Source organism: Cornus florida, unplaced genomic scaffold, assembly GCF_030987335.1.
Source record: "Cornus florida cultivar Cherokee Brave unplaced genomic scaffold, ASM3098733v1 CherokeeBrave_3.0.0_Hap2_Chr03, whole genome shotgun sequence".
In the NCBI taxonomy this organism is placed as follows: domain Eukaryota; kingdom Viridiplantae; phylum Streptophyta; class Magnoliopsida; order Cornales; family Cornaceae; genus Cornus; species Cornus florida.
The window spans coordinates 14,745,276-14,817,364 of record NW_026775573.1 but is presented as its reverse complement, the minus strand read 5'-3'; the positions used below and the strand labels follow the sequence as shown (position 1 = coordinate 14,817,364).

Below are 72,089 nucleotides of genomic sequence, written 5' to 3'. Positions count from 1 at the left end.
TTTTTTTTTTTTCTCAAGTTGATACTAGTTTTGCATGCAATAAGTTAAATACAGTTCCTGATAAAAACCCAATGCTTATTTCTTTAACTTGTAAAGAAATAAAAGGTGGATGTCATATCTTCAACATTTTGGCAGCAATTTTGGATCCTTTAGATCGTTCCCGTTTTGGTGTCTGCATTAATCACTCAAAGGCAAGTATGTCTTCATGTTTTGTTGTAATATCACGAATCCTGCCATCCTACTCAAGTTTGTAGTATGCATTGATTTTTCTGTCTGAATTTAATAAATCTTTAGTTTCTTATACTCATTAATGTTGCCACATGTATTTGAACTTGAACCATGAATGACATGGTGTACATATGGGATCCACGATCTCATCATAAAATATATATATTATGAAATATTAAAATGGCAATCTTTGTTGAACTGGCACACATTAAGCCAGCCCAACTACCTACTCAAGCATGAGTATTCGGAGTAACATGGACCCATAAAATTGAGCTAGAATGAGCTTGGGTGAGGCAGGGGTGGAATTCTACAGGGGTTCAGCTTGGTTAACCTTCAATACCAAACAACATATCCAAGCTGCACTCACACTAAACACAATACTGTAAATTTGAAGTCCGCCATGGTTTCAAAACTGTGTACTAAAACACAAGTCACTAGAATATTAGTGAATTCTAATCCTGATAGGAATGAATCAGATAAAAACATTAAACTTAGCATACCCTACATAAAGTTAGGTAGTTGATGTACCATCACCCATTCCTCGTATTTTCTCCTAAATATCTATACGTTTCTCATGAAGAAGAGAACTGATCAAAGAAACTGGAAAACATTTTTGAGATCGCTAAATTTAGTATTGTGAAGAAAGTCTTCCATGTTTTGGATGTGCACTCCAATACTCATAAATTTCTAGTATTAGTGTTCTCGGGAAACTTTAATCCGGTTGATTTTGGATGGGTTTCATCCATCACCAACAAATGGCGCTTATGATTGGCAGAATCAGAACCAACCTGAATTCAAACCACTATGAGCCAACCCATTTCCACCAGCACTTGTCTTTATCAAGAGTGGTATTCAGTATTGAGTTATATGGAACTGTATGCAGGAAAAAAGGGAAAAGAGTATAACTAGATTAAGCAGCCTAACTTGCAGTTTTAGTCATAACAAAGGTTGCAATCTCAGTTTAAGGTTGTCAGGGGGATTGATCTGTGGACATAAAATCCATTACCAAAATCTTAAGTTCTTTCTTTTCTCTAGCATATCCCTTAGACTAATGACTCAACCTCAATTCTCCATAATTTAAAGTTCAAATCTCCTTCAGTGAATATTCTGACACCTAAAGACAGTTAGCTGCATGCGTCAAACTTATTTTGGTTTTAAGTCCATGTCAGCAGTAAATGCTATCTACTTTTGAACTTTTCAAAATTTCTCATCGTTAGTCCTGCAATTAAAATTGGAAAATAATATATGTACAATAAAATATAGTTGGGGTGGCCAAATTTCCATTGAATGTGCAACAAAATATGATGTGATGTCCTATCATGACTACTGTGATCTTCAATACAATATTTAAGGCTTAAAATTGTTTTTCTTTTTCTTTCCTTTTTTTTTTTATCTAAATCCCGTTCTAAGGTAAGTCAAACTTCGAAACAGTCAGGTTCTAGAACAACATATAAGGAGGAAAGAGGCCAAGGTTCGGAATTGTTTTTGAGATATTTGCTAAATCCATGTGTTATGATTGACTGTAACAGCCATCACAGCATCAAAACAGATGGTGATCGCCGTTAAAGTATTTATTTATTGTAGTTTTTGCAAATGCATCTGTGATTACCGATACAGAGCCAACTGATACCATTATGAAATAGTATAAGCCAATTTCAGAACCATGGATCAGAACATACTCGGCTTCCATTTAACAGAACTAGCTACTAGACCATAATATTTCATGAATGGGTGAGAACATGACGTAAACTATCCGGTTTTCCAGTATACAATTAACTAGACAGCATAAAGTACCACATTTGACAAACAAGGAAGTGAAAATGCTCCCATACCTTTCTGAAACATTCTCATTTGAACTTTTCTTGACTGAGCTTGTTTCAGCTGAAGACTGAGGCTGAACGCTTCCAAAATCATCACCCATAGGCAAAATAAATGATGACAACAATGGATCAGGCGCCACGTTGGTTGAAGAAACTATACAGGAAGACCCTCCAAAGAGGGACTGCAAATTCCCTTCTCGCAGTTCCCTCCTCAACAAAGAGAGCGTTGAATGGGATCCACCTTTACGGGATTTCCTTTTGCGCTGCATGTAACTCTCTAGTCAAGGACTTCAGAGAATACAGTCAAATCCTTAGATGAACAAGCGCTGATGTGCATATGATCATCACATATGTTTGTGTGTGTGTGTGTGTGTGTGTGTGTGTGTGAATGATGGTATAAAAAAAATGACAATATGAAAAACAATGGGACTCAATTGAACAAAATAGTCGTTGACTGTTACATACATGTAAAAAAAATGCAGTGAAAATTTCCTAGGGGAGGAAAAGAACAGAAGAAATTGGATGGATATATGGATACGAGCACAACAGAGAGAGACACGATTCTGCAAATCATTTCAGAATTTTCAGTGTGAAGATGTGACTTACACACAAACGACAAAAAGAAAAGTTTTTAGTCATATAACATAGTGAGATTCCATGGTCCAGTGTGAGAACTATTTATTAAATTGAAAATAAAAACAAATTTAATCCAAGACCAGTGCAATAATCCAAAGCCGAAAATTTAAAAATACCAACTAAAAGGATATCTTGAAAATATTTCCATGTTGCAGTGTTATATGGGCAACCATGTCGATCCCCACTCTCATTGAACAAACTGGACATACCTGCAAAGAAAAAACTTGAATTTAGCTAGGTAGCTTTGGAAAACCACACCTTCCTAGTCAAAAAAACAAAAAACTTGAAATTAATATATATATATTTCTTGTATCAGCTAGAAACCACAGGCCAATCATAACCCTAAATCACACGGGTACTGTTTCATCTTAAATCAGTCCAACTGGCTTCAATCCCACAATCAACATCACAATATATTAGAAATAAAGCTACCCAAAAATAAACTGAAACACTCATGAACACAAATAACTAAGTCTACTCAGCTATTAAAAAACAGAAAGATACATCCAATTGATACCTAGAAAAATCAAAACAATGATTGTCAAAAAAACATTTTAACAAGTACATGGAACATAAATAACTTGTGAAACCAGCTAACCACTCTACTCAACTAGTAAAAAGGAAATATGCAGCATCCCATGGATACCCAGAAAAGTCAAAACAGTAAGTGTCACAAAAACATTCTAACAAGTACATGGATTAAACCTGACCACCTACTCACCCCAAACATACACATACAAACACATACACATAGAGCATATCAAGAAAAACCTAAACTTTGTAAAATTGCATCATGTAACATGTATAAAATGAACATCAATCAACAGAACAGAGAGTAATACTCCATTCTTTGCCTCTACAGGATGCTCATCATCGATATGACAACACAATCCGACGATATCAAAATAATCCGAACAGAACGGGCAAGGAAACTCCTCCCTAATATCATCATCTCCATCAAACTCTTCAAACGCCATAAACATATCTACAAAATTCAAAACCTCACTACGATTAGATCGACCAAGTACAATCATGTCTATGCATATCAATAAAGGAATAATTTGGAGCTCACCAGATCGAGATTGAAGAGCTGACTGATAACGCTTTGAGGCGGAAGATAGACGAGCACTCCACGAATCAGCGTCCATGACTTTGTCTACTCGATCGAAAGTTTCAGAGAAGCTTCGAAATCGAAGTGCTTTAGAGTGACAATCGATTAGGGTTTCGATAGATGGATTAAATGTTTGATTCAGAAGAAACAAATTGAAAGAGAGAAATAATGTAAAGAGAGGATGTCTGGATTCTAGAGAGAGAAAATGGGGATTGGATAGGTTTGATTCGTGAGGAGTGAGAGAGCTGAAATGTGAGATAGAGGAATAGCTAGCTGGCTGTGTTGTTTGTACACACTTTGTAGTCGCTATTTTTTTCTTGAATAATTTTACTGACCATTCCAAATATCAGTTTAAAAAAACCTTTGGAAAATAATTATTACTCATATTATAAACGTTTGTTCCGTTTTTTATTCATATCCCAAAAATTAATTTACTTTTTACATGTAAAAAGATATTTTTACCCTTTGACTTTAGTTTGACCCTGACTTTGGTATACCTTCATTTTTTTTATTTATTTTTTTACAAAATATCAGTATTAAAAGACAATATGGCCCCTTAAAAATTTATAAATTTACAAATTATATTATATATACAGGCAGACATATATATACTCCTATATACACACACAGACATATATATATATATATATATATATATATATATACACACACACACACAAGCACAACACCACCACCAAATACAGCGGCGAAGTCGTCATCAAATCCGACAACAACCGCTCATTCGCCGTCAAAGTCGACTCTCCCACCTTCCAAACCGATGTCTCCCTCGCCGCGACCTCATCTGCAAGGTAGCTCAGATCCTCCAATCCTCATCATCAAACCTTTTCCTCGACCTCTTCAACTACCTCCAAGACCCGGATCTGTCTCATCGGATCTCCAAGACCCAGTCATCTCCCTCTTCGCAGAGCTCGTCTCCGCTGGATCTGCCGCCATCGGATCTGTCTCGCCGGCGCCATCAACATTCTCACAACCGTCTTCGCTCTCCATCTCCAAGCTCACCGTTGCCGCTACTCCACCCCCCGAGCCGAGCTCTTCACTTCCGAATTGGAGTTGTCATCTCTCCCGCTAATCCATTCGCTACCAAGTCCTGCGAATCCTCCTCCAGTTGCCCCTCGCCAGTTCTCTCAAACCCAGATAATCAGTATATATATAGTTCTCACTGCCGATTCAGTCCACCAAGCTCGTCCGTAGCCGACGAGCAAGGGTCTTCAGACGGCAGCCGGCGAACAAAAGAAGCTTAGCTCGCTCTCTCTCTCCCGATGACAAGCACTCGTCCTCGCCGTCGCCGCCCTAAACCATGTTGCTGCTTCTGTCGCCTGAAGTTTCCCACAATCGTCGACGGCACCACCACCACCATCACCCCATCATCATCGACCACCAACCACCAATCTCTCTATAAACTTTCTCTCTCTTCTGCAACACATCACCCACCACCAAAAAAGCCTTAACTTTTGGAACCACCACCCACCACCACCCACCACAACGCCCAACAGTTCCATCTACCCAATTGTCGGGATATAATTGTCTTTTAACTAATCTGATATTTTGAAATAAATGTTATTAAAAAAATAAGGGCGAAGTTGTCTTTTCACATGTTTTTAACGGAGGCTGTAACGGAAAATCAAAAATAGACCTAAGTGATAGTTATTTTCAAAAGATATTTTAGACTGATATTTGGCCAAACTACTGGGGGTGTCAGTGAAATTATCCCTTTTTTCTTTTTTCTTGATAAATTTTTGTGACTTTTACGGTTTGAGCAATAAAATTGTTTTCCTGCAAAAATCATTTTCATTTTTTTTTTTTTTTTTGGATGTAAATATTTTACTTGTTTATGTATGATTGTTCTAAAATATTTATTAAAAAAATAAATATTAAAATTTAATAAAAATAATTTATTTATTTATTTATTTTTGATAAATTATTTTATAAGCCTCCCGATGGACTACACAAACAAACCCCTTACGTTAATTCTATATTTAATGAAACTCATTTTGGTAAAGCTTTGGTCAGAGACATTTGAAAATTAAACACCCAAAATTTCAAAAGTTGAATTCTATAAGTAAATTCTTTTTGAAAATGTGACCTCACTTTTTTCTTAGTTTATCTTTTCATCTTTATTTCTATCGAGATTTTAAAGAATTATTTGATTTTGATTTTGATTTGTCATCTTAAACGAGTTATTTGATAATTTTTTAAATGTTTAGGATAGAAAAACATACCAAGAGTAACAAGAGTACCATTTTTTTTGTAAAATGATCAGGGCCGCTAGAGCATAAAAATAATAATTTCAACTTATACTCGTAGTATTTGGTGGTGGAAATTATTATTTTAATAAGAGAAAAAAAAAAATGCATTTTACATATATGTATATATATGGAAGTGCCAGTTTGAAGAAGTTGCAGTATATATATATATATTCAAATTCCACCCATATAAATATTGTTGCTTTTTGTCAAGTTACAATTTATCGGATTGATGAAATGACGAAAATGTCCACCACTTTTAATAAAATAAATAATTCTTAAAGGTTGAAATTACTTAAAAAGAAAAATCAAAATGATAATGATTTGGTTTCCCATTGTATAGCCTAAACATATCACTATTCTCACGCCCTCTCTCTGTCTTCATCTCTCTTCTGAACAAGTCTATCACACTAAATCCTCACTCTCATCGTCATTAAGGATGCATTTGGATTTGGAGGAATTTAGAAAGAAAAAAAATAAATCTGTGATTTTTTTTTTTAATTTGTCTAATCGTTAGATCCATATTTTATCGTATTCATATCTTGTATCCATGCTTCCAAGCAGATAACAAACATAAAATTTAATTTGATACAGAAAGAGAAAAGTTTAGCAATTTCTAATATTTCTTGGTTGTGAAGAAAGTTGTAAAAGAAGTGCATTGTGATAGGCCTTGGTTGCAAATATTTCACCAGTTCACGGGTTTTAAACATGACCTAAATTGCATGAAAACTCATTGTAGACACTAAGGATTCGTTTGGATTCGGAGGAGAGAAAAGAAAAGAGAGGATTAGAAGAGAAAAGAAAAGAAAAGAAAAGAAATGAAATGATAGCTATAATGTTTAGATAGATAGGAGAGAAAAGAAAGGAAAATATAATATTCTTGTTTAGATAAAACGGAGGAGAGAAAAAAAAGGAAAGGATAATAATGACATTACTGTATTACCCTTTTATATATTTTGATAAATAATTACTGGTTTTTTTTTTCTCTCCCTGCGTTTCATTGGAAACTAAAATTAATGATAACTAGAAAAACAAGATAACGTGATAGCATACTTGTTTTTTTTTTTTTTTTTGATAAGTAACTTGATAATATACATATAACTTAATAGCATACTTCGAAGATAGATAGATAAATATGAAGATTTTTATACCACATTTTCTCATCTCTTCATAAACTTTAGGGGTTTTTATTTTTATTTTTTGGATAATTAAAATAATACTAAATAATTAATACCAACTAAAAGTTAGTACATTCTTTATTAATAGACAATTTTACTATAAATCAATGTCTACACATAAGATATGCAATACATTGTTCAATTATGTATCACATGCTTCTTAACTTGGATAAAGGAGTGCTACATATATATGGTTCTTCTATACCTGTAACACCACAAATATGTAGCCACACCCCTAATTCCCTATGTTTAGATCAATGAGAGTTGTCCCTTACATAAGTAAACAAATTTTTTAAATCAAATTCAATTGGTCAAGACTCAAAACATGGTCCAATACTGCAATACCATAAGTAATACATACAAATATAACATATACAAACCTAATTACACAAATGGATATATACCAAGATTTAATCATAATCAGAATAATTTGAAGCTCCATTTGAGCAACTCAACAAATTCCTCATACATTTCAGTGGTGATTTGTAACGGGACAGTTTTATCTACAACAAATGACACATTTTCATCAAATCCTTGTAGTCATACAATCCCATCTAACTTTACAAAATTCCAACAAACAAACTAAAAGAAAATGTGATTTGATTAGAACAAGGAGTAATATATATAAGTAAAAAATCACTTCTCAAACACTTCTCAATTGAAGACAGAATAGCCTTAATTCACAAAAAGTAAAATTATAACAAAACGACTTCACAAATCACTTCTCAATTGAACACAATATAGCCTCAATTCACATCCAAGCTGCATTCACACGCCTAGTATAACATAGTACACCGACTTGATAAGCTGTGACTCTTACCATATATATATATATATATATATATATATGTATGGTGTTCTGGGATCAATAGACGACTTCGAGGAATGAGAGGTCGATGCCGTCGTTCGAGATGATGACGAGCGAGCCCAATTGCCTCCCCCCCAGGTCTCAGATCCCCGCCATCAACGCCGCTATGTCGAGCCCTAAATCTCAAATTTCAATTTGCTGACCGTGACGACTCCGACACGTCTTCATCGGCAAGATCACTTCATGGAGCTCGACTTTGGAGTTGACAACTTTGATGGCGCCCTGGGATCTCTCGATGTACGGCTTTGAGGAAGGAGAGGTCGATGCTATCGTTTAGAGTGGTGGGTGGTGGTGGCGGCGGCTTGAGGAAGGTTGAGTCGTCGTCAGCCAAACACCTATGTTCTTCTTCAAAAACGCCGACGATGAGGCCCTGATAGCAAGGCCCTCTGCACACGACGAAGAACTGGGCCACGGACAGCAAAGATCACAAAGCTGACGGCTAAGGGAGTACTCTGTTACTCCACAGATGAGGGCGAAGCCCACAAAAGCTACTGTTGACCACAAAATCAGATACGAGAGAAGAAGACTTAAGAAGCTGCTGCCCTAAATTGTATATAGAAATTGGAAGGTTAGTTCTGTCTTTATCATCCTTTCCCCTCAAATCCTCTCAAATCTTCTCAACTTTGAGAAGATTTGTTTTTATTGCGCTGAAGGGATTTAGAGGGATAGCCTATCCCTCCAAATCCTTCCCAATCATTTCTTTTCTCCTCAATTCCCTACACCCAAACACACTAAACTCTATCCTTCCCTTTCTTTTCTCTCCAAATCTCTCTAATTCCCTCAATCCAAACGAGGCCTAAAAAATTACGAAGTATCAAAGTATCATTTGGGCTACCTACTATAAAATATATAGGTCATTGGGTCAGGTCCAAGTTGTATAAAGCCCAAACTCTTTTAAAAGATGGATCAAAGAATAATTATCACAAATAAAAGAAATAATTGTCAAGGGTAAAACAAGTTTGCAATCTCCCGATAGTCCACTAGGTTAGTGCCTTCGATAAATTTTGGAGTATCGCGACTCTCTCTGCATCTACTAATCTAACTTCTAACACTTCTTGCCTTGTAATAAAAAAGAAAAGTTACAATGAAGTTATAAATAAAGGTAGAGGGGTGGAAAAGAAAAGATGAGAGACAGAACATCAAGACTCAAAGAGAGAGACTATTGAAACTCATGTTCGAATCCTTTTTGCTACAAATAATTCATTGAAGAGATTAATATCTCAAAGATTAATAACATTCTATCAATATACATTAGATTTAAAAAATAAATAAATAATGCTCCTATTCATAAGTGTTGCCAATATAGTTACATATTTTGAGTGTGACATGAGTTCCATGTAAAACTGAAGCTTCCCATGTTTAAAAAGCTAGAGATGTTACCTTCACTTGCATCTCCTTGTGAAAAAATGAAAGCTTATATATTAGAATTTATGATTTTTACATTTTGCTTATATTGGATGGTAATTTCTGGTTCGAATGAGTTCATTGATTGGTTGTGTGCTTGTAAATACCGTTGATATATTGTTTAAATGTGCATAGTGAGCTTTGAATAAATTGGGAGATTTTTTTTTTTTTTATAAAAAAAACATAGGTTTACTGCATTATCTAATTTTTCGTTAGACAGACTGTAACGCATCAGTCTAAATCACTACATAAAAGGATATGCGTGTGTGTATATATATATAAATTGATTATTATGTTTGATTATCATACATAAATATACATATATATATATATGCTCCTATGTTTGGTTGAAGGGAAGGGAAAAAAGGGAGGAAGCGATGAGGGAAACATCCCTCCTTTCTTCTTGTGTTTTTTATTCGCCCAATTTTGAAGGAATGGAGGAGAGAGAAAATGAATAACTATCTATACAAATATAATTTTCAATTTCAACCTTTTCAAAAGAATTCAAATGAATATCTACCTTTTATTATTTTATACAGTGAGAGTATATTGGTAAAAAATATATAAAAACTCTATTTCCCTTCCTTCCAACCAAACAATATATATATATATATATATATATATATATATATATATCACCACATCCATCATTTCTACTATCTATTCCATTCAACCAAATAAAAAATTGGAGAGACACCTTTCTTTCCTTAAGGATTCCTCATACATCCCTCCCCCTGTCCTCTTCCATCCGTTTTTTCATCCCTTCATCCAAACGAAGCCGTTTTTTCATCCCTCCATCCAAACGAAGCCCAAGTGTTACCAATATAATTACATATTTTGAGTGTGACATAGGAATTCATATTTTGAGTGTGACATGGTTGCTAGTTTATCCATCCTGAAAAATATTGATAAATTATAATAATGAAAGCTAGCCAAGGTTCATTACTTGACCAAACCAAATTCCCTCCAAGTGCTAAAGGGATATTAGATTAATCAAATAATTTTTTACAAAGTACCAAAGTCACAAAAGAGAGAAAAATATGGTACAAAAACATGGAATTGTGCTAGGGACAGGACCAATTGGATTAGATCGTAACATGTCCTTTAATGATCAAAATGACAAAGTTTGATACGACTATGTGAACACTATAGGCGTAAAACGATTTTGGACTGACATTAAAAAACGAGTTCGGAATGTAAATTGATCAACACAATTAACTCGTTTAACTAATAGTATCATGTTTGAATTTGGAAGTTGAACTCGTGTAAGATGTTTATACTTGTTTAACTATATGTGTCATAAACACATTTTTATTTGTATTCCATAATAACTATCTAAAGTTGTATTTTATAATTAACTATTTGATGGAGTAAAGATTATTTATTAATTTAGTTTAATTAAAGCTTATATTTTTTCTATTTATGTAAAAAATTAACATAACCCAACTTTTAAATCAACTTAAAATATATTGAAAAATAATTGTTAAATTGATTTGCCCAACCAACAATGATAACCAAATGATTTTTATTTAAGTGAATAAATTCGTTACAAAAATAAGAATAATAGGGATAAAATATCTTATGGTTGTACACATCTAAAGAAATGTCTAATAACATTGTATTAAGATATATTCTCTCATTATGTGCGCGCACAGGAATAGGCTTTTCCAGAGCCGATCGTTGGTTATTAGACGGTGTATTCGTCCTTGTTGTCGGCCTTATTTGGATTAAAAGAGTCACGGACGTGGCCAGGGACGGACCCAGAAACTCAAGTGAGGGGGGCAATACTAAGGGGCAAAGGTAATATTTTATTAGTATATATATATGTATATATATCAGAATGATAAAAATATTGGGACTGTAATAAATATATATGTATATATATATATATATATATATATATATATAGTATTATTTATAATAGAAATGTAAAGTAACTTGCACACAGAGAGAGGAAGAATGAAAGAGAGAGAGAGAGAATGAAAAATTTCTCATTCAAGTCTATCTTCAATACTAGATACAAATGGCCTTTTATAAGCCCAAAAGTGAAGCTTCTCAAACAAGCCAATAATGCATCTTCCTCCATACGCCACAAGAAAATCCTCATTGATGACTTTATCAATTCGTGGACCCCACACAAGTATATATATATAACACTCCCCATTGGGGTCCACAAAACTACACTAAGAATATGCCTCGTTAAAACCTTGCTAAGGAAAACTCAGTGGGACAAAACCCTAGCGAAGGAAAAAGAGTACAGTATTCTTGTGTATCTAAAAATGGTATTGCATAGATTAAAAACTGTAACGACTCGGTCATTTGCCTTCCTTTCCTTTTTCCTGAAATTTTACGAATGAATTTTTTTCGTTTAATTTTCCTTTCTGAGCTCTGTTTCGTGTTGCTTAGTGTCATCCCGAGTGCTCGGAATTGGTTTCTGAGACTCTTTCATGTGAATTGACAACTTCCTTTGAGGACCGAGTTATTTTCGCATTTTTCGTTTTTGGACACTATGCGCTATTTCGTCTTTTCCCTATTCTGTCTTTTCCCCATTTGTCACATTGTTGGTACAACCTCACTTCTCATACTCGGAGTTGGTTTTTGACTTCACGTGCCTTCATCTTGAGTGGGTTCCTCGAAATACGTGTCTTTACTTTTGTAAGAAAGTACTCTGGTTGCTCCCGGTGTCCATAGGGGCATAGATGCACAATTCTTCATAATCTTTTTCATTTCTTGGGGTGTTTTTCGTAAATATCTTTTAAAGATATTTTATTTCAGGGGTATCTAAGAAAATATCTTTTGAAAATATTTTCATTCTAGGGCAGTTTCGCAGTTAACCCTTTTTGTAGGGGTCATTGTGCAATTAACGAAAGTTATTGCAAAATACCTCGTCTGGAGCTTGGATCCTCGTACGGGATTCATTTTCACATTTCGTCGAGTCGTGGACTCTTAGAATTTCCTTCTGGTCATTTTTCTCCAGTTTCAAAGTTTCTGGACTCGGTTGCCGCCGAACTTGTTCGGGACATAACTTTCTGCTCGAGACTCAGTTTTTGACGCCGTTTCTTCCGTTGTTCATATTTTCTCATTTTGAATCTTTTTCGTACATGGAGTTTTGCCGTTTGAGCGCGTCTGCTCAAAATTCACTTTTCCGGACCCGGCGGGGCCCTTTCGGGGCATTTTTTTAGACTTACTATAAATAGGATGCCCTGAAGTGAAAAATCAGATTTTGGTCATCTTCCCCACCTCTCTTGGCCGGATTTCCTAGCAGCCATGGCTGCCACTTTCTCTCTCCTCCTTTGGTCCACTTTTCCTTGGTAGAAATCCTTCGGCCTTAGCATTTATTACTTTCCTCGACGTGCTCTACCTTTTGCCCTTATTAGAATCCATTTCCGACGATTTTTTGAGTTCAGGTTTGGAGTCAAGTTGAGATTTTCATGGGGCTTCTTGTGGATTCTTGTTCACGGTGTTGTCCCCGACAAAACCTCTCGGTATCGTCGAATTCGGAGCACTTTTATTTTGGTGAGCTTTTGTGATTTTCATCTCAAATTGAGGTAGGAGATGTTCTAGGTTTAAATTCTTGTTATATAGCATACTTGTGATGCTTATACTATTTGTTTGCATGATTAAATATAAAATCTAGAGATTTTATTATTTATTTTTCTTGTACGGGATCTAATTTTTTCGATTGCTCATGACTTGGTTTAAACATGTAACGTGATTTTATATTGTCCCTTGATATGCTCATTGTCGTGTATTAAAATTGGAACATTTGAATAAGTATTAAAGATTTTATTTAATATTTATCTTAGGTGAAAGATTAATTCACATGGCCTTAATTAGTTTGAAATTAATATGTGTTAGCATATTATATTAGGCCTTAGCATGCTCTTCAACATAGTTGAATTTGAAAGTAATTGGAGGTGTTTTGAAAATTAGTAATTATTAATTAATTTGATTAATTAATTTGCCCCGAGTGCACTATTCATTCCATTTGAATTCTGACTTGATATTCTTGATCTACATGTCATATAGCTTCACATACATTTGATTTTGAATATTCGGTGAGGTTTTGAAACCTTTCATTTAATTAATTTCCTTGTTTAAGATTTAATCTTCATAGTGATATACAACTTGGAATTGAATTGTGGCATGCTAGAAAATTAAGTTTTGGTGTTGTTGTTCACATATATTAAATTGGGATTAATTACATGAGAATTGCAACTTTTATTTTATATTTAACTTTAGTGAAAGTTTAATTTATATAGGTGTAACTTGCATGAAATAAGCTTGTAATGTAATATTACATTAATCTTGGGCATGTTCTCTAAGATATGTTAAATTGAGAGCATTTGGTTAAGTTTGAAAATCTAGAGATCTTAATTAAAAGAATTAATTAAAATTTATTTTGTGATCCCATTAGCTTAATTAAGATTTTAACTTGATATTTGTATTGGTCATGACTTGTTTACTAGTATATATTAATTGTGGACCATTTGAAGTTGCTTCAGAACCTTGGTAATTAAATTAGCATGATTTAATTAGAGTTCTACTTTGTTGTTCCAATAACCTAATTGAGTTTTAGAATGGATATAGGTGATGACCATGCCATGTTCTTTAATATGTATTTATTTGAGGTTATTTGGAATTGAATTAGAATTTAGGGAATTTAATTATTTTTATTTAATTAAATTCTATCGAATTGAGTCATGGATTTAATTGTGTTTGAAAGTCGTTTCTATATCAAAATCCTGGACATGGACTTGTTGTATATTCATTTGGTTATATTTTGAGCATTGGATAACATAGTTGCTATGTTTATACTCATGAGAATATGTTTTCCTTATTGAATATATTGTTGCATTGTGTAATGATTTGCACATTTCGTATTTAACATCATTCATGCAGAGCGTGTAACGAATCGCACACTGAAGATTCGACATTCATCACATCATATTAGTTGTGGACTTAGAGCATGTATTGTATAGGTTTCCAAATTTGGTTGTGCTTGGTAGATAATTGATTATCTTGCATATTCCTGTTGATATATACGTTGTTGCACAACTTGTTGATTTTGGAAACTTGGGGATGTCGTTGTTTGGCTATGGCTAGGACGTGGTTCTAGTACGGGGGATAGTCCCTCTATATAGTCTAGTGCGCACATAGGGAGGTTACCCATGAGCTAGTAACCCTAAAGTAACTATATTGTCGGTCTGATCCGGCGTGACGTCCGAGTATCCACTTTGTTTGATTTCGCATTTCATCTTCAAGTTGATAACTAGATGATGTTGTAACTTGTTGTTTCTTAATTGTCGTTCCATTTTAAGTTACAGGATGTTAACTTTACTAAATTGTGCTTTATGCGTTATATTGGAAGTTCCAATGTTGGTTAAATTGCATCGATATTGAAAATCGTGTTTTGACGTTCTAATAAAGCTTAGGATTGATCTTATTGATTCATTTATAACATAGACGTTAGGTGGCATGAACCACTACTATTATTTTGTGCTTTAGATTCTAAGTTGATGGCTTTGAGAACTTAAACCTTGTTGCATTGTATAACATACTCTTTTGTTGTTGAATTGCATGGATAATGTGATTCTTGTTAACTTGTATTCAAATATGCTTTTGTCATGTTATATGGATTACTCTAGACCTAGTTCAATTGTATTGAAAATGCAATTCATGTTAATCTATGCTCAAGCATTTTTCTTGTCGTGTTCTTAGATTATCCCAATTATGATTCGTTTCATACACGTATGTATATCATGATTCTTGTTGCTTAGACTCTAAGGTAGCTTAGGATGCTCCCCGAGTCTCATTTGGACATAAACGTTAGGTGGCATGAGCCCCTTTAACATGTTTCACCTTAAGGTGATAAATTTGTAAAATGCTAAGTCGATGCATGCTCATCTCCTTCGAGTAGCTTTATGTTACTCACCCCTACGATACTGGGGCATATTTCAGGTACGAAGACTTGGTTCGTGACGCCTAGCATTCCTTGGATGTCGTGTAGCTTTCAAGTTTTCATTTCATGCAAATGTTAGCGTGAAATGTCATTTTGTAGACTTATATGTCAAAATATGTATATTTAATTCCATGTATATAATGTGTACTTAAGTACACTCCTTTCAATGTATTTGATATGTATGAGATAAGGCCGGAGGCCAATGACTATTATATTGTTTTCTATGCAACTTTTTAACTTCATGAAATATTGTGAAAATCTTGAAAAATCGCAAGTCATTACGTCACCATGGTTGCATCGGGTGTGGGAATTTCGTTTTCATTCTTTCATAGGGTCTTATAAATCATGTTTGAAATGTGGCCAAGGGCCAAACGATCATTTGATCCCGTTTTGTATTTTTGGATTCCAAGTTTTCATTCCAAGTTCCATTTTTGCCTTTTTGCCCGTTGGGGGGTCGGATTTTGTATCGATAGTATTTTTAAGTCGTGGACCATTGTAGCACGTCCAAATAGATAAGTTACATTTACGTGCATGGTCGTTTCTGGGTAAAACCTTATCGTTTGTGTTTTGAGCCTCTTGTGAATTCATTTCGCACTTTTTTTGCATATTCTGATCTAGGGGCATTATAGACTTTTCACGGTGGTTTTATTTCCTTCTTTCAACAAGGTTGAATAGAAAATGTGATTTTGGGGGGGGGGGGGTTTCTTTTTCGTGTTTTTCCAGAAAATGTCATCTTGGTACCGGAAATCGATCGCAAAGTTCAGCTTTCAGTTTTCTATTTAGCAACTTTTTCGACCCTCTGGACCAGATTTCTTGGGAGGGCATTTTGGGCATTTTACATTACATTTTTTTTTAATTCTCTTGTATGTCACGTAGAAAACTCAATTTTGAGGGGGGTTTCTTCTCTGTGTTTTTGTAAAAAAATTCATCTAGGCCTCCAAATTCAGCCTCTGTTCTGAATTTTTCTGAAAAATAACCCCACAGCGGCTTTATGGGCTGCTGCTGCCAGCCATGGTGCACTCAGCGCGCGCGCGGCGTGCGCATGGGGCTGTCATGGCCCCTCGTCGGGCCGCCGCAACGTCAACTTTTCTTTAGGGCTTTTCTCGTTCGTCCGGACTCCGATTCAAGTGATTTTTTTTGTGAACTTGACTAATTTTTCGCTGTCTTTCCAACGGTGTGCTCGGTTGCACCCGGTTCTTCCTAGATAATTACCAGTTTACCTTTTTTGCCTTAAGTGCTCGTTTTTCTTCGTCATGTCGTTTCTCCTTCTTCCGGACTCCGAATCATCCGATTCTTGTGTCCATCTTGATTAGTTTTTTGTTGTCCTTCCAGCGGTGTGCTCGGTGGCACCCGAATCTATAGTTTTCAGAAATGACTATTTTGCCCCTGGGGGCTTATTTGTCATATTTTCGATCTTTTACTTCCGCATCAGTTTTTGTTGAGTTCCACGACCTCATGGAAGGTCACTTTGACTTCTTAGAGTCTTGTTTTCTGTTTTTGCTTCTGCATTCGGATCCGTTATCGGATCATTCTTACGGTTCATCACAGCACACGCTGGCCTAAAAACCAGGGTGTTCACAAAAACTACCTCATTAAAACCTTGCCAGGAAAACCCAGTGGGACAAAACCTGGACGAAGGAAAAAGAGTATAACATGCCAATACCTCTTTGATCAATTGAATGTTGTAGTTGGAAGCGTTTTAGTGAATAGATCTGCTAGATTTTCACATAAACGTATCTTCCGAATATCAATATCACCCCTTTTCTGGAGTTCATGTGCATAAAAAGAATTTTGGTGAGATGTGTTTGGTCTTGTCACTTTTAAATATACTCTTCTTTCATCTGTGCAATGCATACCGCATTATCTTCATATAATACTATTGGGCTATCTTTTATTGATGAAAGACCACATGTTGTTCGAATATGTTAGATCATTGACCTCAACCAAATGTATTCCCTACTTGCCTCATAAATTGCGAGTATCTCAAAATGATTTGAAGAAGTTGCAATCATTGTCTGTTTCATAGATCGCTATGATATAGTAGTGCCGCCACAGGTAAACACATATCCTGTTTGTGAATAAGCTTTATGTAGGTCAGAGAGATAGTCGGCATCTGCATATTCAATTAATTGAGAACTTGATGCTTTTGAATAAAACAATCCCATATCAGTTGTGCCGCGAAGATACCACAATATGTGTTTGATTCCATTCCAATGTATGCGAGTTGGTGTAGAACTGTACCGTGCTAATAAATTGACTAGAAAAATTATATCAGGTCTTGTACAATTTGTAAGATACAAAAGAGCACCAATCGCACTGAGATTGGGTACTTCAGGACCAAGGAGTTCTTCACCATCCTTTTAAGGACGAAAAGGATCTCTCTTGATGTCAAGTGATCGGACAACCATTAGAGAGCTCAATGGATAGGCTTTATCCATATGAAAATGTTTCAGAATCTTTTTTGTATATGTTGATTGATGGATGAGAATACTGCTCGAAAAATGTTCAACCTGCTGCCCAAGGCAGAATTTTGTCTTTCCGAGATCTTTCATTTCGATTCTTTCTTTAAATAAGGCCGTCTTTTCGATCTCGTCCAATGTTCCCACACGATTCAGATCATCAACATATGCTGCAACAATAACAAAACCAGATTCTGATTTGTTAATAAAAATGTATGGACAAATATGATTGTTTACATATCCTTCTTTGAGTAAGTAATCACTAAGGCGATTGTACCACATTTGTCCAGATTGCTTTAATCCATATAAGGATCGCTGTAATTTTATCAAGTACATATTACGTGGTTTTGTCTCAGGCATTTTAAATCCTTCTAGGATTTTCATATAAATATTACTATCTAGTGATCCATATAAATATGTTTTAACCACGTCCATTAGATGCATATGCAATCTTTCTGTGACTGCCAAATGTATTATGAATCTAAAAGTGGGTGCATCAATCATAGGGGATTATGTTTCCTCATAATCAATACCAGGTCTCTGTGAGAAACCTTGAGCTACCAGTCGAGCTTTGTATCTCACGATTTCATTTTTCTCATTACGCTTTCGTATAAACACCCACTTGTACCCAACAGAATTAACACCCTCAGGCGTCTGGACTACTGGTCCAAATACTTCACGTTTAGCTAATGAATTTAGCTCTGTTTGTATTGCTTCTTTCCATTTTGGCCAATCATTTCTTCGTCGACATTCTTCGACGTTTTGAGGTTCTGGATCCTCATTATCAATATCAAGAGTAACAACATATGAGAATATGTTGTCGACAATAATTTCATTTATATTCCATCTCGTTTCATGATTTAGTGAGATCTTATCATTTTCAGGTATCTTTGTCTCATCAAGAGAATGTGCCTCATCAAGGGCCATATCATCATCTGTTGCTTTTGCCTCATCAATATTTATTATTTCATCATTTTTAGGTACCTAAGACTCATCAAGAGCCTTTGCCTTATCAAAGGCTATTATATCAGATTGATCAATAATATATGTTGCTTATTTTGTGGCCTCTTCAGGAGTGCCAGCTTTTCTTTGTAATTTCCTCTTACGAGCAACAATATATTTTGCATCAACTGGTCTACTACGCTTCAGGCGTGTTTTAGATGCATTTGCTGCATTACTGACAGAAGGTCCCTCAGGGACAGCAATTCGTGCTGAAACATTTGCAACTGGTATATGTGATTTTATTACTTTCTTTATATCAGTAAATGCATTAGGTAATTGATTTGCAACATTTTGCAAGTGAATGATCCTCTGAACTTCTCGTTTACATTGATTTGTACGAGAATCAAAATAAGACAATTCTAAGGCATTCCAAGTAAGATCACGTTGTTATTGTGCCTTTTTTCCCGGTAATAGTGGGAAAACAGTCTCATCAAAATGACAGTCAACAAATCGTGATTTAAAGACATCACCTGTCAGAGTTTCAAGATATATAATAATAGATGGAGAATCAAAACCAACATATATTCCAAGTCTTCGTTGAGGACCCATTTTAGTGCGTTGGGGTGGTGCAATTGGAACATATACAGCACAACCAAAAACTCGTATGTGAGAAATATTTTGTTGTTGACCAAAAACAAGTTACAATGGTGAGTACTTATGATAAACAGTTGGTCGTATACGAACTAATGATGCAGCATGTAATATGGCATGACCTCAGGCAGAAACAGGTAATTTTGTTCGCATAAGTAAAAGACAACCAATTAACTGAAGTTTTTTAATAAAAGATTCAGCCATACCATTTTGAGTATGAGTGTGTGTAACAGGATGTTCAACATTAATTCCAATTGACATGCAAAAATCATCAAAAGTTTGAGAAGAAAATTCAGCGGCATTATCAAGACGGATTGTCTTAATTGGGTAATCAGGAAAATGTACCCTTAATTTGATGCTTTGAGCAAGAAATCTAGCAAATACAACATTACGAGTAGAAAGCAGACAAACATGTGACCATCGTGTTGTGGCATCAATTAAAACCATAAAACAACGAAATGGTTCACAAGGTGGATGACTTGGCCCACATATATCCCCGTGAATTCGTTGTAAAAATGGGGGAGACTCAATAATGACTTTTGAAGGGGATGGTCTGATAATCAACTTACCTTGTGAGCAGACGGTGCATAGATGATTATTTGGTAAGATGATTTTTTGATCCTTTAGTGGGTGTTCATGTGAATTTTCAATAATTCGACACATCATTGTACTCCCCGGGTGACCAAGTCGATCATGCCAAAACATAAAAAGTTTTGGGTCACAAGATTTTTTATGTATCACAATATTGGACTCAATTGGTCTAATGGTTGTATAGTATAATCCAGAAGAGAAAACAGGGAGTCTTTCTAATATCTGTTTCTTGCATGAGGTAATGGAAGTAATGTAAAGCTATTCCATATTTCTTTCATTTGCGGTCTCAATATGATACCCGTTACGACGGAAGTTTTTAAAACTCAACAGATTTCTCCGAGATTTTGTAGAATATAAGACATCATTGATTTGTAATCTTGTTCCATGTAGTAAAATGATATTGGCTCGTCCGGAACCTTCAATCAAGTCGGTGAGACCTGATATTGTATTAATACTAGCATCTGTCAGAGTTAGGTAAGAAAAATATTTTTAATCTCGAAGGATTGTATGTGTTGTTCCACTATCTGCAAGACATATGTCTTCACCATTTATTTTGGAACTAGTCAGATCCATTCCTATTCATGCAAATTTCTTTATCAGAAAAGAAACATTTATAACAAAATAAACTTTAATACAAACTAGAAGATAAAAATAAAAAAATAAAAAATAAAAAATAAACATAGTAGACAGAACATAAAAAGAAAATAGGATTAATTGGTGTGGACATTTCCATCACCAATCAGGAAGTCAATCTTTCCATCACGGTCCTCAAAAAAATCTGATACATCCAGATTTGTGATGGCAACTGGCTCATCATGATTAATGAAATTCATTTCCAGATTTGTGATGTCAACTGGCTCATCATGATCAATAAAATTCATTTCCTTTTATTTTCCCTTTTCTTTCATTGAGGCGTGGTAAAGTTTGGCTAGATGCTTAGATGTATGACAAATGCTTTATCAATGACCTGTCATTCCATATCGATAACAAGTATTATCATGTGCCTTGGAAGGTTGAGCCACATCATTCCCTTTTACTTGTTTCATTTCATTATAATTTCTCTTTTGGGGATATGATGTGGATCTCTGATTACAAGAATGTGAGGATTGATATCCTTCACGGTAATAAGAATGATTTCTACCATGACCATATTCATTATTGTGGTAGTTATTTTTACCACGACTATATTTATTATTATAACCATTTCTACCACCACGACCACGTCCATATTCGCTTTCACAACTATGGGATGAGGCAACATATGTTTCAGGGATCGGTGTCAATCCAGTTGGACGAGACTGGTGGTTTTTTTAATAAAAGTCCATTATTTTGTTCTCTTACAAGTAAACATGATATCAGCTCTGAATATTTTTTAAATCTACGCTCTCGATATTGTTGTTGTAAGAGCACATTCGAGGCGCGAAATGTGGTGAATGTTTTTTCCAGCAAAAGTTCACCAGTAATAGTATCACCACATAATTTCAATATAGAGCTGATTTTAAATAGGGTAGAGTTATATTCAGCCACAGTTTTAAAATCTTGCAACCGCAGTTACTGCCAATCAGCCCGAGCCTCTGGGAGGATAACTGTTTTTTGATGATCATATCTTTCTTTCAAATTGTTCCACAAATACAGTGGATCTCTTTCAGTGAGGTATTCAGTTTTTAGCTTCTCACTAATATAGCGCCGAAGGAAAATCATGGCCTTCGCTTTATCTTGTAATGATGCATCATTTTTTTCTTTAATTGTGTTTCCAAGGCCTATGGCATCTAAATGGATCGAGCATCCAGAATCTAAGATAAATATTTTTTGCCAGAAATATCAAAAGCTACGAATTCCAGCTTTGTCAAGTTTGACATTTTCAGAATAACTAGATGTGACAACAATATAAAAATATAATTTAGCATAGTACATAAATAAATAAAATGACATTTAAATGAAACAATAACATAATATGAATTATTTAAATAATAAAGGTGGTAAAACTTGAATAAATTATTAAATAATAAAAGTAGTAAAATCGGTCATGAATCATTAAATAATAAAGGTGATAGAACCGACCATATTGTAAGCATATATATCATTTAAGTGCACAAATTTATGTTATGAACAATAATTAATAATTAAAATTTTCTTACCCTTTGGAGTCAGAAATACAATGTTCTTCGATAAAGTAAACCAACCCAACAATCTATCAAAACTAATATCACAAAATAGATATATAGTTGGGATAGAAAAAGGAAGAGAAAGCTTCTTCTTCAAATCTCAGATGGATAGAGCTCGTGCTGATAACGTGTAATAAGTATATATATATATATATAGTAATATTTATTATAAAAATGTAAAGTAACTTGCACAGAGAGAGAAAGAGAATAAAAAGTTTCTCATTCAAGTCTATCTGCGGCATTAGATACAAATGGCCTTTTATAAACTCAAAAGTGAAGCTTCCCAAACAAGCCAATAATGCATCTTCCTCCGTACGCCACAAGAAAATCCTCATTGATGACTTTATCAATTCGTGGACCCCACACAATTATATATATATAACAGGGGCATTAATAGTAAAAAAATAATAATTAATAATTAAAATTTATGTTATGAACAATAATTAATAATTAAAATTTTCTTATCATTTGGAGTCAAAAATACAATGTTCTTCGATAAAGCAAACCAACCCAACAATCTATCAAAACTAATATCACAAAATAGATATATAGTTGGGATAGAAAAGGGAGAGAAAACTTCTTCTTCAAATCTCAGATGGATAGAGCTCGTGCTGATAACGTGTAATAAGTATAAATGTGTATATATATATATATAGTAATATTTATGATAAAAATGTAAAGTAACTTGCACACAGAGAGAGAGAGAATGAAAAGTTTCTCATTCAAGTCTATCTGCGGCATTAGATATAAATGGCCTTTTATAGACTCAAAAGTGAAGCTTCCCAAACAAGCCAATAATGCATCTTCCTCCGTACGCCACAAGAAAATCCTCATTGATGACTTTATCAATTCGTGGACCCCACACAAGTATATATATATAACAGGGGCATTAATAGTAAAAAAATAATAACAACCCCCACCCCCCCCCCCCCCCCCCCCAAGTCCAATATAGGTCCGTCCCTGAACGTGGCCGTCACAAATCTATTTCTTTTTTTTTGTTAGTCTACACTATGTGCATTTTAGCCTCCTACCCATCGAAACTCGTGTAACATGTTTATACTTGTTTAAAGATATGTATCATAAATACAATTTTATTTGTGTTCCATAATAACTATCTAAAGTTGCGTTTTATAATTCACTATTTGATGGAGTAAAGATTATTTAGTAATTTAGTTGAATTAAAACTTATATTTTTTCTATTTATGTAAAAGAATTAACATAACACAACCTTTACATCTGCTTAAAACTTTAAATCAGCTTAAAACATATTGAAAAATAATTGTTAAATCAATTTGTCCAACCAATGATGATAACCAAATGCTTTTTATTTAAGTGAATAAATCTGTTACTGAAATAGGAATAAAAGGGATAAAATATCTTAAGGTTTTACACATCTAAATAAATGTTCAATAACATCTTGTTTAGATATATTCTCTCAGTATAAGGTGTGTGCGTGCGCAAAAATAGGCTTTTTCAGAGCGAATTGTTGGTTATTAAACGGTGTATCCGTCCTTGTTATCGGCCTTATTTGGATCCAAAGAGTCACGAACATAGCCATCACAAATCTATTTGTTTTTTGTTGTTAGTCTACAGTATGGGCATTTTAGCCTCCTACCCATGAGACACCATACAATATGAATAACTCGTTTAATTAATAGTATCATGTTTGAGTTTGGAGGTTGAACTCGTGTAACATTTCTATCCCGGTTTAACTATATGTTTCATAAACATAGCTTTATTTGTCGCATCAGTCTAAATTACTACATAAAAAGATATGCGACAGACTGTAACGCATCAGTCTAAATTACTACATAAAAAGATGCGTGTGTATATATACACATGTCACTAGATTAAATCCAAACTGATTATTTATATATATATATATATTTCCTCATATGGTCTTGAAAGATTGCCTGGAAGAATAGAACAAATTAATGGTATCTACAAAGAGGTACCAAAATTTCGCTTCCATGTTGATTTTAGCTTAATTTGTAGCAATTGACTTCTATCTACAAGCTTAAGGGAAAGCTCATGAAGGGAAAAAATTAAATACTAAAATAAAAAGGAGATCTAGTGTGAGAGAGAGATTAAGATCTCCAAGATTAATAACATACTATCAAATATACATTGGTTTTTTTTTTATATAAGGGAAAAAATTAAATACTAAAATAAAAAGGAGATCTAGGGTGAGAGAGAGATTAAGATCTCAAAGATTAATAACATACTATCAAATATACATTGGTTTTTTTTATATAAGGGAAAAAATTAAATACTAAAATAAAAAGGAGATCTAGTGTGAGAGAGAGATTAAGATCTCAAAGATTAATAACATACTATCAAATATACATTGGTTTTTTTTATATATATTAAAAAAAAAAATGCTCATATTCCTAATACTATGTTTGGTTGAAAGGAAGGATTAAGGAGGATGAATGAGAGAAGGGATGCATAAATCATTCCAGGTTTGGTTAGAGGAAAGGAAAAAGAGGAAGGAAGCGAGGAGGGAAACATCCCTCCTCTCTTCTTGTTTTTCTATCCGCCCAATTTTGGGTGAAGGGAGGAAAGAGAAAATGAATAACTACCTATGCATATATAATTTTCAATTTCAACCTTTTCAAAAAAATTCAAACAGATATCTAACTATTATTATTTTATATAGTGAGGGTATATTGGTAAAAAATATATAAAAACTCTATTTTCTTTCCTTCCAACCAAAAAAATATATATCACCCCATCCATTATTCCTACGATCCATTCTATTCAACCAAATAAAAAATGGGGGAGGCACCTTCCCTTTCATAGTGATTCCTCATACACCTCTCCCCTGTCTCTTCCATCCATTTTTTCATCCCTCCAACCAAACGAAGCACAAGTGTTGCCAATATAATTACATATTTTGAGTGTGACATGGGTTCCATTCCATTTAAAACTGAAGCTTCCTATTTTATGTTATTTATGTTTAAAAAGCTAGAGTGGTTACCTTCACTTGCATCTCCTTGTGAAAAAATGAAAGTTTAGATATGAGAATTTATGATTTTGTACATTTTGCTTATATTGGATGGTAGTTTCTGGTTCGAATGAGTTCATTGATTCGTTAATTTGTTGGTTTTGGAAATAAGATAGGACTTACAAAGTAAAGAGAATTTAGAATAAGGAATGATTTGATAACTGTTTGTATATCTCTTCTCATCAAGGTGCATACACTTATATACAGAGATAGCTAAAGCTAATTACAGTAGCTAGGAATACAAGGCTTGACAGCAGCAAAGATTAAGATAATTAACAACTAAATTACAGCCTATACATAACAGGATGTTAAATCAAAGGATGATGACTCATATGCAAATCCTTGATTCATGGGAAATTGTTCAATCTAGTTGTGCTTGATTGGGAAATTCAATGGATCTACTGGAGCTTGATTTAGAAACATTAATTGACTTCTGATTGTGAGGAGTCGTATCTAATCTCATACAAAGAACTAAGGTTAAAATGTCAACAGTTTATTTTAAACATGAACAAGATCTGTGCTTCATGCTTTTTAATCTGTTTGTCGCTTTACAATTCACTATTTGATGGAGTAAAGATTATTTAGTAATTTAGTTGTATTAAAACTTTTATTTTTTCTATTTATGTAAAAAATTAACAGAACCCAACTTTTAAATTGGCTTAAAATATATTAAAAAATAATTGTTAAGTCGATTTGCCTAACCAATGATGATAACCAAATGCTTTTTATTTAAGTGAATAAATCTGTTACAGAAATAGGAATAATAGGGACAAAATATCTTATGGCTTCTGCACACGTCTAAATAAATGTCCAATAACATCGTATTCAAATATATTCTCTCAGTATAAGGTGTGCACGCGCGCGCGAGAACAAGCTTTTTCAAAGCGGATTGTTGGTTATTAAACGGTCCATCCGGCCTTGTTGTCAGTCTGATTTGGATCCAAAGAGTCACGAACGTGGCCGTCACAAATCTATTTCTTTTTTTATGTTAGTCTACACTATGCGCATTTTTGCCTCTTGCCCATCGGAACTCATGTAGCATGTTTATATATGTCATAAACACATTTTTATTTGTATTCCATAATAACTATCTGATGCATTAAAGATTATTTAGTAATTTAGTTGAATTAAAACTTAAATTTATGCTATTTATGTAAAAAAATAACCTAACACAACTTTTAAATCAGCTTTAAAAATATTAAAAAATAATTGTTAAATCGATTTGCCCATCCAATGATGATAACCTAATGCTTTTCAATTAAGTGAACAAATCCGTTACAGAAATAGGAATAATAGGGATAAAATATCTTATGGCAATACACATCTAAATAAATGTCCAATAACACCATGTTCGATCAGATATATTCTCTCTGTATAAGGTATGTGTGAGCGCAAAAATTGATTTTTTCAGAACGGATTGTTAGTTACTAGACTGTTGTATCCAATCTTATTATTGGTCGTCTTTGGATCTAAAGAGTCACGAACGTGGACGTCACAAACTTTTTATTTTTATTTTTATTTTTATTTTTATTTTTTTCTATTATTCTACACTATGTGCATTTTAGCCCCTACCCATTGGACACGTAATCTTCTTTCCCTTATTCACTTCCCACAACAAATTAACCCAATTTGACTTAGGACGTTATCTCACATAAGTGGTCAGCATTAACTAGAATTTCGAAGAGGGTCCCACACGTAACACGTGGGATTGTGGGCTTCATGCCGTCAATGAATGTCTGATTCCTTGTGCAAACCTATTTTCGTTGGATTTTGATGGTTGTTTTCTCATAATTGAAAAAAGGAAAAATGTCACTATCAATTTTTAAGGGCCTATTTGTAATTTTTATTATTTACTGTCAATTCCGAAAAAGCAAAAATAAAAATTAAATTATATTCAATAAAATTGATTCTGATTTTTAAAAAGAGAAAGTGAAATCAGTTTTAACGAAGAAAGTGGAAAGTGACTTTTTGATGCTTTCTATACTTTCTTCACTATAGTGAGAAATTGATTCCTACACTGTTACCACACGGGCCACTGTTCATCCCAAATAAGTTGTGCGTGAGTTCTGTCTCGTTTATAACATCTTTTCTCTTCTCTCCATGCCCGCCGCCACTCTTATCTTCTCTACACTCTCTTCGAACCATATCCCATACCTGAATCCACCATGGACGACACAACCGAAGGCTTATGGTTGTTCTCCAAGGCTTCTCATTTCGAACCACCATATCTCCATTTGCCCAAACTCTTCTCCCCATCAAATTTAAGCCTTTGCATCTCTATTACTAATCACCATAATCGCCCAAATAAAGGCAAACCACTTCTGTAACACTCGCAGTGGAATCTTCAATTTCTTTGACGAGGCTGAGGTCCACGTATTCGTGAGGCTTACTGTTGTTCAACCACTTGTCACAGCCCAAGAAGAATAGGTAATCAAAGAAAAAAAACTAAAAACAATCCAAATTAGTTTTGCGAGGTCAAATCTTGAAACCCCAATAGACTTAAAAAAAAAAAAACTCAAGTTTAAGCAAAAGGGTTTTGATTTGAGGAACTCTTTGACGAAATGGGTGTGAAAGTTGATGCAGAGGTAGCAGTTTCACGGTCTTTAGTCCCACTGAATCAACCAGAGTAAAGAAGATGGGTGAAGAACCATTATAGGGTATAATAAACATACTGCATCATAGAATCAAAATGCTAGAATTTGTCCCTCTCAATTCATCATCAATCATCTAGATAGTGAGCATATGAGTGCGTCTCAGTCTTCTCCTCTCTCTGATTGGAGAGTGAATGCTTGCAATAAGGCACGAAAAGAAATCTGCACACATAAACAAGAGAAAGTCACAAATTTGTCGCTTGATTAAGATTGACCGGAACTGAATCAGCCAAAGTAAAGAAGATGGGTGAAGATGCGAAGGTTGTGGGTGAAATGGGTTCGCCTAAGTTAATTTTTGGTGGTGGTCGGATGTGTGGTGCTCGCCGTCGCCGAGCACAATTTCGTTGGAAGTCTTCAATCTGGTAGTCTGATGGGTTTGTTGGGATTTTTGTTGATGTGGTTTGGTGCTTAAATCATCAATCATTAATTGGGTACTTTTCCATTGAAGAGATTAGGCACTCCCCTTGTGATATTCCTTCTCTTAATTGACTCATAAACTCCAGCTTTTGGAGGTAAACTGCCGGGTTGTTCATGGAACTAATCCAATGTGTCACCGTTTCAATCCATCTCGTCGTGCTGGTTCAGCGTCGTCTTCTTCGTGAGGGTCGCGAAGGCACGGCTAAGATTTCAGCCGCTGTTTTTTGTAGAGAGAGAAATATAATAGGAAAGCAAAATTAAAAGTAAAATTATTAAATTTACTTTCTATTTTTTACTTTCTTATTAAACATCATTTTACTTTTAAGTAAGTCGGTAAGCTATAATGTTCATTAAGTTTGACCTAATTGTAAATAAATATAAAATTTACTATTTTTTTTAATGACCTCATATATCATATTTTGTTTCTTATTATTATATTATTAAAAATATCAAAATATTTAAGAATAAAAAATAACTATTTTCCCCCCTAAATACAATGAATGTTATATATATATATATATATATATATATGTGTGTGTGTATATACACACACACACATATTACCTGAATGTTAAAAAGATTAAAATGTTCCTCTATAACTAAATAATACTAATAAAAAATGATTAATTTCACTCATACCCCCTAAAGTTTGACCATTTTTCACCCTCAAACATTTTTCAAAAATAACTATCACTTGAGCTCATTTCCACTTTTCCGTTACGATTTTCGTTAAACATATGTTAGTGTTTGTATTATACAGTATATATACATACCCCATTTTCACGTGTGTGTGTGTGTGGATATGTCTGTGTTTGTATTATACAATATATGTATATATATGTCTGTATATATAAAAACACCATTAATATTTTAATTTTGGACAAATAACACCCTATAGTTTATTTTAGGTATATAACTCTGTTAAGTTTGAAAAAAATGAACAAATAAAGTATGTAAGTCCTTTGAAAAATGAGCAAAAAAAAGCTTGAAGTTACTCTTAAGATATAAAATTCTAAAAACATCATTATTTCTTCCTATAATGCCCTTAATGAGGTCATTGTTTCATTAAAAATTTATTATAATGCACATGACATTTTTAAGATATAAAATTTTAAAAATATTATTGTCTTTTTCGATAATATGCTTATATATATATATATATATATACATGTCATATTTAATTAGTTTTTTTTATCTATTTTTTAATTCAATTGTATAGGGATAATTTAGTCTTTTTAGCATTCAGGTCATTGTTTATACCAAAATTAAATATTAAGGAGATTTAGAATGTACGGGGTTATGTGTTATATGCTCTATATGCATACCATTAGGGTTTTTTTTGTCTACAACCCTATATTATATATATAAAAAAATTATTTAGTTATTTCACATTTAATTAGTTTTTTTTTATTTATTCGGTACACTTCAGTGTTTTTTAATACAATCTTTTCAGCATTCTAGAAAATTTAATGTTAGGTAAAAACACTAATTAAGTTTGAAATGACTAAACATATAGTATCATAATACAGATTGCGGGCTAAAAAACACTCATCTATGTATTAACATTGGCCCAGCCAAATTATTGCTCCTAGAATTTAACACCATTAAAAAAAACTAATGATTTGGAAAGAATTTATTAGAGTTGTATTCATCTCTGCTTTCTTATTTACAGGAAGTTGGAATGAATCAACCCGGAAATTAATTTGCAAATCACGAAGGCACAGAAGACGCCTAGAGTTCAAAAACGAATGAAATAAGCCACACCATTTCATTCCAATACTGAAAACTTCTGTGTGGCAGATGCATCAATAGTTCATCTAGCAGTTTAGAATGATGAACTGGGACGATTACTGTGGATCACTTGATTTACCCAGTTGAGAAGGTAGCCACTCAAGAGGGGTTTATAGCCTATGGCGGTTCTTTTCTCTAGGAAAATGCTATATATATATATATATACACACATTGTGCACTATCAAATGTAAAATTAGGATGATGACACCATCATATCTACAATGATTGCTAAAATGAACTTTAGGCAGCCAACATTGTTTGGTAAATCTTAAAAATTGCTAAAAACATTTTTTGAACACAATAAACAAAAAAAAAAAAAACTATGTAGACATATTCCATTTCCAGCCATTAAGAAAACACATCCAAACTAGGAAAGACATAATGCCATAAGAGAAGAGTGATGAAGTAATATAAAAACTCATATAGTGGTGTTTGGCACCCTTACATGAAACCAAATCCTGATTTAGGGAAGGAAAAAAAATAAAGTAGCTGCATGGAAGGATAGAAGGGGAACCCAGATTCATACGAGAATGTGGAATTTGTCAGAGGCGAGCTTGAAAAGCTCCATCACTGTAAGAAGAGATGGAAAGTGGAAAAGAAAGTAAACAATATTGAAGAGATTATTGTGTCCACCATAAAAATAAATAAATAAATAAACAAAAACAAAAACAAAAACCTCTGTTCTGTTCTAGAAGAATACCTTGGCGGAAGTTGAAAGTGGCCCTGATCACCACAATCGTCACACTTGAAGTAACAAACAGCAGCCCCGTCCCCGTGTGACGCCTCGAATTCATACGTTGTCCCGCATCCACAGGTCACAGATCGATACTAAATTGAATGTATTCGTAAGAAGAAATTGTAATAGAAACACACAGAAAGATAAAAAGGATTCGATTAGACTTACTTGCCACCATATTGGGGTTAACCAGAGGGGGACTGATAAACTCGTCCGCGTCGGAAGAGGGCTTGGGAAGTTCGGCGTCCAAAGTCGGCCGATTGTATTTCTCCATTTTGCTTATTGTGCAAAATTTTGCAAAGTCAATTGTCTGAGCTACTTATTTTAATTGGTCTGGAGCAAATAAGGGAAGTCCTCCTCTTACTCAACATAAATAATCAACAAGAAATTTTATCTTATATAATTCATTAAAACAAATAAGAAAAAGAATCGTGCTTGAGTTGAAAAGACGTTAGCATCGTCGCATTATAAAAGAACTGTATTTGAATTGAAATTTTAGAATAGTAACATTATGAAAAGAACTATATTTGAGTTGAAATTTTAAAATAACTATATTTATGTGAGTCGATTTTTGTTAGAGTGTCAATTAAATTATTTTCCTTTTAAATTATCAAATATTCAATAATTATTTTGACAAGAATTTCACACACATCACTCACACACCCACCCACCTTACTCTTTTGAAGCCTTAAACATTTGAGAGATAAAGGAGATAGCACTTGGACACAAGATCCTTGATAAAATGTTCTTTTTACTTATTGAATAATTATGTAATTTTTCATTTTTCAATGCATGCGAAATGGCATAATTGCATTAAAAATAAATAAATAAATTGTATATATATAAAGAGCAAAATACACTTTTACTTCATAATAATATGAAAAGCCATTCATACCCTTTTATGTTAAATACTATTATAATATATATCTATTATCTATATCTATACCTATACCCTTTTATGTTAAATACTATTATAATATACAATTAAATACTATTATTTTATGTTAAAAGTGTAAAGAGTTTCAAAATTTTAGTATTTATTTATTAATCTAAAAAAATATTTATTAATTGATATTAAAAATAATTTTTGAAAGAGTTTCTATAAAACTCTAACACAAAATACCTATTTATCTATTTATTATGAATTTTTTAATAAAAAAAATCTAATTAGACAAAGATATATTTAAAAAAAATAATAATAATTTCTATATTTTAAGTAAGTGTAAAAAATTTTAATATTTCAATATTTATTTATTAATATAAAAATATATATTTATTAATTGATATAAAAAGAGTTTTTAAAAGACTCTAACACAAATTATCTATTTATCTATTTATTATAAATTTTTTAATAAAATGAAATCCAATTAGACAATGATATATTTAAAGAAAAAATAAATAATTTCAGTATTTCAGTAAAAGGAAATCTAATTAGACAAAATATATTTAAATAAAATAAAATAATTTCTATAAAACTCTACCACAAATTACCTATTTTATTTTCTATAAACTATATCACAAATTACATACTTATCTATTTATTATGAGTTTTCTAATAAAAAGAAGACAATGATGTATTTTTAAAAAAATTACCTATTTCTAAAAAACTCTACCACAAATTACCTATTTTATTTTATATAAAACTCTATCACTTATAACCTGTATTTATCTATTTATTATAATTTTTTTTTAATAAAAGGAAATCTAATTGGACAATGATATATTTAAAGAAAATAAAATTATTTTTTACGTATTTTATTTTCTATAAAACTCTATCACATATAACCAGTACATATATATTGGATTAGCCTTGTCGTGTGAATATTTTTTTAACGCATGGTCTTCCAAATGTGGAATAGGTGCGATGGTTCAAAATTTGTTGTTTTTAATTTGTTGCATTGAGAAGGTAGCAATAGTTGTTGTTGATCGGATAAATTTAACTTGGATTATTAATTTTTTTTCTTTACTTTTTCTCTTTAGATGCATTATTATTATTTTCTTTTCTTTTATTTTTATTTTTCTCTTTCTAATTGATGCTTAGAAGTGGTTGATTTAGTAATTTACTTTGGATTGTGATTTTTTTTCTTTATTTTTTATTTTTGGTTCATTCTTAATTTATCATTATTTTGAGTCATTATTGTTATTTTTTTTCTTTACTTTTTATTTTTAAGAAGTATCATTTTTCTTTTTTCTTTAGTTTTTATTTTTATTTTACTCTTCGTTAGTTTACTTTGAATTTTATATCTTTTCTCCACTTTTTTTTTTTTTTTTTTTTTTTTTCATTCTTAATTTATTATTTTGGGTTGGGTTTCACTGTTTTTTTAGTTTGGGTTGGACTTGATTTTGAAATGAATTTGTTGCTGTAAATTTTTTATATGTTTTTTTTTTTTTTTTGTTGGTTCAATCTTAATTTATTGTTTTGAGTCTTGTTGGTATGTAAAATTTTTGATTTTTTTTTTTTTTTACTTTTGGTGCATTCTTAAATACAAAGATAGTTATTAATTAATATAAAAAGAGTTTTTATACGTTTTTCTATAAAACTCTAACACAAATTACCTATTTATTATGAGTTTTTATTTTTTAATTAATATAAGATGTTAAAACTCAAACCACCAATTTATTGTAAGTTTTTTAATAAAATGAAACCTAATTAGACAAGAAAATATATAAAGACATTAAATAATTTAGTTTCTCTAATTAGACAGGGAAATATATAAAAATTTAATAATGAATTCCTATTAAAAGTTTAATAATTGAATTCCTATTAAAAAATTTAGTAATATTCTTTATAAAATTTTCCCATAATTTAATATATAACCAATTTACATTTTTTATATAAAAATAAATAATAAAGAGTTTCTATTACATAAATAAAAGAGATAAAAGTGTAAAAAGTTTCAGTATTTCAGTATTGGAAAAACTACACATAGAGTTAGGAGTCTCAAACAACAAATTAGTCAATTTTAAAACTTTATTTTTCACTTTGGTTGAATTAAACAAAATAATTACATGTACATAGGGAATCCTTGTTAATGTCCAAAATACTCTCAAAATTATTATTTTAAAATATCAAATTATTCTTTTTAAATCATATAATTTTTTCATCCAACAAATCCAAAAAATTATGAATGCATGGATGCAGTTATGTTAGTCATGTTACGCTTTTAGTTGTGATATATTTACATCTAAAAAAAAAAAAAAAAAAAACTGGTGCTAAGGTCTGCCTTTATACAATTTTTGTTTTTTATATCCATACATTTGTTTTAACTTAAAAAAAAAAACAAAAAACAAAAATAATGAGTATACAAAGAAATATAATATCAAAACATTATATAGAGTGAGGCACAAAATTAATGAAATTTCAGTTTTCACAATTAAATAAATTTTTTATTATGAGTTTTTTAATAAAAGGAAACCTAACCAGACAAGGAAATATATACAGAAAATAAATAATTTAGTTTCTTTAATTAGACAAGGAAATATATAAAAAGTTTAATAATGAATTCCTATTAAAAAGGTTAATAATTGAATTTCTATTAAAAAGTTTAATTAATAATTAAGGTTTTTATCTTTTTAAAATTCTAACACAAATTACCTATTTATTATGAGTTTTTATTTTTTAATAAATATAAGGTGTTTATAATAATTTCTATAAAACTAAAATCACATATTTATTATGAATTTTTTTTTTAATAAAAGGAAACAAAATTAGGCAAGGAAATATATAAAGAAAATAAATAATTTAGTTTATATAATTAGACAAGGAAATATATAAAAAATTTAATAATGAATTCCTATTAAAATGTTTAATAATTGAATTCCTATTAAAGTTTAATAGGATTCTTTATAAGTTATTCCCATAATTTAATACATAACCAATTTATACATTTTATATAAAAATAAAAATAATAAATAATAAATAATAAATAATAAAGAGTTTCTATTACATAAAAGAGATTGAAGGGTTATAGTGGGGTCGTAATTATATTATTTTACTATAAATTTAGATAGTATTTTAAAAAATAAATAAATAAAACCAAAAAAATGTTCGGTACACATATATAAAAGAGAGGAAAATTTAAAAGAAATGATTTCTATCACATAAAAGATAGAAAGGTTTAGTATAAGATTTCACAAAAAAAAAAAAAATATATATATATATATATATATAATAATAATAATAATAAATAAATAAATAGAGAATAAAGAGTTTCTGTTACATAAAAGACATACAAGGGTTAGACTAGGATTCTAATTATATTATTTTATTATAAATTTCAACTCTTTCACTAGGATTCTAATTATATTCTTTTATTATAAATTTGCAAGTAAAAAGAAAAAAAAACCTAGAGAGTTCGGTATATATATACTATTATTAAAAGTACAGGGGTTAGAGAATTTCAAATCATTAATTTAGAAAAATAATTTAAATAAAATATCAATAAGTAAAGTCTAACTAAAATAAATCTATACTTATTACTATACAAAGATACCTAATTATAGTGAGTTAAGACAATTCCTTCAACCAAAACTTCTAATTTCATTCTCTAAAAGTTTCCTACTAATTTTCTTCTTTTCTTACCAATTTTCTTTTATAATACGATTTACATTTCTAACAACCTATTTCTTCATCTATTATAATTTCTATATGGATTAAATAAGATAACTAATATTTATTCTTTTTTTTTAGCTATTAATTTAACCCAAATTCTACTTAAAGATAAACTCTTCTTAAACAAAATAATTCCTTCCACCAATATGACATATCATTTATGTACTCAGGACCATCAACTTTGATCTAATAATAAAGTCAATCTCAAATATTAGGTATGTCTCAAATTTTCTTTTCTCATTGATTTTTTTGTTCACCAAGGAATTAGTAGTATAAACTGACTTTACTCAAAAGGAAATCTAGATTTTTAAACTATGACACAAGTTTTTATTTATTTCTATATGAATTTACCTAATTTAATCAAAAAAATAATGTTATTTTCTACTGTTACAAGTTTAATCTCTCACTAAATAAAATATAGTTTACTAAAATCAATATATTTCTTTTCAATATTCTTCAAATTTTTTGTATCAGAACTTTTATTTTTTTAATTTGATGTATTTATAATTTATATTAAAATTTTAATCAATAATTATATTTGAAATGGAATTCTCTCCTAACCAAAGAAAGGAATCATACTATCCTAATTACATTTTATATGTATGAATCAAAGTGTACAAAGTCACAAATTCAATTATATTTGTGATTTTTTTAAAATTTTTTGTCTAATACTCCATTTTTTCAGTTATTCATGATTCAACATTTACAAATGGTGGGTTTAAATTATCACCGCTAATATCACCCCATTGTTAAACTTATATTGTGATAAAAAGTCCGCTAGAACTACCTAGTCCAAGCAAAAAAATAAAAAAATATATTAAAGCTTCACACCCAAAATCAAAAAAATAGTTAGAACTATTTTATACACTTACTTACTTAATACGTTTTACTTTTTATCTTTTACTATTTTATATTGTTGACTTATTATGATTTACAATTATGACTAATGATTTCAAATTATGAATTTTAATATTTATCTAAAATTAGTATTTATATCATAATTAATAATTATTTAAGTAAAATTTTGTAACTCCTTAAATTTTAATCTTTACTCTTAGAATACTATTTGTTGCTCATGATTCATGAATATGCAAAAATAAAAAATTAAAGAACACATTTGATTTCATTAATATTTAAAATTGTAATTACTCAAACAAGTTGCTAATTAATTATTTAAAAATAAAATTTATTTTGATAATTCTCTATAATTTTTAATTAAAATTATAAAACAACTTTTGATCACATGTATCGCACGTGGTTTTTACTAATATATATATATATATATATAAAGTATTTTGGTGGAATGGCTAAATAATCCCTATATTTTACTTTGTCGTAATAACATGTCATGCTAAGAGTCGGAATTGAGTTCGACACTGAGGTGGGAGATAAGTATAGAGTCATTGATCGTGTGATTGCGTGAGAAAAATAAGGGACATTGGAGGGCGAGAGGATGGCCAATTGGTGTTGAATTATAAGGTTTAGGCTTCGTTTGGGTTGAAGGATTTGGAAGAATGTGGAGAGAAATGATAGGAAGGAAATAAGGTTAATTGTGTTAGGAAGGGTTAACGTGAGATAAAGATGGATGGCTCATATCATAATCCTAAAAAAATGAGATAAAAATAAAAGAAAATAAGGGAAATGATAGTGTTTAAGTAATATTTTTATAATTTCAAAATTGCCCTCAACAATTAAAAGAAGAAAATTAGTAATCCACTCATGTCATATCTATTTAAAATGGTATGCTAGTAATTTGGATGTTATCTTTTTATTTATTTATTTTTTATCTTATTCAAACAAGAATTCTATCATTTTCTTTATTTTCTCTCCTATATATCCAATTATGAATATAAATTATTGTTCTCATTTCATTTATTTTATTTTCTCTCATAACTAATGTTATCAATTTTTTTTTTTTTTTCTCTCCTATGTATCCAAACGAATTGGAATCTAATTGTAGGGCTAAGGTTTTATTGTCCGTTAATTTCATGAACACCATAGTTCATTTGCTTGGCAATAGAAGAAATAAAATTATGGTCTAAAAGTTAGGATGCAACTCGGGTTTAAAGTATAAATTGAGCCTAACCCACCATATAAAATGTTAAATGCAAACCCAATTCTAACCCGATCCTCAACCTAAGCCCAGCCCATCCTTCTACTTTTAAATTAAAGTTTGCAACTTGGGCTTATATTTCGGGTTAAAAATTTGGGTTACTCATATGGCTAATTTTCACACCGAAAATTTAATATGATATTGAATTAGTTATAGATCAAATTACTTTTTAAAAAAAAATTTAAAAACTTTTTTTAAATTCTTAATAAATTACAAACAAATGCTTAGAAAATGAATTATCCTAAATGTTAAAATACAATAAGTTAATATTTAACAAAGGAAGTTGGAAAAAAAAAAGTAATCATAGTTTAAATATTATATATAATGTATTTAATATTATAAATATACATGAAAATAATATTAAAATTTGAGTTTGGGTTGACTAAGTTACCAACACCTCAACACAAACCCAACCTTAATTAAATTCGAATTAAAAAATTTCAACCCAAACTAAATTCTAATTAAATTCGGTTTGGTTTGCCTAATCATTGCACCCCCACTTAGAAGTACCTAAAATGGAGGTTACAAAGAAAGGGTGGTGATTGGTGATGGTAGAGAGAGAAAGTGTTTCACTGCATAGAAGCCCAATATGTGAATTAAAAGGGTATGATTATAATTTTACAAATATTTTTTAACATATTTAATTTTTTTTTTTTTTACATAATTCTTGACGTTTTCACAAAATCAAACAGCTTTTATGTCATTTTATAGGAGCGTTCATTTGCTTTGCTGAGTTCATCTGATGCAATTTGATCTGATCAAATTTTTAGACTCAGGAATCTGTGATGAATTTAAGAACATAAATTTTATAATTTATGAATTAATTAATGTTTATAATGATATTTAAATTACGCTATCAAATATATTTAATTGAATAAGTATTTATTTTGATCAAAATTAAGAATTAAATTAGAAAAAAATAAAGATTGAATTGATTTTTTTTTTTTTTTTTTTTCTAACACCTCCAATATTTTTTTTATTTATGTCATCAATCAATTGTATCATATTACTTTAGTTGAGTAGGTCGAAAGAATTTAATAAGTAGCTTGACCACAATTAAGGTCTATTTTTTGTTATTGTTATTATTATTAATATTATTTTAAGTTTATTCGTGGTTAAATCGGAGAAACCACTATTTCCACTAGGTTACCTCCCAATTGCAGCAACTGGACCGAGTGAGTCAGAAACCTCTAATGCCGACTCAGCCCCCACTCAGAATGCTTCATCCACACCACGATTCACCGATCTCTGATCAGACGATCTCTCTGTAGAAAAGGCCTAATCTTCATCGATTAGACAGCGTTTTTTTGCTCGTATCATTCATCAGATCTACACAGAATTGGTCTGAACATCGTTTAGATTTTCGGATTTGGTTTTGTTTTGGTTGATCGATGGCGACGAGGAATCGAACATTTCTGTATAGAAAGTACAGAGACGCATTGAAGAGTGTGCGCGCGCCGACGAGTTCCTCACCGTCGTTGTCTTCGAGCTCCGGCGGTCCCGTGATCGAATTGTCCACAACTTCTCTTCTCCACCCTAATAGGTCTTATGCACCCCTCAGTACTGAAGATCCCGGAAGTTCCAGGTATATCTCTCTCTACACATACACGCACACACAGGATTTACCTATATATGCATTTGAAATTCCTTCTGGATGTCTCGAATTTGTTTTGGAATTTATTGATTGTGAATGTTGTTCTATGTTATGTTTGCATTAAATTTATCAATTGACTTGAAGATTATGGGATTTGTATAATGTGTTTAAGTAGAATGTTTGAAAATCACTGGCATTGCATATGGAATGAGGGGATTTGGTAGGCTTGGAGCAGAAAAAGATGCAATTATCAAGTTAGGATTGGGTTGTGGTGAATAGTTCTAATGAAATTGAGTGTGTCTGGTAAGTTGATTGTTTATAAACCTTAAGTTGGAGATACAAATTGGATGTAACACAGAGGGGAGTAAGATACATTTTCTTCACTTAAGTTTGTGCGATGTTTCCATGAAAGTATTGTCAAAGGTTTTTAGATTAATGAATGTCACCTAAGCATAAGGCTCCAAGATTACATAGGTATAGATTTAGAGAATTGCAACAGTTCAGTTGTATGGAGCTGGCTGCCCATGATAGGAGTTGCAGTGGATGGATTTTTTTATTACTATACTAACCAACTTCTGTTGGAATGATTTTCCTGTCTTGATCTATTGAAAAGATCATGTAAACAGTAAACTATGATTTTATCTAAGAATATGTCGAGTAATTGTGGACTGTATAGTTATATACTTACTCCATGGCCCAAAAAAGTATGAGACCTAGGTTTGGAGGTTTGATTATGAACTAGGAAGAATTTGCTCACCCTGACTTTTCCATCCAACAGGACCATAAGTGTCAATATTGTATTCCACTGCAGAGAAATCTATTCTATTTGAATGTATTATAATAAGATACATTTTCATTCTTTAAATACAAATGAAATTAAAAATAATAAGTGAAAATATCTAATAAATGTCAAATAATATTGACATGATGATATGTTCAGTTACATGACATAGTTGGTGTCATAAAATCATTTATTGGGATCTAACAGTGATAATCAGGATACTGATAAGATGTACTTTTGTACTACAACATGCCACTCAATTACATTGAATTATTTAGGATGGACAAATCTCTAAAGGTATAATATTGGTTGAGATCCGGGTCCTTTTGGAAGATATCAAGGAAGTGTCTTCCTTGAACATCCAAGATTTATTTGATTGATGGTGAAATTAACATGGTGGATGCGTTAGATCTTAATTTTTGGCCCATGGTGACGATGTGAAAGAGATATTGAATTAGTTATCTTCTCATGGATCCTAAGATGATCAATGAGAGAGTGAACATTTTAATAAACAAGGGGAGTGTTTGTTAGTTTCTTTTAGTTGCCAATTTGCGTAATTTTTTTAGAATTTTTTTTTTTTTTTTTTGTAATAGGGACAGGGAATGGGGAAATGTGTTAGCTTAGTTGGTAACTAGATATATTGCTTCTTTCTTTTTCCTTTTTACTACATGACAGTCATATAGTGCATAATGACATAACCCAAGTTGGCATGGTGGTTTATGCGGCACCATCATATACATACCTTGATGAAAAGTCTGAGGTAAAAGTATTTTCGAGTGATGCCATCCTCAACTAGTGATTTCAACTGAGGACTATACTTGACCTACTGAACATTTATATGACTTTTTTAGGAAGTCTATCTCCATAATTGTTTGTTTATTTGGGATGATCACTATTGGTCCCTGACCATGAGCATATTGAAGGACCACCATGAGTGATCTCCAAAAGGGCCTCTGGCCTTCTAAAGGTATTTACAATGTAAGGCTACTTCTTCTGAAAAAGCCTCATTGTTGGCTTGAATATGGTAGGACCTCTTCTCCTTAAATAGGCTGCCTTATTCTTATATAAGTTCTATTAAACTACTGTGTGTCTCGTACAACACTTGGTTGGGAGCCCAACGAGCATAAATGGGCCTGGTGTATAACCAACCTATGTGGCCCTCTTATAAGCCAAGATGGTTGGCCTAATGGGATCGCAATCGTATTTGGCTTGGTGTTGGTGCTAAGGATTTGTCAAGGAGGTCAAGGCCTACTTTTGTACCTTGACCTAGGTTGAGGGAAGAAAAAGACCATTGACCCCTTAGGTAGCACCTGACCAGACTATCCTTTTTTTTTTTAATTACCTAAAAATGGCCATCACACCTTACTAATTGGGTGTTTAGCCACATTAATTGGCCTTATGGCTGCAAGGTGTACCTACTTCTGATTATGCTTCGATTGGATGATGCTAGGGGTTGGCCTCGGGTTGGCCAAGAGGTCAGCCCACACCAAATCCAACGTGCTAACAAACCCTCAACCCACGTCAAACCCAAGTCTCGAGAACCCATTGCATCTCAATTCACGCCGTATGACACAGGTTTCATGGGTTTTCCAGGTTCCTCGGGTTCAAAATTTTAATGACCCACTAAGAATTTTGTTTTTTTGATAAGCATGGTTTACCTGTTTATAAATTGTGAGATAGAGATTAACCCACTAAGAAATTGAAAGTTACAAAAAGAAACTACTAAAATATATGCATTAAATATTTAAATCGTACAACTGCAGAGATCAGAGGTGCTTGTTTGGTTGATCCAGCAGTTCCTAAAAAGGTCCTGGTCATCACGGATTCAAAGAAAAGGGAGTTTGTTATTTCCAGGTTTTCTGGTTTTGCTACTTATAAAAAAAAAAAAAAAAAAAGGTTTTCTGGTTTTGTCCATGCCTAATTCGAGGAATTGATAATGCATGACCCAATCCTAGATGGCATAGTTGGCAGGAACTTTGAACCTCAAGAATGACCTCTTGATTTGTTAAATCCCAAATCATACCATTTACTTAGGATCTTAGTTAACTTGTCCTTTTCTGCTACATCATCCACATCCCTCTCCTTCCAATCCTATCTCACTGGCCAATTCAGGACTGCTACTCCACCTTGTTCTTTTTGTTGCTGCTTATGCAACTCTCTCTCTCTCGTATAAAATTAAAATTCTGCTTTTATGAATAAGATTTCTAGTGTTTATTTTTTCTCCATATTAAAAGCTGTGCAAAAATGAAATTGTTGATTCTTTTTTGGGTCGTGAGGGTAATTGAAATCATCTTTTAACTTAAAAGTGTTAATACAGTAGCCGGACCGAGCTTTTATACTTTAAGCTTCCTTCCTTTTGTTGTTGTGTCTTTACTTATTATTCAATATATATATATATATATATATATATATATGCATATTTATGTGTGTATGTGTATATATTTTCTGTTCTAAAGTCATGAGAGCCGTGAAAGTATTCTGGCTTGTAAGATAGAAAGAGCTATTGCAAATGGTCTTATTTTCTCACATGCTACTGCTTATTCATTGTTGGATTTTTTTAATTTGTTGTTGATATGTGGTTCACTCAATCTTTTGATGCATTTTATCTTGTTTCAGTTCTTGTGTTTGTTTAGTAGGTTTTTTTATAATCTGAAACTATTTACTTGTACTTTTTGTTCCTTTGGCAGATTACTTTCCACATTTTTACACCTGTTTCAAATAATCAAGGACATTCATCCTTTCCCATTTTCTTTTTCAGTATTTATTTTGGGTTTTGAAATTCCTTTTGTTATCAATACTGGATGTGTACTTGGAATCCTCAGCTCAAGAGACCATGTGATTTTATTGTCATGGGAAAGAAATAAAACCTAGGTCTCATGTTATGAACAAAGCATTTGGCATCATTTCATATGCATGGGGACATCCAGAGTCTCCATCTTCACAAACGAACACTAATTGAGATTCCTTTAGTTTTTCTTTTGAATAATGTGATCTTTATGTTTTCGTGCTACCTTTGGTGACATTACCTTGCAATTTTCTTTGCACTCACTCTAAAGTAGGAAAATGTGTTTTTTTGCCCCGGTTAGAGTCAAATATTGGTTTCCTGCTGCAGTAGAGGTGCACTTACAGTGGGTCTACCTCCAGCTTGGGTGGATGTATCTGAAGAAATAGCAGCAAATGTGCAAAGTGCACGGGCAAAAATGGTTGAGCTAGCCAAGGCTCATGCTAAGGCTCTAATGCCCTCGTTTGGAGATGGTAAAGAGGACCAACACAGGATTGAGGCGCTTACGCAAGAGATAACTGGTCTTTTAAAAAAATCAGAGAAGAGATTACAAAAATTCTCTGCCGTTGGACCTTCTGAGGATTTAAATATTCGAAAGAACGTGCAGGTATGATTTCATAGCCAATGACCATTATGTTGTCTGCTGTTGAACTTGTAACTTCGATCACCTCTTGCAAATGTTTGATGGATTTCTTAAAGAATTTATTTCTCAAATGTTTGATCGATCCCTATTTCATATTTGCTGGAATAAATGCTTTTATAGTTCGGTAGCACAGTCATGTATCAATCTCATTCTGGAACAGGCAGATCTTAATCGCTCTTTTTCTCTCAGTCTCTCTCGTCTATTATCTACTCTCTGGTTTTTCAAGGTTATAAGTACTCTGTTATAGATCTTAAGGGGGAGTGTGCAACTGTGTATCAGTAGGGTATTTTTCACTGATTGTTCCAGCTTAATGCAATTTGGCATCTATATACAGTTTACAGGGGTATGGGCGACTATTTTTCGTTTCTTTATTCTTCTTCTCACTGATGGGGTGAGAATCAGGCAGAAGATAATTCTTTCTTTTTCCGTGTACCCCTGTTCCCATGCAAAATTTTTAATCTAACATGGTCCAAATTGGTGATTTTGGCAAGTCTGTTGTAGGTTGTTTTTTTGAACATGGGTGATCTCCAGGGTTCTGATAATGGCAATCAAAAAATTATATTAGCTTGTATTTTAAACAATGATGGGACATTATGGGGAGCCATGCTTATGCTTTTTTATGTTTCTTGGCAGCGCTCTCTTGCTAATGATGTACGGAACCTTTCTATGGAGCTTCGCAAGAAACAGTCAACTTATTTGAAGCGTCTCCGACAACAGAAAGAGGTCTGTGCTGAATTCTCCGTTCTGTTATTCTTCATCGGATGAAAAATTGTTAATGTCTATGACTTGACAGTTTAAGACAGTTTTGACTTTGCAGTTCAGAATTTTACACAGTTCATTACCCTGCTTTTTGATTCTTGGAATTCCTTTGTCGTCTCTGATTTATTCTGCTGCTCAATGCTGCTTTTATTCTTTTCTAGTTTATCAGCAAGATTTTTAATTTTTTCCTCTCTACTCCAGGAAGTACAGAGAAGTACATGTTTCCAATATTATCCTAATGCAGTTCTTTGTGATGTAGGGTCCTGATGGGGTTGACCTGGAAATGAACTTAAATGGGTATAATGTTAAAAAGGAGGATGATGACTTTGACGACATGGTATATTGAATTTTCACCTTCTGTCTATTTCTCATAGAATCATTTTTGCTACACACACACACACACACACACATACATATGTATATATTAACTAAAGGTATGGGATTCCCATTAGACTCGTGTAATGTCGAGAAATACTATTTGCTTTATTAGTGGTTTGAATTAAATTGTTGATTTAACCATATGGGTTATTTGACCAAGGGAAAAAAAGGAAAAACAAAAACAAAAACGTACTCCACTAACCATAATACTTTTTTTTGGATTAGTTGAGGTTAGTTTTTGTTTGTAGGTTTCCATACAACGCTCGCACACACACCACGTGTGTATATATATACACATATATTTATGACCATAGTTTTCTTAGCAAACTAAAGGAGGCTAAAGCAATGCTTTCAAGCTTGATCCAATGGAATTGTCGTTCAGAGTTCAGCCATAATTTGTAATTTGATTCTTGAGACCAAAGTCACTGTATTATCAAAGGAGTCAAAGGAGTATATGGAACTTATGGGTGTCCATGTGTGTGTGTGTTTCGATTTTTCCTTTTGGATTTCTTTTTTGGTTTTCGGGATTGGGGAATAGGAGAATAATCTGCCTGAAAGATTTCAGGGTTTACCTCCTCTTAAAAATACAATATTTTGGTATATATAATTTTATATTTTTCTCAGCATATGCTCTTTTCTTACAAATAATCTATTTAGGGGTTTAATGAGCATCAGATGGCCAAACTGAAGAAAAGCGAGGCTTTCACCGCAGAAAGGGAAAGAGAGATACAACAGGTAAGGAAGCTCGGGGCTTACTGTTTTTAGATTTTCAAATTAAACCGACTTAATGTATGTTGCTTTATTTTGTACTACTTTTGGTTGTAATAGGTTGTGGAATCAGTAAATGAGCTTGCTCAGATTATGAAGGACCTATCAGTCCTCGTGATTGACCAGGTTTGATGCTATAGATTGTGTGTAATTATTCTTGGACTTCCCTAGAGATTCAAGGTGACTAATTGAATTTATGGCTCCAAGTAGGGCACTATTGTTGACAGGATAGACTACAACATTCAGAATGTTGCATCGTCAGTTGAGGAGGGTTTAAAACAGCTGCAAAAGGTCCTCTACTCTCCCTTCCTCCCCTAAGTTTCCCCTTTATATGTAATTTTTTACTCGGTTCTTGTTCATTCTTCATTCCAATATATATATATTTTTAATGTTATTGTCATGTTGGATGCGTTGGAATTACAGGCAGAGAGAACACAGAAACGAGGGGGAATGGTGATGTGTGCTACAGTGCTCATTATCATGTGCTTCGTCATGTTGGTCCTCTTGATTCTCAAGTCGATACTTTTTTGATCTATGAACATAATATATCCACCAGATCTGCCTACAGTCTTGTTGTTGTAACCCTGCGTTATAGTTGTCATACGCCAAGATATGTCGAGGTGCAATGCCCAATGGAAGAAGCGGAAATTTTGAATTACCCCCAAATGAAAACACTCGATCAATTAGTTTTCTTCTCAACTTTTTATTATTATTTTTTGTTTTCATCTTTTTTCACCAGCCCGGGGGGAGGAGTTGTATTACTTGAGGGAGTGACATATCTGCAGGACATGTACAGAGCATTTTACTGTAACTCGGCGAGGGTCTTTTGCTGCAGCTCCAGCTATCATTTCTTTAGATTTTCCAGGGAGATTTTGTAGTTTTTCCCACATTTCTCATTTTGTGATGATGAGATGAAATATAATTCGTTATATCAATTGTTTCTTGTAATAAAATGAAATGCATTCTGTTTCGGTGTGTATAGAAATTTCAACTTAGTAGGGCTGTAGTTATTCCCTAACAATACTTGCGTATGGCTGGCTTATTGAAGTTGTATTTAGATTTGCCTGTACAAAATGCATTTGGATGAGGAAGATTCTGATTTAACCGTACACATCTAGAATCGGTAAAGTTTAAAGTTTTAGTCAGGGTGAGAGAGCGCGCAGACTATGAAAGTGACACCCATTAAGAAGGTGGGAGTGAGAGCGCACGTGGAGTATGAAAGCGACACTCATTAAGAAGGATTTTGTGACTTAGGTGGTGAAAGTTGAAGGTGAAGGAAGGATGATGAAGATTTTGAGGCAGTATGGAGTTGCTTCTTTCCACTTTCTTGGTTGGGATGAGATAAAAATTATCAACAATTCTGCAAGATCACACTTTATAATGAGATTGCAAGGATTATATAAGAATCAAAGTTGATTCTCCTCTCCCCCATTATACTGATACAGATGAAATATTGTTTTTTGGATCTAAATTTTTTGAATGTTTGGTTGTAAAAAATGTAAGTAAAATATTTTATTAAAACTTAACAATAGTAACTTACACATCAACTGGACCCCAGTCTTTTATGTTGTTCCCGTTGCAAAATACTGGATTTCTATCCATACCATTTCTATTCCTTGAATTGAAACAAATTAGAATTCTCAACTCTCTACAATGTCTAGATGATAAAATATTTTCAGGAATAAGCAAATCATAATGATTTTTGTCTATATTTCCAGTTATCTTTTGATGTTTTGCAATGAATTCATCAAAGTTCTTCTTATCAAGAACTTCAATCTCGACTTTAAAAAATAATATATATATATATATATATATATATATATATATATATATATATATATTACTTGAAAAGAAAAATATTTTCAGAGGAATATTATTACAATGGAGCCTAAGAACCAGTCTGGCATCATTCAACTTGGATTTTCTCTTTTATTGTACTAGTAAAAAGAAGAGGGGGAGAAAAGAGAAGGGGAAGAGTTCGAACCGCACATAGACAAAAATTTGTGACTACTTTACCTGACACCCCAACCAGAAAAAAAAAAAAAAAAAAAGAAGAGTCTAGTTAGTGATGAAAAATGAAGATGTGTGGCACTACCATTCATGATAAAATGAAGCCCCACATATATACTACCATACAGTGTGCAAATTAATGACCTCTGGATAGTATTAGATAAAATTATAACTTTCTAAAGGAAATATCAATCAGCTTTCATAGCTCAGTTGGTTAGAGCACCCGTTTAGTAAGCGGGAGGTCTTGAGTTCGACTCTCAATGAAAGCAGGCTATTATAAGTTTTTTTTTCCCACCTACCCTCACTTGCCATTCAATCCCTTGGTTCATATACCTTTTATTTTTGACATGCTCATCCAACAACCTCAATCCACCTTTTTCTTGATCATAAGAATACTATTGCTTATCAACTGCTTTCATGATTCATCCAGTATCAAATTACCCCATATCTGATGAACCACCATCTATCTCATGATTCAACCATTTGAACTTGATGCCTAAGAACCAATTCCTTGTCACTAAATTAACAGGTTACTAGTAACTGATCTTTGTACTAATAGAAGATGGACAACAATAGAGCACACCGGCAAATTGGGAATCATACAAGTCATCAATACAACAACAACCACCAAGCCTTTTCCCAATTACTTGGGGTCGGCTACATGAATTCCGTGTTTCCATTCCGCTCTATTTACAAGTTGACAGTCATATCCAGAATAGCTGCTATTATAATACTTCTATTATTCAGACATATATTCTGTGTCAGCATATGGAAACATAAGAAAATCTATTGAGACTGAATGAATAATGGCCTGAAATTTATCATTGATAAGAATGAGTGAAATAATCCAACAAATAGTTATTACAAGATATACAAGTGACAACAAAACTACACTGAATAATTCTTCTTCTTCTTTATAGGTTAATCAAGTCTGAGGCTCTAAAAGATCTTTCAAAACTACTTCTTCTTCTTTGGGTTACTGGAGTCTGAGGCTCTAAAAGTTTTTTCAACAAGGCCAGAGATTGGCAGTTTCAGGTCAAAAGTCAGCCTTTGCAGAATCAATGCTAATGCGTCCACATCTGACATGGCTCGGTGAGCTGGACCAACTAATGGGATTTCATAACACTCACGGAGGGCTTGCAATGATGTTTTTGCAGGAACCTTTGATCCTGTTGACAAAAACAACCAAGTCAAAATCCTGAGATACACAAGGGGAGAGAGAGAGAGAGAGAGAGAGAGAGAGAGAGAGAGACCTCCCAACTTCATCGCTTCACGTGCCAGAGGAAGTGTGTCCAGAAACAGCCAATCTGAAGGAACCTCAAATGAGTGGCGAGAGAATTCATTATTCAAAAAGGGAACATCAAAAGTACGAGCATTGTGAGCAATCAACACTACAAATCCACTAGGTTTCTGGCGGCTTCTGACATACTGCAGCAAGATTGGGATCAGCTCGTCCATCCTACACAAAATTCATGATAGTAAGATTACCACAAAATATATTCAATTTTTCAAAAGCATTATGTTTATTGATTGTACAATGCTATGCAATGGAAAACATATCAACAATGACAAATGAATTATTCCCACTAGTCAGTTCTGATGGTGCTGGTCACACTAAAAGGACCAAGTCAAACAGTAACATCCAGAACTTAGCATTCCTATTTTGTAGTCAAATCTCCATAATGATGATCATCATAATAATAATAATAAAAAAATGAAATATATATATATATATAATTGTTTTACATTCCAAAAAAATAAATTTTATATTTTAAGGAGATTCTGAGACGTGAGGAGGCAAAATGGGCAAGACGATGAGTTGGGCCAGTTGGCTGAAGGGACCTGCTTAAGGTGAAAGTAAAGTGTCCCGACTCCCGATAAGGAAGCAGGAGGGATTACGTAGCAATGAGTTCTGGTAGCGGAGGCTGTTTCTTTTTGTATATCGAAAATGGGTCTCACGTATAGGTCCCATAGACATAACGAGGCTGCAGCTGTTTGAGTTGTATGCCCATAGACACAGGAGCCTTCCCAGTCCACAAAGCTCAGGCTACATGGTCTGACCTACAAGGCTATGATTTGTCCCAGGATGCTGCAGCGCCTAGACTGCAGAACCACAGGCTTGTATTATTGGGCTTATGACCAAAAAGGCTGTACATGTACAACCCGTATATGAATCAGGTGTGCCCCTGGGTATTTGAGTTGCCTTCATTCCGCTTCAGCATGACCTGCATTGGTGAACAAGGGACGATGCCACTTGGCCTGCCGATGCTTTTGTCTTACTTACCAAGCCAAGGCCCTCAGGCCATTTCATAAGGTCCAATAATGCCTTCTAGAGTTCTCTGAGAGTGATAGCACGCCATAAAGGCATGTCACACTGCTCGGGCACCAAGCCAGTTAGGCAGACTGGTTCCTGCTCTGTTTCAAGAAGGCATACAGTGTTGGGGCAAATTGCAAAGAAAAGAGTAGGGGTCCAGATAGCGTCTTACTAGTCTGGCGATGTGGCCAAGTAAAATCCAATGAGGCATAGGAGGACCCCACATATCCTGTACCTTTGGGTTGTTCGTGTCCTTGTGGGACCACTTTTAGTATTGAAAAGGTTGTCTACAGTACTGTGTAAGAGAAATTAGAAAATAAATAAAAAGTAAATGGGGAGGAGAAAAGGATATAAGTAAATCTGATGTGTGGTAAAAGAATAAAATAAAAATCTGACATAATGTAGAGCACTCGAATGTAAATCTTGTGTCACACCTACTACAATGAAAATTGCCTCCACCTCCTATATTCCAATCTAACACTTACAAACTCAAAATAATGGCCAGATGCGAATTAGGTATAAACCATCATACATAAAAGTAAAATGCAAGGCCGTACATGATATCAGAAGGTTTCCATGCAATTGCCATCATAAGCTATTTAAATCAACTGCATATGCAGTCTAAATCTAGAAAAGTTATTTCCAGCGAATTGGTTTTTGGTATCACAATCACTATCCTTCCATGTGGAAGGTATCCTTTCTGCAACTTACACCAATCAAGAAAAGAGAGTTTCCACTTCAGCTAATGTATTTTTATGTCTTTTCTCCAGAATTCATCCAAGATAATTTCAGCTTTCCACCTAAAGCTATTTGACTTTCACCAATGCAGTCTCATCCATACTCTGTGTAACGACCCACTCCACCACATGGTATGATATTGTCCGCTTTGGGCCTGAGCCCGCACGGTTTTGCTCTTGGGCTTTACCCCAAAAGGCCTCATACCAATTGGAGGTGACACACTTATATATAAGCACTTCATATTTCCTCTACCCAGGCGATGTGGGACTGTGCACCCATAGCTCACCAGTGTGGTAGCCTGACAGTGTCTCTCACACCTGCCCACAGCACACCTACCCACAAGGTCATCACACTCTGTTAGTTTCTGTTGACCTTTTCCATTCACTTTTCTTATCTTATCTGTAATCACCTCTAGAGGTACTCCAAAACTTTTAATGTGCTCAATCCAGATATAAATTTCCCCCCTTTTCAACTACCATGCCCCTGGAAACTCATTTATTCTTTCTCACCCAACTTGCCAATGTATAAAGCATCTTATTTTATAAATGTATGCATGCTAATATTTGGTCAATCAGAATGCATCCGTCACTTAATTGCCAGGAATTGCATCTGCTTTCACCACACAACTTTAGAGACTATGAACAGCATTCCCCTTTATCTCTTTCCCATGAATTATAAAACCAAACTACTGTACGCAGTGGTTTCAGCAGGATCTCATATTTGCCTCTTAACATGGACTTCCAAATGTGTGAAGTACTCATGTCCGACAAAGGATACCTGGGAAAATTTATTGTACATGTCTGATCAGGCATAACATCAAATAAGCATTTCCAATTGCACATGAAACCTGATATTTCTATTACATTATTACTTCGTAATGACGTTCGCGTGTTGAACACATTACATAAATATGCCATTATACCTTAAAAAATTAAATTACCAGTCACAATGTACTTGCATCTTGGGGTGTCCTTGTATTTGGACCATCGATAAAAAAACTGACACTTAGACACAGCTATCTAACCCACCTAACCAAATCCATGCAACAAAGCAGTTTGCCAAACCTTACTTTCCCCTTTTTCCCAAGATTCCCACACCTTACATTTTGTACAGGACTCTAGGCTCAACTAATTCTGAGGAACTGATAAGAGTGTTAAATGGCTCGCCTCTGGTCATGCCAAGCTTACTTAGTCTTGCATTCCAGGTTAGTTAAACTTGAGGATATAGTGACTCGTCCTCCTTTAATTGTTTCGGACAATGTCAAAGAAGTGCCTTGTCTTCTAGAGAAGCAACGCTCTTTGGAAGAGATGAAAAGTCAACTTGTCTGAGGCCTTCTTGGAGCTCCTCAAAAGGGATTCCTCTGGTCCCTGTCTAGGATTTTCAAAGAGCTTCTGGACTCCTATTCCATTATGTGTGTATTATCCAGTATCAACATGTTAGAACTCTATTGATATGTCATTCTAAAAATCTTTTCATCAGTTCATCAATTAGTTCCAAAAGTTCATCGCATGATATGTTATATATCTCCGTTAGACCTCCACTCCTTAGAATGAAAGTTACCAAACCAATATTTCCACATCTAGTTACATCTCTTGATTTTTGCTCAATAGCCCTCTCTCCTATCCTCGTGGTATGGCTCATAATTAAATCAACTGATAAAATAAGTGATTGACGTTTTCCTTCATTCTAGCACATGTACCCCAATTTTCTCCTAAACCAAATGAATCTTTATAGATTTCAAACTTTCCTCAACACTTAGGAAGGACAAACTACTTATGACATGCATTTTCCACACCTCAAAATAACAAACCATGTCCATATCCATTTCAATGATCAAAGAGACAGCACCTTTCAATTAACTCCCCAGCTAGATTTAGCAAAAAGGTTCATTGGTCTATCCTTAATCCTTCAGTTCTACCTTTTAATCTAGTGTGTTTGTTAATTTCCCCATTCCCAGCCTTGCAAATTTAGTTACAGTTATATAAGTCTAGTCTTATATGGCAACTTGAAATAAGAGTCGTTTCAGTAGTAATGAAATCAAAACATATCAACATGAGAATCCAATATTATCTATTTCTGGACATAGGCTGACTGTCACAAGTGCCATTTATCAACATGGATACAAGTGTCAGATACGACATCTCCCCACAACTAGACAGTAAACACTGACATAGCTACAATGACATGTTTGACTGTAATTATGGAATATATATACATGTTTAACACATGTCCATATGCATGATGTGCATAAAAGACCATGAATAGATTTGTCCCTTATAGACATGATAATATATGGGTCATAGGAGAACTAGGGACAATATCATATGTACCCTTTATAACATTATTACATTCTTAATGATAAGGATAATAAGTATACATTATAGTTGTCAAGTTGGGATTCCTATCGTGAACTGGTATATTTTTCTCAATTACTAATCATATCAAATTGTGAACATAAGATATGGTGACAATTTTTTATTTATTTAAAAAAAGAACAAATAATAGGGAGTATAATAAAGACAAAAACTGTATTGTAACCATGAAGAAAATTGTAAAGAAACAAATCTAATGATGTGATCATGCCATCTAAAAGGTAAGGCGCTTCACTTCATAAAGCGAGATGTGGGTCCATGCCCCACATCATTGTCATCTTCACGGTCTCCTTTTTGTCCTAACATCTTGATTTCAGTCTTCACAACATTCTACTTGAGTGTTCTGATTTTTACTGCTCCTTTCGTTTAAATATTCTAAAAACATTTAAAAAGTTTTCTTACATAATCGGGAACTTGTATGCTCTCAAAACTATTAACATGACTTCTGGTCAAGAAATTTTCATTCAAATAAACACCACCCATATATAAGTTCTCACAACGATTACACTTTAAATGCATCCTATTACCTGATCACCAAAATAGGAAATTTATATTACCACGCTTACCATCATCAATATGGCCAAAATGTTCCCACAAAGGATCAAGCCTTTTCTCCAAAATGACATTTCTCAAGAAAAGAACACAAATGAACACAAAATCCAAAAAATGAGTACAAGTTGATAAGTGAAACACTCAGTCACCCTAAAAGGCCCAACAACTAAACTTTTTCAACAACTTCAATAGTTGGCTCCAAAAGAATCCCTTTACAAATAGAATTACATTGCAGAAAGATTTCACTTTAGAGTCTTATAGAGAGACATGGGTTTCTTCATCTCTTGAGAATGAGAATGGAAATATCTAATATAATAAAAGAGAAAGAGAAGGTGGGAAATATATAAGTTGGCCCTAAAAGGATCGAAAGATCCTTAGAAGACTTTTTTTTTTTTTTTTTTTTTTTTCTTAGTTGGTACTCACACACACATGCCTCCATGGAGGCTTGAACCCTTGACTTCCCTTTGGAAAGTAAGGGTCGAATACCGCTAGGCCACTGGCCTGTTGGTTCCTTAGAAGACTTTTTATAAAGCAACAAAAAGAAAGAACGAAAAAACGGGCTCCAGGCAATAGGACCCAACTGGGCCTGACCTAGAATCAACCAAATTGACATGAATCAACTGATTCGGGTTGATTCTGGTCAATGCTACCTGTTTAAATCGATCACGGGATGAATAGAACCATGCACAATTTTTCTGCAAATTTTAGAAGTGAATAGAAGAGCAAACTTGTTAGTGTTCAATCAAGTTTCAGGCCCATGTAAACAGTCTGTGTTGTGTCAATAAGTGGTTAACATGTTAATCGGCAATATGTGGATTTCTCCAGCATTTCATTAATATACTCAAAGTTACATTTGTGTTTATGTCTATAAATCTGGCATGAGTTTCTATATTATAAGCAGAACAAAAGCAAATCAAGCAACTCAAGCTCACTTGACCATTGGCTCAGCTAGAAGCTCGCTCATGATTGCCTCATAACTTGTGAGATAAATGAGTTAAGCTTAATCAAATTTAGAAGCTTATTAACCTAATGTGTACGGTTCAAACTCAACTCAGTAAGCTAACAAGCACTCTAGAATTGAACAAGAATCCAAGCTACTCAAGCAAGGCTCAGTCAAGACTCGCTTGAGATTGGCTTGACAAATAGACAAACCAAACTTGATCGTATTTGGAGCTTATTAGATTTTTCAAGCCAAGTGAGCAACCAACTACTTGACTTTACAGCCCTACTGAAAAATTATCAACACTTGGAATTTGATCATAAACTTGCCTCCAGACCATTTCTTACATGAGGAAACTTGTTACTTTGACAAAGCAAACCGAAGTTTATCAGAGAAATTAACAAGGAATGCAAATCAGCAGAATTCCAAAAATAAAGAAAAAGATTGACATAAAGATAAAACAAGGGCTAATTCAGGCCAAAAATCAAGTAAATTCAAGTGTCTTATTTATGGGCTCATTTTAATTACCATCAATAACCCAAGATAAAAATCAGCAGTAACAGAATAGGATACCTTGGAATGCCAGGCCTGGTTACCATATAGGTTGAAATGCCGTGGATATGTGAATTTGGCACAATGCATCCAGGATTTACTAGTGTCTGAAAAGTGCTATTTTCACCCCCTCCAAGATCTCGAACTGCAATCTCGATAATCCGTCCATCTACTCTGCTAAACCCAGTGGTCTCAATATCAAAAACAAGAAAAGTTATGAGGCTGCTAAGATCTTTGTTCTCAGCAATCTTTTGTTGAATATCACAGTACTGAATTCTTTCAATTTTATTTATTTCGGATTTATTTATATCTACTTTCGTGCTTGTAGAAATTGTTCCATCTGATACTTTATGACTGATGTTTGTTTTTCTTCTTAGGGTGTTTTTGCTTCTTCCTTCTGCTTCCGTACTTGCAGGTCTTCTGATCCATCTCCTGCTGTATCCTCCTTCATGCCCATCATAAGTATTGGAACCAAGAAGCTTAAAGCTCGAACCGCATCCATGATTCTTATTTAACTTGTGAAAACTTTCCCACCAAGAAGTAGCTGAGGTGAAATGTCTGCATCTAGGGGCTTGCAAAATTGAAAAGCACATTGCAACTGATCTCATCTGAACTCAAGTACTACCACAGAAAAAGATTCCAACTGATAAAGAATTCTGTAACTCATAAATAATTTACCATGATCTGCAGATGAAGTTACAGCAAAATTAAATTAAAACAGAATAATAGAAAACCTGTTGTGGTAGACCTATAATAGGACATTAATTGAATCAAGCTCAATTGCACCACAATAAATATTTTTAAGATCAACCATATAAGAGAGAAAAAAAAATCATATAACTTAGATTGTAACCCTTTAAATTCATGAATTTAGGATTTGTAACATAATAATGGAGTTTATAAATTGGAAATTAGGGCTCAGAACTTGCCCCAAAATGAAAAAAAAAAAAAAAAAAAAAAAAAAAAAAAAAAAAAGTTCACTGTTAAAGAAGTATATCCAGCAAAGGAAGGACCCAATAATTGAATACTGCAAAAACCTAAGAGAACAAGTCTATCAGGTCATAAAGGTTGTGAAACAATATTTCCACACAGGATTATATTCCTCAGCATATAACACCATTGAGGAATGAATTTTAAACAATCATTCTTGAAACCAGTACTGTTTGTATCTTCAAAAGCTCCCAGAAACTGAAGAATACATATTTCCAAACAAGACCAAAAATGGGTAATACCCAAATGACATAACACCAAATGGGACATCATTTACTCGATTAAATCCAAATGAGATCAGTTTGGAGAAATCAGAACCACTAAATCAATGCAAAAAAAAAAACTGACAATCGAGGTGTGAACTTTAATCCCAAATCAGTAGCAAACAAATCAAATACTCTATCTACAACATTTGTAAATCAATCTGTACTCGAATATTCATGCTCATAAATAGAAAATAACAAGACTACAGCGATTCGAAGATGAGATTGATAAAGAGCGAAAGACATGCCTGCTAATGATTCGAAATGTAGAGCCTCCTTTGTTCAAATTTCAAAGGATCATTCTTCGATTATGCGCGCTTAGATATATAAATATATGTATATACACATGGATAGCTTTTTAGAGAGAGAGAGAGAGAGGTGGAGTGAGAAACAATTCCGGAGAGGTCATGGGCATGGAGGGTGAAGAAAGTGGAGTGTTCGAAATTATGCCCCGGAAAGTGCGGATCCAAACCCAGATCCATCCCTCTCGGGCCTATCACTCAGCAGTCCACCCCACGTTTAAGAAACCCTTTTTAAAAATAAAAATAAAAAATTAAATTTTTTTTTTTTAAAAGAGTTAATTGCAAAAGGTCATAAATTGTAAAATATTTTGTGTGTAATAGAATTAACCCTCCTAAATTATTCGAATTTCACATGTAAACAACAATGTAATGATTTATTTCACTGTTAAATTAGTTTTTTAAAATCATTATCCTTAAAATTAATTACATAAAATAAACCTTTTACATTATTACAAACATATATTTCTATGAACTTGTAGTGATTTTTATTAATAACTAACAGAATATTGATACACTAAAAAAAAAGACGAAGTGGCTTTGATACGGTTTTCCTATAGTTTGGAAAAAAATTTATTTAATTAATCTAAAGAAGTAAACTGAAAATAAAGTGACTGGGAATTTTTCTTGTGTTTTAGAAATGATAATGACTTTTCCTCACGTTTCCATTAGATTAATGTTCAAAATCAGGTGATGATAGCCACGTTACTAAACTAAAAATTTTAAAATACTGGGGTTCACTTGATTTATAACTATAGAAATAATTTTCTATTTTCGAAAAACTAAAATCATATAATTGTACCAAAAATTATGCTTAGTTCAGTTTTCCTCAATTATAAGTGTCTTTTATAATTTTTTGAAAATTGTTATCTGTTTTCAGAGTTTCTGATAATTATTTCTAGAGTTACAAACCAAACATGTTTTAATTTTCTCTCAACTATTATTTCAATAAAGATTAAATTTAAATTTGAAAATAAAAAGATGAAATAATACTCTATTGACATCTTCCAACACAAATATGTTATCTTCAGTAAGCTTTCGTGCAATTTCATCACCAATTATTTTTTAAATTTTATCCTTTTAAAAGATGAAATTTATTGTGATAGACACTTCAAATAAGAAATCTTGATCAACATAGAGAAGATCTTTTGTAATTGATTTTTTTTAATAAGGTTGTGAGTTTATTGAATTATTGAGTAATGGTATTGCGAGAGCGTTCTTGTAATAAGTCTAAAGAGTTTGCGCTTATTAGTCACACAATTCCTATTTTAAGGTTAATTAAGAAAGAATTGTTCGCAATTAAAGAAACAAATCAAGTTTTTTTTTCTCTTGTTTCCGCTTTCTCCCTTTCTCTCTCTTGGTTAACAATCTCAACTAATCTGCCCCTTCTCTCTCTTGGTTAACCCTCAACTAATTTGTCTTTCACTCTCTATCTCTTGGTTAACCCTTAACTAATTTGTCTTTCACTCTCCATCTCTTGGTTAACCCTTTGTCTTTCTATCAAAGAGTTACTTCAATTGCATTCCATCCTTCCTCACTCACATACTAGGTTTTCATAAGTTAAACTTCATCTATCATATTTGTAACATTATTTCATTCTATTTGAGATTTTTTATTTTTTATTTTATTTCTTCGCATTTTTGAGCTTTGGAATAACCTCGTCACAAAAATTTAATTATATTTTGATATATTTTTTTTCTTTTATTTTTCATGTTTTTGAGTTTTGGAATAGCTTCATCCTAGAAATTTTTTGTGTTCAAACTAAGATATAGAAATAGGCAGATTGGTTGAGGGTTAAGCTAGAGGGAGAAAGAGAGAACATGGAGGGAAGAGAAAGAAAAAAGTTTGATTTGTTTTCTTATTTGCAAAAGATTCATTCTTAATTAATTCTTCTCAAAATTCCTAAATATAGAAATTATGTGACTTATAAGTGCGCTCTTTAGACTTTTTGTAAGAGTGCTTTCGTAATTATTATGCAAAAGGGTTATTATTATTATTATTGATTTTTATTTAATTATTATTATTGATTTTTATTCGTACGTCTTTACATTTAACAGCATTAAAGTATTCTCGAAAATAAGAGTTGTGGTATTCTTGTCTTCCGGTGAGCCGTTGAAAAATGCCATTTGGGGACATCAAGGCCGTTGATCAGGTGGAATCCTGTGGTGTTGCGTGTGAAGCTCTGTTACTTGTATTTGTGTTGGAGATTCAATTCCGTTACAAAAAGTTTGACTTGTGGGGGTCTTGTGAGTGACTCTAGCAAGCCAAGCAAGGAATACGAATCTGATTGACGTAACTTGTAAATAATTCTCCACCAAATTTTATTTTATTTTTTAGATGGACAGCTCCATGCAAAATTATTTTGTGGGAAAATCAGAAAATGTAAAATAAAAATAAATAAATCAAATGGCTTAGACCGGGTGATTTTTGACTTTTTGAATTTATTTTATTTTATTTTGTGCGTACTTTTTTTTTTTTTCTCTTTTTTTAAAGATCATGGGTTTCTTTTTTACTCATCTGGTTTGAGAATATGCTGATTGCTGATTCTCGTATCTGATTTGTTTCAAGACTTCAAGGATGAGACAACTTTTAATTGCTTAAAAATGAAAATTGGAATAAAATTTAATAGAACCTATCTGAATCTATTGAAATGAAATTCCTTCGATAAGTATTTACCCATCAATCATAGCATTCCAACATATGTATCTGAATTTTTGCACTTTATGTGACACTTGTGCACAACGCTTCAACAAGGCAAATCCACGCAATATGTTATCCACTTGAGAGCATTGCCTTCAAGCATAGACGAATCTAAGCATTCACATGGGGAGGGGGCATTTTTTAATATAATTTTAGTGGGAACAATTTCAAAATTTTATGAACATAATACAAAAATGTACAAATTTAGAGGTGTAAAATGCAATAACAAAAAAATTGTTACACCGAGTCATCCTTCAGTGTTCATGTGCCCTTGTTCGAATCTCACTTTCTCTTAATTTGCCAGCATAAAAAATAAAAAATAAATGTCTATGTTTCACTACATGAACATGACTTGCACTACTTCCTTAACAAAAATAATACAATAAGAAATTTTGAACCAAAATAATAAATGGTAAATGAGAGGTATTTTATGAATTTGATTTTAAAAATGTTGTGAGACCCCACTAGAGGAAAAAAGACTTGCGTCTTTTCTGAATTTTGACAATTTTATTTGGTAAATGAGTTAAAAAATGAGAGATATATTTTTTAAATTTTGGTAGTTTTTCTTTCGGTCTTTTTGAATTTTTTTTCTTAAAAAAAAAAAAAATTAGTGGAGGCACTATTATAAATTATTGAAATTTGTGTATAAAAAATATATAAATAACATAAATTCCAATAAGAGCAATTGCCCCATTTGACCACCGTGGCTCACAAATGTGTACTAAGGTTTCACAACCAGTATCTCAAAATAAAAAGAGATGGCTTGAATTAAGAATGACGGTATTGTTCTGGTAATAAAGGGGCCGGGCCAAAAGTGCCCCCCAACCTTTCGATTCCTCTCTTTCTCAATAAATTACTAACCATTGCCAAGATAATAAGAATAAAAAATAGCCTTAAATTAGTCATAGAATTCCATACAAAAACATTTGTGACTTGCTTGATTCAGTTTTTTGAAAATTCAATTATAAAAGACTTGTTTTTTAAAACTGTCTTTTATTATTTTCTGAAAACTGTTTTTTATTCTCTGAATTTTTTAGAACCGTTTTCAAAATTATAAACCAAAAAAAACAATGAAAGAGAAAGAAGAAAATAAAAAATCAAATTACTATCCGTGCGAATTAATTATGTTACATTTGGTTTCAAGTGCAAAGTGCTCTGAAATAAAATCAATAGGTAAAGAGCTGCACCAAATTGAACTAGGCCTGATCTAAAAGGCTAGAATCAACCAAATTTGAACTATCCTAACAATCTCTTTAAATTAACCTATTTTAATTTAATTTTTTTTTATTATAGGTATCTTTATAGCTGAGTAAGCTAGTATTGGTGAATTTTGAAATGACATACTCTTTGAATTCATTCATCATAGACATACACTTCTTCTAAGATTTTTTATAATCCATGACTAACAAATACCTTCTAGAATTCTTCACTTAAATATCTATATATTACAACATATATAAAATTTTCCACTCTTTTAGAGTATACTCCAATCTATTAATTCTTTACAGACTCTTCTTCAATGTTACACAAAATTTCATCTCTCTAATGCACTCTACAATGTTTGACCAAACTGCATTTTCTGCCTTTTTTTCTAGTAGCTGTTGGTTGCTTGCAACTACACATTGCCAACAAATTATGAAAAGTATAAAACTTTATTAAATAAATTTATGGCAGAGTCACAACTTTCATGACTTATACACCACATTATGATTTTTTTCTTTTTCTTTTTCTTTTTCCCACCAGATTGCCCAATCATGTTTTAGTAGTTTAATTGCCACTATAACCATTTTCCTCATCCTTATTGAGTACATTATCATTATATGTTTTTTTTTTTGAATTTCTTGCCTTTACCATACTTGGTAGTTGGTACTATACAGATTTATACTTTGAATTTTCTCATTCTTAAAATATAAAACTGATCTGATATGTCCTACATGACTTGTTTTTGTGCCCTCCTCTTAATTTATTTAGGATATTTTGCTAATTAACAAAATGTTGTGTAGGTGTTAGAAGAAATATTGTTACTCCTTAAACTTTAATTTTTACTTTTAGAGAACGTGCAAAAGGACAACACATTTGACTTCATAAATATGCAATATTTTAATTACTGAAATTGTTAATTAATAAATTGTAAAAGGGAATTAATTTTTTTGTTGATAATTTTTTATAAAGAATTTTAATTAAGATTATAAATTAACTTTTAAGTTTTAACCTGGTACATTTTACTATCATTTTTAAAACTTGCAACAGTTTTTTACAAAATATATTTTCACGTTTTTGCTTTAAAAAATATTGTAATTTTTTTTTTTTTAACTTTATCAACATGTTTTCAGTCATTATTAAATACTCTACAATAAAAACACAAAAGATCTTTTTGTTTTTAAAATTAAAATGTAATTGTATATGTACCTTTGGAATTAGTGAATACAATTTTGAGAATTTGTTAAGATTTATTTCACTAAAAATACACTAAATAATAATGAGTTAATGAGGTAGGCGGGCATACCGGGCATACCATATAAATATTGTGGTCCCGCTCCTCGCTTAAATATTTTGAATGGACTTAAAACCACAGTTCAAAAAAAAATTAATAACAAAAACACTTCAAATTTCAACACTATGCGAAAACTAGCTCCCTCATATCACACACACTTCTTATATATAGGCATACTCATCTCTAATGAACTGTTAGGATGAATTACAATGGATGGCTAACAATTAATTTTTAGAATTCTTCGCTTAAATATTTCTGTCTTAGAAGCTATATAAAACTCTCTATTCTTTTAAATTACATATTTTAAATATTCTCCAATGTACCAGTTCCTACAAACTCTTCAATATTATAGAATTTTTTTCATCTCTAAAATGCTGTACAATTCTTTAAACAAAAGTAAAGTCATCTAAAATCCAATTCCTATACGTGCCATGTAGAGTTTTCTTCGATGCTCGTTTATTTGTGTGGGCATTGTTGGGATTTATATGCTCTGGCATAGCAAATTCTTATTTAGATTATAGTGACATATGTTCCTGACATATCTGAAATATTTATGATTTATGTAATTGGTGAATTCAATGTATTATGTTTCAATTCATTATAAAATTGATAATGTCCATTTGATTACAAGAGATTTTTATTTTGTATGTATGTGATGGCGATCAATACATGATATATAAATAGTAATCATAAATGGTTTATAGTCGGTAATTATGAATGGACTCATAATTAATTATGACTTGAACTGGATCCGCGTTAGGTTGAGATATATTGCGAGAGCCGTCGTATGCAATTGCTCCCTATCACCGTCATGTCATTTGACTCTTAAGCATGGGAGAATTATAGATTCTTTTATTAATTAATAATTACTTTGATTTGTTCGGCGGATTCTTCGGGATCCTTAGACCGACACTTTAGGTAGTTATGTAATTAATAGTTAGAGGGTTATATTTTCGATATTTGCATCATTGCTACTAGTATTTATTTTATATTGATTATGGTTGATCACAAAGTAAATTCGAAGGCCTTCGTGTGTCTTTAGACAAAATGATTTATTATATATTTATTTATTTAAATTATTATTTTTGTCAAACAAATGTTTTATTGTGATCGAGCCAGAAATAATCAAAGGTACCAAAATAAATATATTAATTAAGTAGTCGGATTGATGGCTATATTTATCCGATAACTAATTATGCATAGAGGGGTCAAAGTGCAACATTGACTTAGAGATTATTTATTATTTAATTGGAATTCAATTAATTTCTTTTAGTGGAGTATAAATTAATTTATGAATTAATTAAATTGGGTCCATGGACCGGGCCAATTATTAATTCATTGTAGCCAATAAAATAATAAGCCCAAAGGATTCTTACTCATAGCCCAACTTGATATTGGAATCCTATTAGATTTGAGACATGTGAACTAGAGATTGAGAAGAATTTATTGTTTCCTTTTTTTTTTATCTTTATGTTGCCTATATATATACATAGTTTATGTATATTTTAAGGGTGATTTTTGGAAGAAGGAAAAAGGAATATATTTTCTTTATCTAGAAAATTAGGGTTAGTTTTCTCATCTAATGGAGGCTCCCACAAATCTAGTTTTCCAAGGTTATTCATGGAGGCTTATGGGTGATTCCTAAAGGCAAAATTATTACCAAGAAGATGGAGATCCGTGGAGAAGGCATCTTGCTAAGGGATCTACAATAAGTGAGAACATTCACTTTAGAGAAAAGATTTAAAGGTTTACTCAGACCTTTGATGTAAGTATTCAATTTATTAATTGAATGATACATCATATTTTATTTTTGCATAAAACTTGTTTCTATGTGATGAATCAAGATCTATAAATCAAAATCCCTCGAAAAGTTTTTCAAACTAGCAGGTTTCCTAACAGGCATAGCTTGGCTGTAATTTAGCAGAGCATAACAATAAGCTACTTATCCTTTTGAGGAAGACTTTTAAGTTTTGGAATGAATTTTGTGATACCCCTCGGATCCAAGACACGGGTTGATCACGTCCGACCTGAGTCCGAGGGATATCAAACAATTAAAGTATTTTAAATCGAACATGGAATACAAAATTGATTTAATAAATAAAAATTTAAAAGCTGAAAGGAACTAGAAATAAATATCTTCCAAATATAAATATAAAAATCCAAGCTTCAAAACCTCTGTAAGTTTACAACTTGGGAATCCATCTATTGGACCCCTTATAAAATTCTCATATAGGAGTTTAAATCATAGAAATAAATTCTACAGCTAACATAGAGAAGATTCCTACATAGTCAAAGGAATGAATATCTGTATCTGCTCTGCACGTCCAAGCTCTAACCCTGGAACTGACGAACACCTGAAAAATAAAGGAGTGGGTTAGGCCCACATGCAAGTCCTGATCTACTACAATCCAAACAGTAATCCGATATGCAGATACATCCTAGGAAGACTCAACCATATCTAGAGTAGTCCATATATGTATATAGTGCACACTACTAGACTCTCGCTAGACTATGAAGAGGGTCTCAACCTGAATAGAAGGCATCACACAAATCGCACCTGAGTGGGTATGAGTACCTAAGCCTAAACATGGTATACCTCCATCCCCACAGTCAGCTACACATCCAACTGCATATACGCATCCTAACCGTTGACTCTGAGACTCAAGCTCATGTCACGGTACCATAAAAATATATTTAAACTCCAATTCCATCCCCAAGAAATCCATTAAGTCGTTCGGCGTAGTCAACCGCACCGACTTACATACATATAAGGAGGTTTTATTAATAACCCGTACCCTCATTCCAAATAGGTAAGACTTAGCAACTTGTGCTGTCCAAACCTAGTATGTCACCGTCCCATACCGGTACATACAATCCTCCAATTAACATAGTCGATAAAACAGTAATAGATGCAAACCAACTATACTCCAGTATAAGCATTTATTATAACCTATCAAGTTTAGGATCAAATTATGCACACGATATAAAGTTTAGAAATCCTAAACCAATTCCTTTAAGCTGATAAAAATTTACTGAGCATTTAACTCCTCCAAACTGCGTAGTTAATAGAACCACACTATATAATCAACATCCATCCTCCAAAATATGTATCATTATAATTTGATACATATATATCAATAATAAGCATTTATTATAGAGCCTAAACAAAATCAATATTCCAATAATGTAATCTGCAAAATAAGTATAAGCATTCACATCCTGCAAGTTGTCCGTATCTGCTGTAGTTGAATAACAAGGTGAAAATTAACTTGATTCAACACCAATTCAGTTAAATTTAAGTAATTAATGTTACTTATAATCCTATTTATATATGTTTAATCATAATTAAATCATATACAAACGATCCTCTAAATTCTCTAGTGTAAACAGTTTAATGTTCAAGGTGCAACCGGTAAATTCCTTGCCTAACTGTGCATTGTCCAATCCTTAATTAAATTATGGATTTATGTTTCTCTAACGTTTAATGGATCTACAACACTTGTATCCATCCATTAATTCAATTCAAACCATTTAAAACACCCCACGCAGCCAAACAGTGCACTAAACCAAAACTGAGCGCATTCGGGTGAAAGCACTGCTCAAATTGCCTCAAGAGCCGGCTCTGGACTATTGGAGCCGGCTCCAAAACAGCCAGGAGCCGGCTCCAAAGGCTTAGAGGCGGCTCCTAGGTTTTCTGGAGCCTGCTTTTGCTCCTTTGGACACCGTCATCTGTTCTTGCTTCATCTTCTTCGACTCCGGTAACTAACAGAGCCTCTGAAATGTTTTAATCAGTTGTTCTATGGTCCAATCAAAGTTATAGATTAATCCTAACCCCTGATATACAACCATGATTTGAACTAGACTCAAGTTTGAAAGCCACAATTACCGAACGTTCAAATAGCAACCTTAAGCAACTTACAACAGATTTATTTTGTAAAAATCAAAACTGTTTTAAGATCTTGTTCCAGGCTTTAAACTCATTCCTAGATTAGTTACCAAGCATCCCACATATAATTTACAACCTTAGTTTACAACAACCTGAATCACAACTATAGAAAAAAACATATTAACAGAGAAGCAGAAATAGGCAAAACAGTTATCTTACGAGTATTTAAACCAGATTCTTATATGCATAAATCCTTGATATTATGTTTGTTTACAATTGTTTTAGCCTTTATTAAGTCCCTGAAGTCCTCATAGGCATGCACAAAACATAGATTAAAGAGATAGAGCAGAACAGAAACTTGCCTTTGATTTCCGATTGAAAATCCAAAACTGTTGTCTCTAGCAACTTCGGCAATGTCAATAGTTGTTATCAACCTCTGCCATTCCTAGTTAAATCCAGAACTCCTCCTTGATTCCCTACCTTATTCTCTTAAAGTTCTCTCCGTATTCCCTCTGTATCCTTATGTACGTGAATATAATGAATATGGTTTACCGGAAACCCTAGCAGACGTATACTTATGTATTTATAGGCTTAAGTTGAAACCCTAATTTAAATCCTAAACCAAACCCTAAATTAAATCCTAAACCAACTATATGTCGGCTCCAATCCTAAACACAATGTAAAACATAAAACCCTAATTACCAAAACAGTGCATTTACATAAACACGTAAAGAAACAAACCCAAATACAATTTAAGCAATTATTAAAAAAAACACAATTTAAAATAATTAATGAAAGAAAAACACATTTAAGTTAATTAAAAATAAAACAAATCAAATGAGCAAATAATTAATTAATTAAAACAAGCAAATAATCAATTAATTAAATAAAAATAATTATATTAAATTACAAGATTGTCCTTTTAAAATTAAGAGTATTATAAATTTGTACTTATGACAAATGACAAGTACACATGGCTTCTTATCAAAATACTCACGTGTTTAAAGAGTGAGTCACGTTTCTCTAAATATGACATCTGTCGTGGAACGGAGATAGTAACTTATATCATTAGCACTAATAGCTTTTGAGTCTTGAGTGACTTCTTTAAAAGATGGGACCATCATCTTAAATATTTACATGAAAAATGGGTTCAAAAGCCCAGCATCTACTTCGGGCCATAGGAGTGTCTCATACTTGTGAATTTGTATATAAAATCTTAAGTAACCTAATTTTAGGTAGAAGCTTTGATATATATATATATATTTCCTTTAGTCAAGCATATGTCTCCATTAAGGTTCAAATTCCTAACCTCCTTTTGAAAATTAAGGATCTGGTATCGCTAGGCCTGACCTGTTATATTTATTGGTATATAAGTGCGTAAGGTTTGAAAACATCTCTATTTTGTACAAATTTAGTTATGTGCATTGCGCAAGACATTTTTAGGATATAAAATTCTAAAAATACCCTTTCATCTTCCAATATATAATGCCTTTATATAAAAGAAGAAGAAAAAAAGTAAGGGACACTTTAGTCATTTCACATTTAATTATTTTTTTCCCTTCTTTTATTCAATTATAGAGGGGCACTTGAGTTTTTTCAGCATTCACACATTTTTTTGCTCAAAAATTGAATGTTTTCGCCACTGACCCAATTAAGAATAATGCATCAAAGTTGAACTCAGATAAACTGAAACTCAGAGACGAGAAATACATATAAAGCAAGGTTAACTCATTGAAATCCGACCTTACTTGAACAGGATCTGTTCTATGGCTCGTACCTCTGTATCCCTCCTTGAGTTCTAAGGAGACATGAAATAAATTATTTACCGAAAAATAAAAAAACTCAAGTATATGAGTGGAAGAGAGAAGGAAACACAATTGAGACTATTAGAAATTTTAAATTACTATTATCTTAAACCATACAAGTTTTAAATTACAACACATTATCCTTAGGTTATAATATTATAAATAATGATGGGTATTATTATTATTATAGTAGAAATAATTTAAAGGTATTTTTTTCCTTTTATCGTAGAAATACAGTAAAATGTAAATTTTATTCTCTTTTCTATGATGTCCAATCCATCCCTTATTTTCTTTATTCTATCTAATTTTTTTTTTTCAACATTAGTTACAAATAATCTTACTTTAGATTTTTTTATATTAAGAATATATGTTAAAAAACTTTTAGCATAAAAAAAAAAAAAAAAAGATTACATTTTTTTTTATAAAAAACTAATCTTCTTTAATTTTTTCTTAGTTGATATTCACACACATGCAGATACCGAGACAAGGACTTATATTGCTAGACAACTGGCCCATTGGTGACCTTTCCCATTTGTTTAGCTTAATTGAGCTGAGGCCTTGGGTTTTGTATGGACAAGACAGTCTGGGCTTCATGAAGTTCCCATAAGCATGGCTGATCCAAAAAATTGAATCCCGAGTCCCAACCCATCACAGGCCCCAAAGTTATTCAACCAATTTGCTTTGTCCAATTTTTTTCTTCTTCTTTCTCTGTATCTCCTTTACTTGCAAGTGCCTTGTTGTCCAAGTGGTTAGGTTGTTCTCTCTGTTTGAGAGCCCGTGTTCGAGTCTTACACCATCTCCTCTAACCACTAACCTACATTCTTCCATTAAAAATAAAAAATAAAAAAACTCCTTTACTTCCCAAAATAGGTGATGGAGTTTAAGTCTATCAAAGTGGCCCTTTTAAAAGAAAAGAAATGCAAAGGAGGAAATAATTTGTTTTTTTTGTATGGTAATTAAGATAGTAAAAATGGTAATAAAAGTATCATGGTGGTCCAATTTGGTTGGAGATAAATGGAAGAAAAATAAAAGAAATTTAAAAGAGGAAAATGGTATTGTGTTTGGTATATTATTTTCGGGGAAAAAAAAATTCAGAGTATGATGAGTTAATATCCTTTAAAGAAAAAGAAAAAAAGAAAAGAAGAAAAGGTAGAAAATGATGGACATAAAGGATTATAAGTTTAATGAAACTTCTCTAATATTACTCTTATTTTGTTAAAGACAAAATTATAGCCACATGAGTTTTATGATCGAGATGTTCTTATTCTATTCAACCCATTCTTCTTCATAGTGTCACTTTGACTTAAATGATGTTTAACAAAATATTTATATTTGTCATACCATTCATTACCAATATATTAGTCTTTTTAATGCAAATAATGATAAATTCATTTTCTTTATTTCTCCAAATATAATTAAAGTACTAATACTATTATTTCCGCCTTAATTAGTCATACACAATTATAGGTTAACCTGTCATTCCCTTTCTTCTCATTTCATTTATCTCGCAAATAATCTTATGTTTTTTTTTTTTTTTTTTTTTTCCCACTCTTGTTGTACTGAAGATAGCCTAGTCTAAGTAGATAAGGTCCCTCAACACCTTTTGATTCGACGCATTATTTGTAGCATTTAGTTGTGTTGAAAAGAGATTTTATCACCATTATATATGAAAAATAATATAATTGACGACTTTGTTATATCGACAATATAATATAACCGACCTCCCTTAGAGATTAATAATTGGAATAAGTACTTAGAAAAAAGATTTTGTCATTTTAAAAAGTTATTATTGGACTCTATTTATTGGAGTCACTCTAAAAATCGATCAATTTTTGTAGCAGTACTCATTATTTATAGTTTCGATACCATTACTTAATCAGGCACTTTGAAAATACTAAGGGGTCGTCTAGTTGCAAGGGTGGAGCCAGAAATTTGATTCGGGGGGGGGGGGGGATGTTAACACTGACAAAATAATTTTTTTTCAAGCAGGCCGAAAATATAATAATGTAATAACAGTGCATTAGAATAAGTGAATAAAAAATGAATAAGAAGAAAAAAAAAAAGAAAAAAAATGGTTATTGCACATAAATTATGCATGAGTGCAAGAAAAAATAAATTTTTAAGAAGAAAAATGAATTTTTTAAGAAGAAAATGAAATAAAAAGAAAAAAATATGAGAGAATTTTGAAGGAAAAAATAGATTTTAATTGTAGAAAAAGAATGCAAAATTTTTTGAAGATGACAAAAAGAAATTTGAAGAATAAGAAAGAAAATGAATAAAGAATTAAAAATGTTTTTAGAAATAGATAATTTTATTGGGATAATTTATAAATTTTATGAGGGTGTTTTTCAAATATTTACAAATTATATGCATAAAATAAAATAAAATTTAGTAGATTCAGGGGCAAAGGGATCATTTTAATAATTTCAGGAGGGGCATTTTATCAACTTTTACAAATCTATGTGTATATATATATATATATATATGGGTAGAGGGGGCAGCTGTCCCCCCTGGGCACATGCTGCCTCCGCCACTGTCTAGTTGTCCCCTTAAATTGAATTAATCTTCCATATTTTACCATAAATTCGAAAGAATATATATATACATATATATACATATATATGACATAAGAGAAAATGAGAACTCCATCCTCTCAAAAGAAAGGTTGAGCTAAATGAAGGCACTCAAACATCCAAATATGACTTAGCTTTGAAATTTGGATACGTTCTGCAATATTGGATATTCATATGATATCTGTAATTGACATTCTTTTTCCAAATATATATATATATATATATATATTTGAATTTACACTTAAAATGAAAGAGACACGAAAGTTGTTAGGGAGAGTATAATAACATCAATGTTTATTTCAAAATGGTAATTTTCACTATTTCCTATTTATTTTTTGTTACAATAGACTCATAGTAACCTTTCTGTATGGACCATTCTTAGGATGTAAAGTATATTTTATAAACTGACATTAGTTTTGACAGTATTAGTTATGAACATTTATCTATCAGGGAATTTGATTTGAGATAGTTCCACTATTTTGTGTAATTAAGACAAACAAAATAGTCTAGATTGGGAATCTGATTTGAGATAATTCCACTATTTTGTTTGACAGTATTAGTTTTGACGTGATAGATCACAAGACATTTCATAATTGGATGAGCCCCAAGTTTATAATCTAAACCTCTATCTCTTTTATACTTTTTGAGGAATAATATCTTATGATTAATGTTTTAGCATGGTGAATTTAATGAATCTTGGGTTCTCTTTTTATTCTATAGATTAATTCTTTCTATTGATTCTCTATGTGATTACATGTTGTCTTATGTGCGATTATTTGAGAATTGATCTCTACACTAGTTTTTCTATATTAATTGCATGTCTATGTGTGGTTGATTGAGAATCTAGTGATGGCTAGACATGGTTTTCATTAGATGGGTTTGTTAATTAATTTGATAAATTAAGCTTATGTTTGATAGGTTGTTTATATTTGTAGATAGGTATATAATCTTTACTTGATTTGATATTCCATGACTTATTATTGCAAATTTCATGATTCTCTAGATTGATGGGTGCTACACTTGTGACTAGTTTGATGGGTCATGTTTAGAATTGATGGGTTGTGTGAGTCGTACGCAGCGGAATGTACTTAGAAAGTTTTGATTATATTAAAACAGATCTGTGTCTTTACCAACTTTACTTATTTTAGCAGTTTAAACAATTTAAACAATTAATCACATGCAGATAAAATAAAACAAAGTATAAAGTTAGGGATAACACTAGGATTTTAGCGAGGAAACCCCAATTAATAAAATACGTCAACTGTTTGTATGGGAAAAACCTCGTGGACTGTGCAGTCCAAAATAAACCGATCCACTATGCTTGAAACAAAGTACACTGAATTTTGACTCTGGCTCACACCCTATCATACTACCAAACACCAACTACTGACAATTCTCTAGCTTTGCGACTCCCCGTCCAACAACAACTTGTCCTCAGGCTTAAGCTTGATATTCGTAGAAAAGTAGCAGGTAGATCAGACAACACTCCTCGAATGCTCCAACTCTTTCAAAGTGTGATCGCTTTTACTTCTATTCAACTTCTGAATTTGATGTAGAAGTAGATCTGCTTTTGTCTGATCGATGTAGATGCAACTGTATGATCACGATCAGGATTTGATCAACATAAATCTAACCTAGCTAGGTGAATATATGTATGTTCTAGAAAGACAAACAGAAAATTCTCTAAGAATTTCTGAGGCAAAAATCTTCCTAAGGCTTTTTGAGAATAACAAACTGATAATGCAAAAGTTGTACCTAAATCAATGTATATGACATGGTTTATATAGAGTATAGAATAACCTAGTCCCTCTGAAAATATAGAAAATTTGTGCATAAGACTTGGTATAATTCTAGACCAACTGGGAAACAATTCAGGATAAGGAAATTGAAGTTGTATAGTAAACAGGATTTCTTGAACCGGTTCAAAGGGGTTGAACCAGTTCAAGATTGGCAGAGATATTTTCGAAGCCAACCTTGAGCCCTTGAACCGGTTCAGAGGGGCTGAATAGGTTCAACTTGTTCAGAACTTGATTTTGGTTCTGTTCAACCTTAAAACACTGTATATGGTAAGTCTTACTGTTATACCAAGTGAACGAATGTCCTAACCTGTTTAGAATTCTTTCTAAAGTGTTGTTCTTACTTTTTTCTTCGAATGACCTTCACATATAGTAACTTTGAACAACTTTCCAGTTCTGTAGTCGCTGTCGAACTTGATAACTTACCGAACAAGTAATTTTAATTACAACTCAATTTGGACTTGTTTTGTCTATGATAATTGCCAAACATAAAA

General features: G+C 32.5%; 3 protein-coding genes, 1 long non-coding RNA gene and 1 other non-coding gene across 7 annotated transcripts in view; 2 read left to right on the top strand and 3 right to left on the bottom strand.

The window, feature by feature from the left end:
* The window catches only part of LOC132299623 (protein DEHYDRATION-INDUCED 19 homolog 3), a 9,258-nt gene extending 5,187 nt beyond the window's left edge, over nt 1-4,071 (bottom strand). The window contains exons 1-4 of one of the 2 annotated variants that reach the window (XM_059796365.1): nt 3,757-4,071; nt 3,527-3,669; nt 2,816-2,893; nt 2,061-2,317 (exon numbers count right to left, since the gene is read on the bottom strand). In XM_059796365.1, the coding sequence (XP_059652348.1) occupies nt 2,061-2,317; nt 2,816-2,893; nt 3,527-3,669; nt 3,757-3,832 (554 nt within the window). In that variant the 5' untranslated portion in view covers nt 3,833-4,071. Of the gene's footprint in view, nt 1-2,060; nt 2,318-2,815; nt 2,894-3,526 lie in introns of both variants that reach the window. The other variant, XM_059796364.1, reaches the window with a different exon arrangement.
* A 26,187-nt stretch (nt 4,072-30,258) lies between these two features.
* Nucleotides 30,259-31,201, bottom strand: LOC132298665 (uncharacterized). Its single transcript, XR_009479922.1, has 3 exons — nt 31,050-31,201; nt 30,846-30,973; nt 30,259-30,715 (listed from the first exon to the last, which is right to left on the bottom strand). It is a non-coding gene; the product is annotated as an uncharacterized LOC132298665 (long non-coding RNA).
* A 7,538-nt stretch (nt 31,202-38,739) lies between these two features.
* Nucleotides 38,740-46,302, top strand: LOC132299622 (syntaxin-43-like). 2 transcript variants are annotated; one of them, XM_059796363.1, is made up of 8 exons: nt 38,740-39,191; nt 43,097-43,370; nt 44,040-44,129; nt 44,425-44,502; nt 45,201-45,278; nt 45,372-45,437; nt 45,522-45,602; nt 45,735-46,302. In XM_059796363.1, exons 1-8 carry the CDS (start codon nt 38,998-39,000, stop codon nt 45,840-45,842), a joined length of 969 nt encoding a protein of 322 aa, XP_059652346.1. In that variant the 5' UTR covers nt 38,740-38,997; the 3' UTR covers nt 45,843-46,302. The 2 variants fall into 2 exon arrangements, with proteins under 2 accessions (XP_059652346.1, XP_059652345.1); XM_059796362.1 differs by having other exon boundaries at nt 38,741-39,191; nt 43,094-43,370.
* Nucleotides 46,303-47,516: 1,214 nt separating this feature from the next.
* TRNAT-AGU (transfer RNA threonine (anticodon AGU)) lies at nt 47,517-47,590 on the top strand. Its single transcript has one exon. It is a non-coding gene; the product is annotated as a tRNA-Thr (tRNA).
* Nucleotides 47,591-48,110: 520 nt separating this feature from the next.
* Nucleotides 48,111-56,469, bottom strand: LOC132299621 (exonuclease DPD1, chloroplastic/mitochondrial). The gene is made up of 4 exons (XM_059796361.1): nt 56,291-56,469; nt 54,811-55,473; nt 48,575-48,780; nt 48,111-48,490 (listed from the first exon to the last, which is right to left on the bottom strand). The coding sequence occupies exons 2-4, from the start codon at nt 55,395-55,397 to the stop codon at nt 48,279-48,281; spliced, it is 1,005 nt and encodes a 334-aa protein (XP_059652344.1). The 5' UTR covers nt 55,398-55,473; nt 56,291-56,469; the 3' UTR covers nt 48,111-48,278.
* Between the last annotated feature and the right edge of the window lie 15,620 nt (nt 56,470-72,089).

Coding starts and splice junctions, on each gene's coding strand:
- LOC132299622 (XM_059796362.1), top strand. CDS start 38,998: ATGGCGACGAGGAATCGAACATTTCTGTATAGAAAGTACAGAGACGCA. Junction 44,130..44,424: donor GTCTCCGACAACAGAAAGAG/GTCTGTGCTGAA, acceptor TTTGTGATGTAG/GGTCCTGATGGGGTTGACCT. Junction 45,603..45,734: donor GTTTAAAACAGCTGCAAAAG/GTCCTCTACTCT, acceptor TTGGAATTACAG/GCAGAGAGAACACAGAAACG.
- LOC132299621 (XM_059796361.1), bottom strand. CDS start 55,397: ATGAGATCAGTTGCAATGTGCTTTTCAATTTTGCAAGCCCCTAGATGC. Junction 48,781..54,810: donor ACCAGGCCTGGCATTCCAAG/GTATCCTATTCT, acceptor AATTTTGTGTAG/GATGGACGAGCTGATCCCAA. Junction 48,491..48,574: donor TGAAGCGATGAAGTTGGGAG/GTCTCTCTCTCT, acceptor TTTTGTCAACAG/GATCAAAGGTTCCTGCAAAA.